The following is a 72,089-nucleotide window of genomic DNA, read 5'->3' on the forward strand; positions in this document are numbered from 1 at the left end:
CCGTTAGCTGGTGGCGGGAAACTAGTGAGGGAATAGGCGTGGATTTTACAATTCATCCATATGGAGCGCGGGAAGCATTCGCTGGAGCGCGGGAAGACTAAGTGGAGCACACACACAACCCAAATACCGTATCCGGTGCCACGTGTTATTTATCACACAAGTGTTAACATAAGGAAACGTATGTGTAACTTACTAATCATCACATATGAGTACTCACAGACGCATCATGTGCGATATTCCTAGCCACCGCAAGCAACTTGTTTGCATTTTTCAAAGTTTTTTGTACACACAGAATCACACACGAACTAACTGTATTAACCGTCTGTGTTGTAATTTCTCACCGCAAACAGTTTATCCGAGTCAGCTGTTTGCCACGTATCACACACATCTTGTTAAGTTGAACCGTTTCAGTTGCGTTCGCTAATCGAAAACAGTTCGTCCGAGTGAACCGTATGCCCTATATCACACACACCTTGATCTGGCTAACCGTTTATGTTGCACTCCCTAATAGCAAACGGTTTATCGGAGCGAACTGTATGACGTATGTCGCACATACATTGATATGGCTGCCCGTTTCTGTTGTTCTGCCTCATCGCAAACAGTTCGAACGGGTTAACCATATGCCCTTCATCGCACACGCAACTAAAACCTGAACCGTGTTTGATGCACCCGTCATCGCAAACATTTTATACATTTCTGACGGTTTTCATACAGCACCGTTTGCGATTATGGCATCGCACACAGTTTCTCGAAGGGTCTCTGATCGTAGTGTCGCGTTAGCAGCATCCTGCAGTAGTGAAGGTAACCTAATGCTTTCATGGACATCATCTTGTGTGAACATCACTCTATGTCTATGGATATCCTTGTTTGTTCCTTGTGGGACTAACCCGTGTAGGTATTGAAAGTGCAACTAACTCCAATGGATTGCTCCAAATGATCTACATCGACATTGAGCATCCACATCTTCAACATCTACATGAAGTCATCATCGAAAAAACCCAAGGTTAGTTCATTCCTCTTCGGGGGATACCACATCTAGGGGGAGCTTTACTCTAACAATCGAGCTAAAGCAACTCTAATGGTGTGAACACAACAATGCTTTATGTAAAAGTGGTAACCCCACTTGAGCTTAAACGATGAGTATGACCTATGATCAAATGTTCTCATTTGACTCCTAAGTTAATAAACTCATATATAGATGACCTAGTCATCGCCAATTGCTTGATAGATGCTAGAGTGTTTGTGCATGCTTTGTCACATATTTCATTTGCCATTTTATTGTGTTAGCATGTTGACTGCATTTTTTACTCATTCGAGGACATCCATTTGTTGCTTTGATTGTTAGGCATTTTCTCTTTTGCCAAATGGATGGACAAGAATGCCTAAGAACTTCCTCTAGCTATCTATGCTTTTCTCATGTAAAACTCTATTCATGCTACATCACAAAGTTTGATCAAGTCAGATTCGAACCACTCTGTGTGAGGAGCACTCGGAGTCCTGATTCGTCATAGACTTAAACTTCCAAAACCTCTCTATGCATTTCGGTCTGAACGATCCGTCCACTTCGGTCACACCGAGTTCACTGAGTTGATCTAGGTTTTCAATCTCGGTGCAACCGGTTAGAACTTTTCGGTCACACCGAATTGCGGTAACCGCTTGCGATTCTGCATCTCGGTGCCACAGAATTGTTCCACTCAGTCACACTGATAGTGTTAGGATATATATACCGACGGGTGAGATTTTGGAAATTTCTTCAAAAACCCTCAGCCCGCGCGTGTCCTGCTCTGCCGCCTCGGGTCTCCGGATCATCCTCTAGTCGCCAGGGACCTCCCGCCGCTAGTCTCCGTCGCCGTCAACGGATTTCAACCACACCGTTGCCACCGTAGCAAACTCACCACCGAACTAGGGTATGTGTTCGACCCCTTGTGCATTTTTTACCTCCGATTCTGAGCACAAGGTCAATGCCATGTTCTTTACCACGTATGAGATCAATCTATCCAGAGAAAACATCCATTAGATTAAGTTTGATTCGAAAATTTAGGGTTAGGTTTCCGCTGAACTCATCTCGGACCGACCGAGTTGTAGAAATCGGTCTCACCAATTTGGCTTAGGCCATAGCACTTGCACGTTTCGGTCTGACCAAAAGTTGCAAATCGGTGTGATCGAGTTCAACTCTCTGTGAAACACTATCAATCTCGGAGTCACCAAACTGTGACTCGTTCTGACCGAGTTCACTAGTTTAGACTCCAAAAGTTGCTTCAGTGTCACCGAGTTTAACAAATCGGTAGCTCCGAAATGCTTTCTGTGGAGAACTAAAACTAAGTTTTTGACTCATCTATTTTGCAAAACTTCTGCACTTTGTGATGCCCATCCACTCTATCTCATCTATATCTATTCACAGGTTCTGCTGTCAGTTTGCTTTGCCAGTATGTCTGATCAGAGTGATAGCCAGAACAAGTCAGAAGAGCGCGTGCACATGAGTGAGGGCACTAGTCCCTCTAGCAGCTATGATGAGGGCAGCAGGAGCACTCCAAGCAATTTTCCCAAGGCAGCTACAAGAACAGGGAAGAAGAGAACCTCAGACTCAGAGGATGAGGTCTATGTGACTGCTGAGGAGGAAGTGAGCTCCAAGAAGAAAGTGCTGAAGAAGAAATATGGAGCTGCTGCTAAAACAAAACCTGGTATGCACAAGAAGGCACCTGCCAAGAGAGTTCCTATGTCTAAGGCCAGATCCTCAACTCAGGAAACCATGGAGTTCACACTTGAACCGAAGGAGGCTGGTGAGGGCAAGAAGAGGAAAGAGAGGGTCAAGAAGACCATTGCCAAAGTCATTGGGAGATCCTCTATGTTTAGAGATCCAGCTGAAGAGGAAGAGCAAGAAGATGCTGCTCCAGCATCAAAGTCTCAAAAGCCGATGGGGGATGCCATCAAGTATGGGGCTGCCCCTTCGGAGCCCAAGACTGCCCCCAAAGATTCTACTCAAGCTTCAAAGACTTCAAAGCCCAAGAGGAGCACAAGGAACATTCCAGCTGCTGAGAAGAACAAGGCCCCAGTGCCTAAGATGGATGAAGAAGAAGATGCCGAAGCCTAAGTGCTTAGGAAGCTCAAACCAAAAATTCCAGATCATGATGACAGCCATCCAGTGGCAGAAGATATGAGCATCACGAAGGATGCATGTCTTAGACTTTGGAGAAAAAGTGACCCTTATGCTGTGAGGAGAAAGACTGATGTGGACTATAGGTTCCATACCAAAGAGCAGCAAGATTTCTATGAAACCATATTGCTTGACAAGAAGACCATAATCTATGATATGAAGTGGGCTGACTGGAAATGCATTGATGAGAATGAAGAACATTTTCCAGGTGTGCATGATTGCTTCAGAGCATGTGGAGTGGACAAGTTTGTGGGTCAGAAGCTGACCAAGTGGAATGATGAACTCATCATGCAATTCTACTCCACTGCACACTTCTATCCTAGTGGAAGAATAGTTTCGATGTCTGAGGGTACAAGGTACCAATCTACTGTTGATGAGTGGGACAAGTTGATCAATGCCCCTAAAGAGCATGAAGATGCCTTGGATTGTTGGGGAACGTAGCAGAAATTTAAAATTTTCTACGTATCACCAAGATCAATCTATGGAGTCATCTAGCAACGAGAGAGAGGGGAGTGCATCTACATACCCTTGTAGATCGCGCGCGGAAGCGTTCAAGAGAACGGGGTTGATGGAGTCGTACTCGCCGTGATCCAAACCACCGATGATCCTAGCGCCGAACGAACGGCACCTCCGCGCTCAACACACGTACGGAGCGGGGACGTCTCCTCCTTCTTGATCCAGCAAGGGGGGAGGAGAAGTTGATGGAGATCCAGTAGCACGACGACGTGGTGGTGGAAGTAGCGGGATCCCGGCAGAGCTTCGCCAAGCGCAAGCGGGGAGGAAGAGGTGTCAGGGGAGGGAGGGAGGCGCCAGGGCTTGGGGTTTGGCTGCCCTCCCCCCCCACATATATATAGGGGCAAGGGAGAGGGGGGGGGCGCAGCCTTGGCCCTTCCTCCAAGGAAGGGTGCGGCTAGGGAGGAGTCCATCCTCCCCAAGGCACCTAGGAGGTGCCTTCCCCTTTTAGGACTCTCCCTTTCCCTTATCTCTTAGCGCATGGGCCTCTTGGGGCTGGTGCCCTTGGCCCATATAGGCCAAGGCGCACACCCCTACAGCCCATGTGCCCCCCCGGGGCAGGTGGACCCCCTTGGTGGACCCCCGGACCCCTTTCGGCACTCCCGGTACAATACCGATAATGCGCGAAACTTTTCCGGCGACCAAAATAAGACTTCCCATATATAAATCTTTACCTCCGGACCATTCCGGAACTCCTCGTGACGTCCGGGACTCTGAACAACTTTCGGGTTACCGCATACTAATATCTCTATAACCCTAGCGTCACCGAACCTTAAGTGTGTAGACCCTACGGGTTCGGGAACCATGCAGACATGACCGAGACACCTCTCTGGCCAATAACCAATAGCGGGATCTGGATACCCATATTGGCTCCCACATGTTCCACGATGATCTCATCGGATGAACCACGATGTCGGGGATTCAATCAATCCCGTATACAATTCCCTTTGTCTATTGGTATGTTACTTGCCCGAGATTCGATCGTCGGTATCCCAATACCTTGTTCAATCTTGTTACCGGCAAGTCACTTTACTCGTACCGTAACGCATGATCCCGTGTCTAACTCTTTAGTCACATTGAGCTCATTATGATGATGCATTACCGAGTGGGCCCAGAGATACCTCTCCGTCATACGGAGTGACAAATCCCAGTCTCGATTCGTGCCAACCCAACAGACACTTTCGGAGATACCTGTAGTGCACCTTTATAGCCACCCAGTTACGTTGTGACGTTTGATACACCCAAAGCATTCCTACGGTATCCGGGAGTTGCACAATCTCATGGTCTAAGGAAATGATACTTGACATTAGAAAATCTCTTAGCAAACGAACTACACGATCTTGTGCTATGCTTAGGATTGGGTCTTGTCTATCACATCATTCTCCTAATGATGTGATCCCGTTATCAATGACATCCAATGTCCATGGTCAGGAAACCATAACCATCTATTGATCAACGAGCTAGTCAACTAGAGGCTTACTAGGGACATGTTGTGGTCTATGTATTCACACATGTATTACGGTTTCCAGTTAATACAATTATAGCATGAACAATAGACAATTATCATGAACAAGGAAATATAATAATAACCATTTTATTATTGCCTCTAGGGCATATTTCCAACAGTCTCCCACTTGCACCAGAGTCAATAATCTAGTTCACATCACCATGTGATTAACACTCAAAGTTTACTAGAGTCAATAATCTAGTCCACATCACCATGTGATTAACACTCAATGAGTTCTAGGGTTTGATCATGTTATGCTTACGAGAGAGGTTTTAGTCAACGGGTCTGCAACATTCAGATCCGTGTGTGCTTTACAAATCTCTATGTCATCTTGTAGATGTAGCTACCATGTGCTACTTGGAGCTATTCCAAATAACTCGTCTACTATACGAATCCGGTTTACTACTCAGAGTCATCCGGATTAGTGTCAAAGTTTGCATCAACGTAACCCTTTACGACGAACTCTTTTACCACCTCCATAATCAAGAAAATTCCTTAGTCCACTAGATACTAAGGATAAGTTCGACCGCTGTCATGTGATCCATTCCCGGATCACTATTGTACCCCTTGACTAACTCATAGCAAGGCACACTTCAGGTGCGGTATACAACATAGCATACTGTAGAGCCTACGTCTAAAGCATAGGTGACGACCTTCGTCCTTTCTCTCTCTTCTGCCGTGGTCAGGTCTTGAGTCTTACTCAATACTCACACCTTGTAACACAGCCAAGAACTCCTTTGCTGATCTATTTTGAACTCCTTCAAAATCCTGTCACGGTATGCATTCATTTGAAAGTACTATTAAGCGTTTTGATCTATCCTTATAGATCTTGATGCTCAATGTTCAAGTAGCTTAATCCAGGTTTTCCATTGAAAAAGACTTTTCAAATAACCCTGGATGCTTTCCAGAAATTCTACATCATTTCCGATCAACAATATGTCAACAACATATACTCATCAGAAATTCTATAGTGCTCCCACTCACTTCTTTGGAAATACAAGTTTCTCATAAACTTTGTAAAAACCCAAAATCTTTGATCATCTCATCAAAGCGTACATTCCAACTCCGAGATGCTTACTCCAATCCTTAGAAGGATTGCTGGAGCTTTGCATACTTGTTAGCATCTTTCAGGATTGACAAAACCTTCTGGTTGTATCACATACAACCTTTCCTCAAGAAAATCGTCGAGGAAACAATGTTTTGACATCCTATCTGCAAGATTTCATAAATAATGCAGTAACTACTAAATATAATTCCAACAGACTCTTTAGCATCGCTACGTGTGAGAAAGTCTCATCGCAGTCAACTCCTTGAACTTGCCGGAAAACATCTTAACGACAAGTCGAGCTTTCTTAATGGTGACACTTACCATCATTGTCTGTCTTCCTTTTAAAATCCATCTGCACCCAACAGCCTTACGACCATCAAGTAGTTCTTCCAAAGTCTATACTTTGTTTTCATACATGGATCCTCTCGGATTTTATGGCCTCGAGCCATTCGTCGGACTCCGGGCCCACCATCGCTTCTCCATAGCTCGTAGGTTCATTGTTATCTAGCAACATGACTTCCAAGACAGGATTACGTACCACTCTGAAGTAGTACGCATCCTTGTCGACCTACGAGGTTTGGTAGTGACTTGATCCGAAGTTTCATGATCACACTCATAAGCTTCCACATCAATTGGTATAGGTGCCACAGGAACAACTTCCTGTGCCCTGCTACACACTAGTTGAAGTGACGGTTCAATAACCTCATCAAGTCTCCACCATCCTCCCACTCAATTCTTTCGAGAGAAACTTTTCCTCGAGAAAGGACCCGTTTCTAGAAACAATCACTTTTGCTTCCAGATCTGAAATAGGAGGTATTCCCAACTGTTTTGGGTATTCTATGAAGATGCATTTATCCACTTTGGGTTCGAGCTTATCAGCCTGAAACATTTTCACATAAGCGTCGCAGCCCCAAACTTTTAAGAAACGACAACTTGGGTTTCTCTAAACCATAGTTCATACGGTGTCGTCTCAACGGAATTGCGTGGTGCCCTATTTAAAGTGAATGCGGTTGTCTCTAATGCCTAACCCATAAACGATAGTGTAATTCGATAAGAGACATCATGGTATGCACCATATCCAATAGGGTGCAGTTATGATGTTCGGACACACCATCACACTATGGTGTTCTAGGCGGTATTAGTTGTGAAACAATTTCCACAATGTCTTAATTGTGTGCCAAACTCGTAACTCAGATATCTCTATGATCATATCATAGACATTTTATCCTCTTGTCACGCTGATCTTCAACTTCACTCTGAAATTACTTGAACCTTTCAATAATTCAGACTTGTGTTTCATCAAGTAAATATTCTTAGCATCTACTCAAATCATCTGTGAAGTAAGAACATAACGATATCCACTGCGTGCCTCAGCACTCATTGGATTGCGCACATCAAATATATTACTTCCAACAAGTTGCTCTCTTGTTTCATCTCACTGAAAACGAGGCCTTTCAGTCATCTTGCCCATGTGTTATGATTTGCATGTCTCAAGTGATTCAAAATCAAGTGAGTCCAAACGATCCATCTATATGGACTTTCTTCATGCATATATACTAATAGACATGGTTCGCATGTCTCAATCTTTTCAAAAATGAGTGAGTCCAAAGATCCATCAACATGGAGCTTCTTCATGCGTTTTATACCAATATGACTCAAGTGGCAGTGCCACAAGTATGTGGTACTATCTTATATCTTTTGGCATGAACATGTGTATCACTACGATCGAGATTCAATAAACCATTCATTTTAAGTGCAAGACCATTGAAGGTATTATTCAAATAGACAGAGTAACCATTATTCTCCTTAAATGAATAACCGTATTGCAATAAACATAATCCAATCATGTCTATGCTCAACGCAAACACCAAATAACAATTATTTAGGTTTAACACCAATCTCGATGGTAGAGGGAGCATGCTATGCTTGATCACATCAACCTTGGAAACACTTCCAACACATATCGTCATCTCACCTTTAGCTAGTCTCCGTTTATTCCGTAGCCTTTTATTTCGAGTTACCAACACTTAGCAACCGAACCGGTATCTAATATCCTGGTGCTACTAGGAGTACTAGTAAAGTACACATTAATATAATGTATATCCAATATACTTCTGTCGACCTTGCCTGCCTTCTCATCTACCAAGTATCTAGGGTAGTTCTGCTTCAGTGACCGTTCCCCTCATTACAGAAGCACTTAGTCTCGGGTTTGGGTTCAACCTTGGCTTTCTTCACTAGAGCTGCAACTGATTTGCCGTTTCATGAAGTATCCCTTGTTGCCCGTGCCCTTCTTGAAACTAGTGGTTTTACTAACCATCAACAATTGATGCTCCTACTTGATTTCTACTTTCGCGGTGTCAAACATCGCGAGTTGCTCAGGGATCATCATGTGTATCCCTGATATGTTATAGTTCATCACGAAGCTCTAGTAGCGTGGTGGCAGTGACTTTGGAGAACCATCACTATCTCATCTGGAAGGTTAACTCCCACTCGATTCAAGCGATTGTAGTACTCAGACAATCTGAGCACATGCTCAATGGTTGAGCTTTTCTCCCTTAGTTTGCAGGTTTAAGAAACTTGTCAGAGGTCTCATACCTCTGACGTGGGCACGAGCCTAAAATCCCAATTTCAGCTCTTGGAACATCTCATATGTTCCGCGACGTTTCAAAATGTCTTCGGTGCCACAATTTTAAACCGTTAGCATCACACACTGAACTATCACATAGTCATCAAAACGTGTATGTCAGATGTTTCGCAACATCTACAGACGACGCTCGAGGTTCAGCACACCAAGTGGTGCATTAAGGACATAAGCCTTCTGTGCAGCAATGAGGACAATCCTCAGTTTACAGACCCAGTCCACATAATTGCTACTATCAACTTTCAACTAAATTTTCTCTAGGAACATATCTTTAGTAGAACTAAAGCGTAAGCTACGACATAATTTGCAAAGACCTTTTCACTATGTTCATGATAATTAAGTTCATCAGATTATTTAATGAACTCCCACTTAGATAGACATCCCTCTAGTCATCTAAGTGATACATGATCCAAATCAACTAGGCCGTGTCCGATCATCACGTGAGACGGACTAGTCATCATCGGTGAACATCTCCATGTTGATCGTATCTACTATACGACTCATGTTCGACCTTTCGGTCTCTTGTGTTCCGAGGCCATGTCTGTACATGCTAGGCTCGTCAAGTCAACCTAAGTGTTTTGCTTGTGTTCCGAGGCCATGTCTATACATGCTAGGCTCGTCAACACCCGTTGTATGCGAACGTTAGAATCTATCACACCCGATCATCACGTGGTGCTTCGAAACAACGAACCTTCGCAACGGTGCACAGTTAGGGGGAACACATCTCTTGAAATTTTAGTGAGGGATCATCTTATTTATGCTACCGTCGTTCTAAGTAAATAAGATGTAAACATGACAAACATCACATGCAAATCATAAAGTGACATGATATGGCCAATATCATCTTGCGCCTTTTGATCTCCATCTTCGAGGCGCGGCATGATCACCTTCGTTACCGGCATGACACCATGATCTCCATCATCATGATCTCCATCATCGTGTCTTCATGAAGTTGTCTCGCCAACTATTACTTCTACTACTATGGCTAACGGTTAGCAATAAAGTAAAGTAATTACATGGCGTTTTCATTGACACGCAGGTCATACAATAAATTAAGACAACTCCTATGGCTCCTGCCGGTTGTCATACTCATCGACATGCAAGTCGTGATTCCTATTACAAGAACATGATCAATCTCATACATCACATATATAATTCATCACATCCTTTTGGCCATATCACATCACATAGCATACCCTGCAAAAACAAGTTAGACGTCCTCTAATTGTTGTTGCATGTTTTACGTGGCTGCTATGGGTTTCTAGCAAGAACGTTTCTTACCTACGCAAAAGCCACAACGGTGATATGCCAATTGCTATTTACCCTTCATAAGGACCCTCTTCATCGAATCCGATCCGACTAAAGTGGGAGAGACAGACACCCGCTAGCCACCTTATGCATCAAGTGCATGTCAGTTGGTGGAACCTGTCTCACGTAAGTGTACGTGTAAGGTCGGTCCGGGCCGCTTCATCCCACAATGCCGCCGAATCAAGATAAGACTAGTAACGGCAAGCAAATTGAACAAATCATCGCCCACAACTACTTTGTGTTCTACTCGTGCATAGAATCTACGCATAGACCTAGCTCATGATGCCAATGTTGGGGAACGTAGCAGAAATTTAAAATTTTCTACGTATCACCAAGATCAATCTATGGAGTCATCTAGCAACGAGAGAGAGAGGGGAGTGCATCTACATACCCTTGTAGATCGCGCGCGGAAGCGTTCAAGAGAACGGGGTTGATGGAGTCGTACTCGTCGTGATCCAAATCACCGATGATCCTAGCGCCGAACGGACGGCACCTCCACGTTCAACACACGTACGGAGCGGGGATGTCTCCTCCTTCTTGATCCAGCAAGGGGGGAGGAGATGTTGATGGAGATCCAGCAGCACGACGGCGTGGTGGTGGAAGTAGCGGGATCCCGGCAGAGCTTCGCCAAGCGCAAGCGGGGAGGAAGAGGTGTCAGGGGAGGGAGGGAGGCGCCAGGTCTTGGGGTTTGGCTGCCCTCCCCCCACATATATATAGGGGCAAGGGAGAGGGGGGCAGCCTTGGCCCTTCGTCCAAGGAAGGGTGCGGCCAGGGAGGAGTCCATCCTCCCCAAGGCACCTAGGAGGTGCCTTCCCCTTTTAGGACTCTCCCTTTCCCTTATCTCTTGGCGCATGGGCCTCTTGGGGCTGGTGCCCTTGGCCCACGTAGACCAAGGCGCACACCCCTACAGCCCATGTGGCCCCCCGGGGCAGGTGGACCCCCTTGGTGGACCCCCGGACCCCTTTCGGCACTCCCGGTACAATACCGATAATGCGCGAAACTTTTCCGGCGACCAAAATAAGACTTCCCATATATAAATCTTTACCTCCGGACCATTCCGGAACTCCTCGTGACGTCCGTGATCTCATCCGGGAAGCCGAACAACTTTCGGGTTACCGGATACTAATATCTCTATAACCCTAGCGTCACCGAACCTTAAGTGTGTAGACCCTACGGGTTCGGGAACCATGCAGACATGACCGAGACACCTCTCTGGCCAATAACCAATAGCGGGATCTGGATACCCATATTGGCTCCCACATGTTCCATGATGATCTCATCGGATGAACCACGATGTCGGGGATTCAATCAATCCCGTATACAATTCCCTTTCTCTATCGGTATGTTACTTGCCCGAGATTCGATCGTCGGTATCCCAATACCTTGTTCAATCTCGTTACCGGCAAGTCACTTTACTCGTACCGTAACGCATGATCCCGTGGCTAACTCTTTAGTCACATTGAGCTCATTATGATGATGCATTACCGAGTGGGCCCAGAGATACCTCTCCATCATACGGAGTGACAAATCCCAGTCTCGATTCGTGCCAACCCAACAGACACTTTCGGAGATACCTGTAGTGCACCTTTATAGCCACCCAGTTACGTTGTGACGTTTGATACACCCAAAGCATTCCTACGGTATCTGGGAGTTGCACAATCTCATGGTCTAAGGAAATGATACTTGACATTAGAAAAGCTCTTAGCAAACGAACTACACGATCTTGTGCTATGCTTAGTATTGGGTCTTGTCTATCACATCATTCTCCTAATGATGTGATCCCGTTATCAATGACATCCAATGTCCATGGTCAGGAAACCATAACCATCTATTGATCAACGAGCTAGTCAACTAGAGGCTTACTAGGGACATGTTGTGGTCTATGTATTCACACATGTATTACGGTTTCTAGTTAATACAATTATAACATGAACAATAGACAATTATCATGAACAAGGAAATATAATAATAACCATTTTATTATTGCCTCTAGGGCATATTTCCAACATGGATGTCTATGCCAAGAAGAAGAAAGACCACAACTCAATGGCCAACATGTACAAGGAGATTCCAGACAAAGCTTTGGAAACTCATAAGGTTGGGTCTGTACATTATTTGTTGTCTAGATTAGCTACTATCAACACTATATTGAGGCATACATTGTTGCCCAAATCTGGAGATCACAAGCTGATCAGAGGTCATTCAATCAACTTGTTGCAGATATTTGATGTGCCTCAGAAATTAAAAGTAATGAGCCTGATTGTTGAAACAATCAAGAGGACAACTGCAGATCAGAAGAGATCTTGTGGGTATGCTCCACACATTCAGGTGCTCATCAACTCCAAGATGAGCACAGGCACCTACCTGTTAGATAAGGATCATCTATCTTTGAGAGCAGATTTTGAGGACAACACTATTGTCATGAATGAAGAAGATCCCACATCTGTGCAAGCACAAGAAAAGAGAGAGAAAGCAAAGGCTGAAAAGGCTGCAAAGATGCCAAGTGTTGAAGAGGCATCTCAAGTGTTTTTGAAGAGGAAACAAGATCAAATTGCTTATCTGATTCAAGAAACTTTGAGGATAGAGAAGGGCTTGGCCACCCTGACTCAAAATCAGGAGATCTTGGAGAGGATCATTGAGACAAAGTTCTATGATCTTGATCTTAAAGTAACTGAGATGCAGACAGCTGTTGAGCAGTTCCAAGAAGAAGCTGAGGAGAGGAAAGGGCAGGCTACCACAGATGCCTTTCAGAGAGTGGCCAGAGGTCAGAGGTCTGCTGCAGTGCTCATGGCTGACACTAGAGCTACCACATCAGCACCAGCAGCCACAGCTTCAGTGTCACCTCCAGTTGCCACTCCACCAGCTACAACAACTTCTACAGATGCTTTCGTCCTTGGAGTCCTCTCAACACCACCTCCCGAAGATCAAGCCTAGAGAGATGCATAGCACTATGCATTTTCAAACTTTTTGGTAACTTGTTGCCAAAGAGGGAGAAATGTCTAGATCATAGGCTTCGAGAGAGAGCGTTTTTGCTTCTTTGGTCTTTTGTTATTTGGTTGATACTCTTGTGTGTGCTTGTTTGATACTTTTTATCTGTGTGTGAGCTACTTGTATGATCGTGTGTTTGATCATATTCTACCTTAATGCTTGCTTGAATGATATTATCTTTTATATCTCATATATGATCATTCACTTTGCCTTGGTGATGAGTGCATGTTTTTTAATTCCTATCATTTTGAGCGCTCTTCCAAGATGTATGTGACATGGAAGAGTAACCCATGATCCTAATCGATTGTGCATTTGCATTCAAAAGCAAATTTTAAATAATGCACAAATTTAGGGGGAGCTCTTGCTTATCACATACTTCTCAAAGCGACAATGTATTTCAAATCTTATTATCATTTGTCGAAGCTTTGATCTATATGTTGTCATCAATTACAAAAAAGGGGGAGATTGAAAGTGCAACTATCCCTGGGTGGTTTCGGTAATTCCTAACAACATATAGCTCATTGAACTAATGCTATTTCAAGATGATCATTTCATAAAGTTCAATGATTGGCATGGCATGCATTAGGAACCTGGACCCCTCAAAATGCAAAGGACACATATTGGCTCAAGCTCAAGACTCTACATTTTCATTTTAGTGATCCAAGATCACATTGAGTCCATAGGAAAGACCAATACTATTAAAAGGGGATGAGGTGTTGCTTAATGGCTTGCTTGCTCAAAATGCTTAGTGATATGCTCCAAGATCTCTCAACCACTTTATCATATCCACATATGTCCCAAATCAAAAGTCAAACTTGGCCCTACCGATATGATCTATCCGGCGCCACCGAGTTCATTTGACAAAGACACTGCCAGAAGCCCTAGTCATTTCGGTCTCACCGATAGGGATCTCGGTCTCACCGAGATGGGATTGCAAACTCTCTGTTTCCCTTCATAACGTTTTGGCCCAACTGAGATGAGCGATCGGCCCCACCGAGTTCGCAATGCAAACTCTTTGTTTCCCTTTCGTAATGTTTCGGTCTTACCGAAATGAGCGATTCAGTCCCACCGAGTTTGCCTGACCAACTCTCTATGTGCCTATTACAAAAATCGGTCCTACCGAGTTTATGTGATCGGTCTCACCGAGATTACGTTATGCCCTAACCCTGATGAAATCGGCCCCACCGAGTTGACATGTCGGTCCCACCTAAAATCCTAACGTTCACATTTTGAATTAAATCGGTCTGACTGAGTTTTATGATTCGGTCCCACCGAGTTTGGTAAATTTTGTGTAACGGTTAGATTTCGTGTGGAGGCTATATATACCCCTCCACCCACTCTTCATTCATGGAGAGAGCCATCAGAACGTGCCTACACTTCCAGCATACATTTTCTGAGAGGAACCACCTACTCATGTGTTGAGACCAAGATATTCCATTCAAACCACATGAATCTCGATCTCTAGCCTTCCCCAAGTTGCTTTGCACTCAAATCTTCTTTCCACCAAATCCAAATCTGTGTGAGAGAGAGTTGAGTTGGGGAGACTATCATTTGAAGCACAAGAGCAAGGAGTTCATCATCAACACACCATCTATTACCTTTTGGAGAGTGGTGTCTCCTAGATTGGTTAGGTGTCACTTGGGAGCCTCCGTCAGGATTGTGGAGTTGAACCAAGGAGTTTGTACGGGCAAGGAGATCGCCTACTTCGTGAAGATCTACCCTAGTGAGGCAAGTCCTTCGTGGGCGATGGCGATAGACAAGGTTGCTCCTTCGTGGACGCTTCGTGGGTGGAGCCATCCGTGGACTTGCGGAGCCGTTACCCTTCGTGGGTTGAAGTCTCCATCAACGTGGATGTACGATAGCACCACCTATCGGAACCACGCCAAAAATCTGCGTGTCTACATTGCGTTTGCTCCCTCCAAACTCCTCCCTTTACCTTCATGTGGAATGTTTTACATTTCGCTGCTATACTCTAAGACTTGCATGTGTAGGTTGATTGCTTGACTTGTGCTAAGTTGCTAAAATCTGCCAAGACTTAAAATTGGGAAAAGGATAGATTTTTATTTGGTCAAGTAGTCTAATCACCGCCCCTCTATACATACTTTCGATCCTACAAGTGGTATTAGAGCTTTGGTCTCCATTTGCCTTGATTTCCATAGCTTTTGGTGATCATAGCATGGGCTTCACAACCTTGGAGAGTATGGCGTCTAGCGAGGGAAACTAGCACCATAGAGGTCCTTACTTTGATGGTACTAATTTTGCTAGTTGGAAGCGTAAGATGAAAATGCATATTATTGGACATAACCCCGCCGTTTGGGCTATTGTGTGTATTGCCTTGCAAGGTGAATTCTTCGATGGGAGAGAACCAAACCGTGAAGCTACCGTGGAAGAGTTGAAGATGCTGCAATACAACGCTCAAGCTTGTGATATCCTCTTCAACGGATTGTGCCCCAAAGAATTCAACAAAATCAGCCGTCTTGAGAATGCAAAGGAAATTTGGGATACTTTGATTGATACGCACGAGGGTACCGACTCTGTCAAGGAATCCAAATTGGATGTGCTTCAAAGTCAACTTGACTAGTTCAAAATGAACGATGGTGAAGGTGTCGCTGAAATGTACTCTAGGCTTGCTCTCATCACAAATGAGATTGCCGGCTTAGGAAGTGAAGAGATGACCGATAGATTCATCATCAAGAAGATCCCAAGAGCCTTGGATGGAAAATATGATGTTGGGAATCGTAGCATAATTTAAAATTTTCCTACGCTCACCAAGATGCATCTATGGAGTCTACTAGCAACGAGGGGAAAGGAGTGGATCTACATACCCTTGTAGATCGCGAGCGGAAGCGTTCCAATGAACGTGGATGACGGAGTCGTACTCGCCGTGATCCAAATCACCGATGACCGAGTGCCGAACGTACGGCACCTCCGCGTTCAACACACGTACGGTGCAGCGACGTCTCCTCCTTCTTGATCCAGCAAGGGGGAAGGAGAGGTTGATGGAGATCCAACAACACGACGGCGTGGTGGTGGATGTAGCGGGTCTCCGGCAGGGCTTCGCCGAGCTTCTGCGAGAGAGAGAGAGAGGTGTTGCAGGGGAGGAGGGAGGCGCCCAAGGCTTAGATATTGCTGCCCTCCCTTCCCCCACTATATATAGGGCCAAGGGAGAGGGGGGGGCAGCCTTGCCCCTTCCTCCAAGGAAGGGTGCGGCCAGGGGGGAGTCCTTCCCCCCCAAGGCACCTCGGAGGTGCCTTCCCCCTTTAGGACTCTCCCTTTTTTTTCTTATCTCTTGCGCATGGGCCTCTTGGGGCTGGTGCCTTTGGCCCATATAGGGCAAGGCGCACCCCTTACAGCCCATGTGGCCCCCCGGGGCTGGTGGACCCCCTTGGTGGACCCCCGGACCCCTTTCGGCACTCCCGGTACAATACCGATAAAGTGCGAAACTTTTCCGGCGACCAAAATAAGACTTCCCATATATAAATCTTTACCTCCGGACCATTCCGGAACTCCTCGTGACGTCCGGGATCTCATCCGGGACTCCGAACAACTTTCGGGTTTCCGCATACATATATCTCTACAACCCTAGCGTCACCGGACCTTAAGTGTGTAGACCCTACGGGTTCGGGAGACATGCAGACATGACCGAGACGCCTCCCCGGTCAATAACCAACAGCGGGATCTGGATACCCATGTTGGCTCCCACACGTTCCACGATGATCTCATCGGATGAACCACGATGTCGAGGATTCAGTCAATCCCGTATGCAATTCCCTTTGTCAAACGGTATGTTACTTGCCCGAGATTCGATCGTCGGTATCCCAATACCTTGTTCAATCTCGTTACCGGCAAGTCTCTTTACTCGTACCGCAATGCATGATCCCGTGACTAACGCCTTAGTCACATTGAGCTCATTATGATGATGCATTACCGAGTGGGCCCAGAGATACCTCTCCGTCACACGGAGTGACAAATCCCAGTCTCGATCCGTGCCAACCCAACAGACACTTTCGGAGATACCCGTAATGCACCTTTACAGTCACCCAGTTACGTTGTGACGTTTGGCACACCCAAAGCACTCCTACGGTATCCGGGAGTTGCACGATCTCATGGTCTAAGGAAAAGATACTTGACATTGGAAAAGCTCTAGCAAACGAAACTACACGATCTTTTATGCTATGCTTAAGTTGGGTCTTGTCCATCACATCATTCTCCTAATGATGTGATCCCGTTATCAATGACATCCAATGTCCATAGTCAGGAAACCATGACTATCTGTTGATCAACGAGCTAGTCAACTAGAGGCTTACTAGGGACAGGTTGTGGTCTATGTATTCACACATGTATTACGATTTCCGGACAATGCAATTATAGCATGAATAATAGACAATTACCATGAACAAAGAAATATAATAATAATCATTTATTATTGCCTCTAGGGCATATTTCCAACAATCTCCCACTTGCACTAGAGTCAATAATCTAGTTCACATCACCATGTGATTAACACTCACTGGTCACATCACCATGTGACCAACATCTAAAGAGTTTACTAGAGTCAACGATCTAGTTCACATCACTATGTGATTATCACTCAATGTGTTCTGGTTTGGTCATGTTATGCTTGTGAGAGAGGTTATTAGTCAACGGGTCTGAACCTTTCAGAACCGTGTGCTTTACGAATATCTATGTCATCTTGTGGATGCTACCACGCGCTATTTGGAGCCATTTCAAATAATTGCTCTACTATACGAATCCGGTTTACTACTCAGAGTCATCCGGATTAGTGTCAAAGTTCGCATCGACGTAACCCTTTACGACGAACTCCTTTCCACCTCCATAATCGAGAAAATTCCTTAATCCACTAGGTGCTAAGGATAAGTTTGACCGCTGTCATGAGATCCTTTCCCGGATCACCATTGTACCCTCTTGACCAACTCATGGCAAGGCACACTACATGTGCGGTACACAGCATAGCATACTATAGAGCCTATGTCTAAAGCATAGGGGACGACCTTCGTCCTTTCTCTATCTTCCGCTGTGGTCAGGTCTTGAGTCTCACTCAATACTCACACCTTGTAACACAGCCAAGAACTCCTTCTTTGCTGATCTATTTTGAACTCTTTCAAAATCATGTCAAGGTGTGCTGTCTTTTGAAAGTATCATCAGGCGTCTTGATCTATCTCCATGGATCTTGATGCCCAATATGTAAGTAGCTTTATCCAGGTCTTCTTTTGAAAAACTCCTTTCAAACAACCCCTTATGCTTTCCAGAAATTTTACATCATTTCGGATCAACAATATGTCATTCACATATACTTATCAGAAATGTTGTAGCGCTCCCACTCACTTTATTGTAAATACAAGTTTCTAACAAACTTTGTATAAACCCAAAAACTTTGATCACCCCATCAAAGCATATATTCTGACTCTGAGATGCTTGCTCTAATCCATGGAAGGATCGCTGGAGCTAGCATACCTTTTAGCATCCTTAGGATCGACAAAACCTTTCTGATTGTATCACATACAACCTTTCCTTACGAAAACTGGTAAGGAAACTTGTTTTGACATCCATCTGCCAGATTTCATAAATGTAGCTAATGCTAACATGATTCCGACGGACCTAAGCATCGCTACGGATGAGAAAAACTCATCGTAGTCAACTCCTTGAACTTGTGAAAATACTCTTTGCCACAAGTCGAGCTTCATAGACGGTAACATTACCGTCCATGTCCGTCTTCTTCTTAAAGATCCATTTATCTCAATGGCTTGCCGATCATCGGGCAAGTTCACCAAAGTCCATGCTTTGTTCTGATACATGGATTCTATCTCGGATTTCATGGCCTCGAGCCATTCGTCGGAATATGGGCCTACCATCGCTTCTCCATAGCTCGTAGGTTCATTGTTATCTAGCAACATGACTTCCAAGACAGGATCACGCATTACTCTGAAGTAGTGCGCATCCTCGTCATCCTACGAGGTTTGGTAGTGACTTGATCCGAAGTTTCATGATCACTATCATAAGCTTCCACTTCAATTGGTGTAGGTGCCACAGGAACAACTTCCTGTGCCCTGCTACACACTAGTTGAAGCGACGGTTCAATAACCTTATCAAGTCTCCACCATCCTCCCACTCAATTCTTTCGAGAGAAACTTTTCCTCGAGAAAGGACTCGTTTCTAGAAGCAATTACTTTTGCTTCCAGATCTGAAATAGGAGGTATACCCAACTGTTTTTGGGTATTCTATGAAGATGCATTTATCCGCTTTGGGTTCGAGCTTATCAGCCTGAAACTTTTTCACATAAGCATCGCAGCCCCAAACTTTTAAGAAACGACAACTTAGGTTTCTATAAACGGTGTCGTCTCAACGGAATTGCGTGGTGCCCCTTTTAAAGTGAATGCGGTTGTCTCTAATGCCTAACCAATAAATGATAGTGGTAATTTGATAAGAAACATCATGGTATGCACCATATCCAATAGGATGCAGTTATTATGTTCGGACACACCATCACACTATGGTGTTCCAGGCGGTATTAATTGTGAAACACTTTCCACAATGTCTCAATTGTGTGCCAAACTCGTATCTCAGATACTCATCTCTATGATCATATCACAGACATTTTATCCTCTTGTTACGACGATCTTCAACTTCACTCTGAAATTACTTGAACCTTTCAATAATTCAGACTAGTGTTTCATCAAGTAAATACACTCAGCATCTACTCAAATCATCTGTGAAGTAAGAACATAACGATGTCCACTGCATGCCTCAGCACTCATTGGACTGCATACATCAAAATGTATTACTTCCAATAAGTTGCTCTCTTGTTCCATCTTACTGAAAACGAGGCCTTTCAGTCATCTTGCCCATGTGATATGATTTGCATGTCTCAAGTGATTCAAAATCAAGTGAGTCCAAACGATCCATCTGCATGGAGTTTCTTCATGCATATATACCAATAGACATGGTTCGCATGTCTCATTCATTTCAAAAACGAGTGAGTCCAAAGATCCATCTACATGGAGCTTCTTCATGCGTTCTATACCAATATGACTCAAGTGGCAGTGCCACAAGTATGTGGTACTATCATTACTATCTTATATCTTTTTGGCATGAACATGTGTATCACTACGATCGAGATTCATTTTAGGTGCAAGACCATTGAAGGTATTATTCAAATAAACAGAGTAACCATTATTCTTCTTAAATGAATAACCGTTTTGCGGTAAACATAATCCAATCATGTTCAACGCAAACACCAAATCTCGATAGTAGAGGGAGCATGCGATGCTTGATCACATCAACCTTGGAAACACTTCCAATACATATCGTCATCTCACCTTTAGCTAGTCTCCATTTATTCCGCAGCTTTTATTTCGAGTTACTAACACTTAGCAACCGAACCAGTATCTAATACCCTGGTGCTGCTAGGAGTACTAGTAAAGTACACATTCATATAACGTATATCCAATATACTTCTGTCGACCTTGCCTGCCTTCTCATCTACCAAATATCTAGGGTATTACTGCTTCAGTGACCGTTCCTCTCATAGAAGCACTTAGTCTCGGGTTTGGGTTCAACCTTGGGATTCTACACTAGAGCAGCAAACGACTTGCTGTTTCATGAAGTATCCCTTTTGCCCTTGCCCTTCTTAAACTAGTGGTTTTACTAACCATCAACAATTGATGCTCCTTCTTGATTTCTACTCTCGCGGTGTCAAACATCGCGAATAGCTCAAGGATCATCATAACTATCCTTGATATGTTATAGTTCATCACGAAGCTCTACTAGCTTGGTGGCAATGACTATGGGGAACTATCACTATCTCATCTGGGAGATTAACTCCCACTCGATTCAAGCGATTGTGGCACTCAGACAATCTGAGCACATGCTCAACGATTGAGCTTTTCTCCCTTAGTTTGCAGGCTTAAGAACTTGTCAGAGGTCTCATACCTCTTGACGTGGGCACTAGTCTGAAATCCCAATTTCAGTCTTCGGAACATCTCACATGTTCTGCGACGTTTCAAGAACGTCTTTGGTGCCACAATTCTAAACCGCACTGAACTATCACGTAGTCATCAAAACGTGTATGTCAGATGTTTCGTAACATCTACAGACGACGCTGAGGTTCAGCACACCGAGCGGTGCATTAAGGACATAAGCCTTCTGTGCAGCAATGAGGACAATCCTCAGTTTACGGACCCAGTCCACATAATTGCTACTACCAACTTTCAACTAAATTTTCTCTAGGAACATATCTTAATCAGTAGAACTAAAGCGCAAGCTATGACATAATTTGCAAATACCTATTTGACTATGTTCATGATAATGAAGTTCATCTGATTATGAACTCCCACTCAGATAGACATCCCTCTGGTCATCTAAGTGAAACATGATCCGAGTTTAACTAGGCCGTGTCCGATCATCACGTGAGACGGACTAGTCAAGATCGGTGAACATCTCCATGTTGATCGTATCTTCTATACGACTCATGCTCGACCTTTTGGTCCTCCGTGTTCCGAGGCCATGTCTGTACATGCTAGGCTCGTCAAGTCAACCTAAGTGTATTGCGTGTGTTCCGAGGCCATGTCTGTACATGCTAGGCTCGTCAACACCCGTTGTATTCGAATGTAAGAATCTATCACACCCGATCATCACGTGGTGCTTCGAAATGACGAACCTTCGCAACGGTGCACAGTTAGGGTGAACACTTTCTTGAAATTATTATAAGGGATCATCCTACTTGCTACCGTCGTTCTAAGCAAATAAGATGCAAAAACATGATAAACATCACATGCAATCAAATAGTGACATGATATGGCCAATATCATCATGCTCCTTTGATCACCATCTTCGGGGCACCATGATCATCTTTGTCACTGGCATGACACCATGATCTCCATCATCATGATCTCCATCATTGTGTCTTTATGAAGTCGTCACGCCAACATTACTTCTACTTCTATGGCTAACGCGTTTAGTAACAAAGTAAAGTAATTTACATGGCGTTATTCAATGACACGCAGGTCATACAAAATAATAAAGACAACTCCTATGGCTCCTGCCGGTTGTCATACTCATCGACATGCAAGTCGTGATTCCTATTACAAGAATATGATCAATCTCATACATCATATATATCATTCATCACATCTTCTGGCCATATCACATCACATAGCACTTGCTGCAAAAACAAGTTAGACGTCCTCTAATTGTTGTTGCAAGTTTTTACGTGGTTTGTAGGTTTCTAGCAAGAACGTTTCTTACCTACGTATGACCACAACGTGATTTGCCAATTTCTATTTACCCTTCATAAGGACCCTTTTCATCAAATCCGTTCCGACTAAAGTAGGAGAGACAGACACCCGCTAGCCACCTTATGCATCTAGTGCATGTCAGTCGGTGGAACCTGTCTCACGTAAGAGTACGTGTAAGGTCGGTCCGGGCCGCTTCATCCTACAATGCCGCCGAAACAAGAAAAGACTAGTAGTGGCAAGAAGAATTGGCAAACTCAACGCCCACAACTGCTTTGTGTTCTACTCGTGCATAGTAACTACGCATAGACCTGGCTCATGATGCCACTGTTGGGAATCGTAGCATAATTTAAAATTTTCCTACGCTCACCAAGATGCATCTATGGAGTCTACTAGCAATGAGGGGAAATGAGTGGATCTACATACCCTTGTAGATCGCGAGCGGAAGCGTTCCAATGAACGTGGATGACGGAGTCGTACTCGCCGTGATCCAAATCACCGATGACTGAGTGCCGAACGTACGGCACCTCCGCGTTCAACACACGTACGGTGCAGCGACGTCTCCTCCTTCTTGATCCAGCAAGGGGGAAGGAGAGGTTGATGGAGATCCAACAGCACGACGGCGTGGTGGTGGATGTAGCGGGTCTCCGGCAGGGCTTCGCCGAGCTTCTGCGAGAGAGAGAGAGGTGTTGCAGGGGAGGAGGGAGGCGCCCAAGGCTTAGATATTGCTGCCCTCCCTTCCCCCACTATATATAGGGCCAAGGGAGAGGGGGGGGGCACAGCCTTGCCCCTTCCTCCAAGGAAGGGTGCGGCCAGGGGGGAGTCCTTCCCCCCCAAGGCACCTCGGAGGTGCCTTCCCCCTTTAGGACTCTCCCCTTTTTTTCTTATCTCTTGCGCATGGGCCTCTTGGGGCTGGTGCCCTTGGCCCATATAGGGCAAGGCGCACCCCTTACAGCCCATGTGGCCCCCCGGGCCTGGTGGACCCCCTTGGTGGACCCCCGGACCCCTTTCGGCACTCCCGGTACAATACCGATAAAGTGCGAAACTTTTCCGGCGACCAAAATAAGACTTCCCATATATAAATCTTTACCTCCGGACCATTCCGGAACTCCTCGTGACGTCCGGGATCTCATCCGGGACTCCGAACAACTTTCGGGTTTCCGCATACATATATCTCTACAACCCTAGCGTCACCGAACCTTAAGTGTGTAGACCCTACGGGTTCGGGAGACATGCAGACATGACCGAGACGCCTCCCCGGTCAATAACCAACAGCGGGATCTGGATACCCATGTTGGCTCCCACACGTTCCACGATGATCTCATCGGATGAACCACGATGTCGAGGATTCAGTCAATCCCGTATGCAATTCCCTTTGTCAAACGGTATGTTACTTGCCCGAGATTCGATCGTCGGTATCCCAATACCTTGTTCAATCTCGTTACCGGCAAGTCTCTTTACTCGTACCGCAATGCATGATCCCGTGACTAACGCCTTAGTCACATTGAGCTCATTATGATGATGCATTACCGAGTGGGCCCAGAGATACCTCTCCGTCACACGGAGTGACAAATCCCAGTCTCGATCCGTGCCAACCCAACAGACACTTTCGGAGATACCCGTAATGCACCTTTACAGTCACCCAGTTACGTTGTGACGTTTGGCACACCCAAAGCACTCCTACGGTATCCGGGAGTTGCACGATCTCATGGTCTAAGGAAAAGATACTTGACATTGGAAAAGCTCTAGCAAACGAAACTACACGATCTTTTATGCTATGCTTAAGTTGGGTCTTGTCCATCACATCATTCTCCTAATGATGTGATCCCGTTATCAATGACATCCAATGTCCATAGTCAGGAAACCATGACTATCTGTTGATCAACGAGCTAGTCAACTAGAGGCTTACTAGGGACAGGTTGTGGTCTATGTATTCACACATGTATTACGATTTCCGGACAATACAATTATAGCATGAATAATAGACAATTACCATGAACAAAGAAATATAATAATAATCATTTATTATTGCCTCTAGGGCATATTTCCAACATATGATACCGTGTGCACATGATCCAAATGATGCCCAACTACAAAGAGATCAAGCCAAAGGAAGTCATTGGAAGAATTGTTGCTCATGAGATGTCACTCAAGGATAAGGAAGAGCTTCACAACAAGTCAAGTGGTGTTTACAAAGCCTCATGTGATGCTTCTACCTCATCAAGTGAGAAACTACCTTCAATGAGGAATTGAGCCTAATGGTGAAGAACTTCAACAAGTTCTACAAGAGTAGAAGCAAGGAAAGAAGTTCCGAGTCAAGGTCCTACAATGACAAAAGATCTTCGAGTCGTGAGCGTAATTGCTACAATTGTGGAAGACCCGGACACTACTCCAATGAGTGTACGACCCCCTACAAAAGAATAGAAGATTCACCCAAAAGGAGAAGCAGAAGAGAAGAATCACCACCAAGAGAGAGGAGGAGTAGAGATGATCGTTATGAACGAAGAACCTCTCGGAGAAGCAAGGATTCGGAAAGGAAGGACACATCATCAAAGAGCTACACAAAACGAAGACATCAAGCTCAAGATGGTGAATGGGTATCCGACTCCGACTCCAACCATCACTCCGAAATAAGTTATCACTCTGACTCCGAAGATACTCAAGATAAAGGTGTTGCCGGTCTGGCACTTGTGTCAACCAACTCCTATGACATATTTGACTCACCAAATGAAGGAATTGGAAGATGCTTCATGGCTAAAGGCCTAAAGGTATCACACCCCGAGTATGTTGATTTAAATAGTGATGAAGATGATTTGCTAGGTGATGATGATTTACTTGTTGACAACTCTAGTGATGAAAACTATGATGAACTTGCTATTAATCATGCTAATCAAGATAAAACGAATGATGATGATAAGAAGGAGATTGAGCATCTAACTAAAGAGCTAAACACTCTTAAGTTAGCTCATGAAACTACCTTGGAAGATCATCGAGAACTTTTAAAGAGTCATGAGAAGTTACGCTTTGAAAAGTTTGTTCCTCAACAAGAGAAGTATGATCCTACTTCTTTCCAAGGGACACAAGCTCAAGATGATCTTCCACCACAAGACCACAAGCTAAAGGGCAAGGACAAGCTTCAAGAGGAGATTGATGCATTTGAAGAAGCTCCTAAGGCCTTGGTCAAGTGGGTTCCCAAGACTACATCAAGTTCTACTTCATCAAGTATGACTACAACTCCAAGGATTCCCATCAAGATGATGTGGATCCCGAAGAAGAAGAACTTGAGAGTTCTTGAGTGTGACTCCGCCAACATACTTCACTCATATCATTTTGGCAAGGACAAGTGCAAACAACTTCCACATCTTGCACTAGTTCAAGGAGTCACAAACCCTCTTGTTGGTAAGAAAAGGGACAAGGTAACCTAATGCTTTCATGGACATCATCTTGTGTGGACATCACTCTATGTCTATGGATATCCTTGTTTGTTCCTTGTGGGACTAACCCGTGTAGGTATTGAAAGTGCTACTCACTCCAATGGATTGCTCCAAATGATCTACATCAACATTGAGCATCCACATCTTCAACATCTACATGAAGTCATCATCGAAAAAACCCAAGGTTAGTTCATTCCTCTTAGGGGGATATCACATCTAGGGGGAGCTTTACTCTAACAATTGAGCTAAAGCAACTATAATGGTGTGAACACAACAATGCTTTATGTAAAAGTGGTAACCCCACTTGAGCTTAAACGATGAGTATGACCTATGATCAAATGTTCTCATTTGACTCCTAAGTCAATATACTCATATATAGATGACCTAGTCATTGCCAATTTCTAGATAGATGCTAGAGTGTTTGTGCATGCTTTGTCACATATTTCATTTGCCATTTTATTGTGTGAGCATGTTGATTGCATATTTTACTCATTCGAGGACATCCATTTGTTGCTTTGATTGTTTGGCTTTTTCTCTTTTTTCCAAATGGATGGGCAAGGATGCCTAAGAACTTCCTCTAGCTATCTATGCTTTTCTCATCTCAAACTCTATTCATGCTACATCACAAAGTTTGATCAAGTCAGATTCGAACCACTCTCTGTGAGGAGCACTCGGAGTCCTGATTCGTCATAGACTTAAACTTCCAAAACCTCTCTGTGCATTTCGGTCTGACCGATCCATCCACTTCGGTCACACCGAGTTCACTCAGTTGATCTAGGTTTTCAATATCGGTGCAACCGATTAGAACTTTTCGGTCACACCGAGTTGCTATAACCGCTTGCGATTCTGCATCTCGGTGCCACCGAGTTGTTCCACTCGGTCACACCGGCAGGGTCAGGATATATATACCGACGGGTGATATTTTGGAAATTTCTTCAAAACCCCTCAACCCGCGCGTGTCCTGCTCTGCCGCCTCGGGTCTACGGATCATCCTCTCGTCGCCAGTGACCTCCCGCCGCTAGTCTCTGTCACCGTCAACGTATTTCAACCACACCGTTGCCGCCGTAACGAACTCACCGCCGAACTAGGGTATGTGTTCGATCCCTTGTGCATTTTTTTACCTCCGATTCTGAGCACAAGGTCAATGCCATGTTCTTTACCACGTATGAGATCAATCTATCCAGAGAAAACCTTCATTAGATTAAGTTTGATTCGAAAATTTTGGGTTAGGTTTCTGCCGAACTCATCTCGGACCGACCGAGTTGTAGAAATCGGTCTCACCAATTTGGCTTAGGCCATAGCACTTGCATGTTTCGGTCTGACCAAAAGTTGCAAATCGGTGTGACCGAGTTCAACTCTCTATGAAACACTATCAATCTCGGAGTCACCAAACTGTGACTCGGTCTGACCGAGTTCACTAGTTTAGACTCCAAAAGTTGCTTCGGTGTCACCGAGTTTAACTAATCGGTAGCTCCAAAATGCTTTCTGTGGAGAACTAAAACTAAGTTTTTGACTCATCTATTTTGCAAAACCTCTGCACTTTGTGATGCTCGTCCACTCTATCTCATCTATATTTATTCACAGGTTCTGCTGTCAGTTTGCTTTGCCAGTATGTCTGATCAGAGTGATAGCCAGAACAAGTCAAAAGAGCAAGTGCACATGAGTGAGGGCACTAGTCCCTCTAGCAGCTATGATGAGGGCAGCAGGAGCACTCCAAGCAATTTTCCAAAGGCGGCTACAAGAACAAGGAAGAAGAGAACCTCAGACTCAGAGGATGAGGACTATGTGACTGCTGAGGAGGAAGTGAGCTCCAAGAAGAAAGTGCTGAAGAAGAAATATGGAGCTGCTGCTGCAACAAAACCTGGTTTGCACAAGAAGGCACCTGCCAAGAGAGTTCCTATGTCTAAGGCCAGATCCTCAACTCAGGAAACCATGGAGTTCACACTTGAACCAAAGGAGGCTGGTGAGGGCAAGAAGAGGAAAGAGAGGGTCAAGAAGACCATTGCCAAAGTCATTGGGAGATCCTCTATGTTTAGAGATCCAGCTGAAGAGGAAGAGGAAGAAGATGCTGCTCCAGCATCAAAGTCTCAAAAGCTGATGGGGGATGCCATCAAGTCTGGGGCTGCCTCTTCCGAGCCCAAGACTGCCCCCAAAGCTTCTACTCAAGCTTCAAAGACTTCAAAGCCCAAGAGGAGCACAAGGAACATTCCAGCTGCTGAGAAGAACAAGGCCCTAGTGCCTTAGATGGATGATGAAGAAGATGCTGAAGCCCAAGTGCTTAGGAAGCTCAAACCAAAAATTCCAGATCATGATGACAACCATCCAGTGGCAGAAGATATGAGCATCAGGAAGGATGCGGGTCTCAGACTTTGGAGACAAAGTGACCCTTATGCTGTGAGGAGAAAGACTGTTGTGGACTATAGGTTCCATACCAAAGAGCGGCAAGATTCCTATGAAACCATATTGCCTGACAAGAAGCCCATAGTCTATGCTATGAAGTGGGCTGACTGGAAATACATTGATGAGAATGAAGACCATTTTCCAGGTGTGCGTGAGAGCTTCAGAGCATGTCGAGTGGACAAGTTTGTGGGTCAGAACCTGACCAAGCGGAATTATGAACTCATCATGCAATTCTACTCCACTACACACTTCTATCCTAATGGAAGAATAGTTTGGATGTCTGAGGGTACAAGGTACCAATCTACTGTTGATTACTGGGACAAGTTGATCAATGCCCCTGAAGAGCATGAAGATGACTTGGATGTCTATGCCAACAAGAAAAAAGACCACAACTCAATGGCCAACATGTACAAGGAGATTCCAGACAAAGCTTTGGAAACTCATAAGGTTGGGTCTGTACATTATTTGTTGTCTTGATTAGCTACTATCAACACTATATTGAGGAATACGTTGTTTCCAAAATCTGGAGATCACAAGATGATCATAGGTCATTCAATCAACTTGCTGCTGATATTTGATGTGCCTCAGAAATTCAAAGTTATGTGCCTAATTGTTGAAACAATCAAAAGGACAGCTGAAGATCAGAAGAGATCTTGTGGGTATGCTCCACACATTCAGGTGCTCATCAACTCCAAGATGGGCACAGGCACCTGCCTGTTAGATAAGGAGCATCTACCTTTGAGAGCAGATTTTGAGGACAACACTGTTGTCATGAATGAAGAAGATCCCACATCTGTGCAAGCACAAGAAGAGAGAGAGAGAGAGAGAGAGAGAGAAAGCAAAGGCTGAAAAGGCTGCAAAGTTGCCAAGTGTTGAAGAGGCATCTCAAGTGTTTTTGAAGAGGAAACAAGATCAAATTGCTTATCTGATTCAAGCAACTTTGAGGATAGAGAAGGGCTTGGCCACCCTGACTCAAAATCAGGAGATCTTGGAGAGGATCATTGAGACAAAGTTCTATGATCTTGATCTTAAAGTAACTGAGATGCAGACAGCTGTTGAGCAGTTCCAAGAAGAAGCTGAGGAGAGGAAAGGGCAGGCTACCACAGATGCCTTTCAGAGAGTGGTCAGAGGTCTGCTGCAGTGCTCATGGCTGACACTAGAGCTACCACATCAGCACCAGCAGCCACAGCTTCAGTGTCACCTCCAGTTGCCACTCCACCAGCTACAACAACTTCTACAGATGCTTTCGTCCTTGGAGTCCTCTCAACACCACCTCCCGAAGATCAAGCCTAGAGAGATGCATAGCACTATGCATTTTCAAACTTTTTGGTAACTTGTTGCCAAAGAGGGAGAAATGTCTAGATCATAGGCTTCGAGAGAGAGCGTTTTTGCTTCTTTGGTCTTTTGTTATTTGGTTGATACTCTTGTGTGTGCTTGTTTGATACTTTTTATCTGTGTGTGAGCTACTTGTATGATCGTGTGTTTGATCATATTCTACCTTAATGCTTGCTTGAATGATATTATCTTTTATATCTCATATATGATCATTCACTTTGCCTTGGTGATGAGTGCATGTTTTTTAATTCCTATCATTTTGAGCGCTCTTCCAAGATGTATGTGACATGGAAGAGTAACCCATGATCCTAATCGATTGTGCATTTGCATTCAAAAGCAAATTTTAAATAATGCACAAATTTAGGGGGAGCTCTTGCTTATCACATACTTCTCAAAGTGACAATGTATTTCAAATCTTATTATCATTTGTCGAAGCTTTGATCTATATGTTGTCATCAATTACCAAAAAGGGGGAGATTGAAAGTGCAACTATCCCTGGGTGGTTTTGGTAATTCCTAACAACATATAGCTCATTGAACTAATGCTATTTCAAGATGATCATTTCAGAAAGTTCAATGATTGGCATGGCATCACTACAAAAAAAAGACACATCCGTGACATTTTGGGCCGAACGAAAATCTTTTCTGTCATACTTATGACACTTCTATGACGATAATTGTGACAAAACCCGGTATCATCATATATGTGGTGGGGTCCTACTTCTATGACAAAAAATCATGATAGAAAATGGGCTTTTCGTCCTGGGCGGGCCGGAGACGCAGCTGCATGACATTCTTTGGGCCATCCATGACGGAAAAAACCGTGGTAGAAGCGAGGGCGCGGAAAATATCGGGGAGTCCCCGGTTACAGTGGGTGGTCTGGGGCCGAGCGATGCGCGTTTCTCTTGTACGTACGCGCGTGTGTGCGAGGCGTTGGGCTCTAACTGAACCCGAGCGATTGCACTGCAGGCTACGTGTTACTGAACCCGAGCGATCGATCGATGGTTGTTAACTGAACCCGATCGAGCGATTCCTTCGCTACTGCTGCTAACTGAAGCCGATCGATGCTGCCTCTGGATGAACAGTGAGCGTTGCGGGGGGGGGGGGAGTTTGGATGAACAGTTCTCGGTGGGGGTGGATGAACAGGACCCTGTGGTGTTGCCTCTAGATGAACAGTGAGCGTTGCTGGGGGTTTGGATGAACAGTTCCCGGTGGGGGTGGATGAACAGGACCCCGATCGTTCGAGCCGGTTGGGGCTGGATGAACAGGACCCCGTGGAGGGCAGGATGAACAGGACCACCCCGTGGAGGGCAGGATGAACAGTAGCCCGTGGAGGGGTGGTTGAACAGGAGCCCGTGGAGAGGGCTGGTTGAACAGTAGCCGGTGGAGTAGCGCGCGGTTGAGGCTGGATGAACAGGATCCCGTGGATGAACAGTCGCAGGTGGAGGCTGGAGGAGGTCGACGGTGGATGAACAGTAGCCTGTGGAGGCTGGAGGGGGTCGACGGTGGAGATGAAAAGTATCCCGTGGAGTCCCGTTTTGCGGTACGCCACACCCCTCCCGATGAACAGGACCCCCGTTTCGACCGTAGCGCTCCAACACAAGCCCGTTTCCTCCGTTTTGCGGTACGCCACACCCCTCCCGATCAACAGGACCCCCGTTTTGACTGTAGGAGGTCCGTTTCCTCCGTTTTGCGGTACGCCATACCCCTCCCGATGAACAGGATCCTGTTTCGAACATGGCCAGTCGAACACAAGGCCGTTTCCTCCGTTCTATGGTACGCCAAGCCTCGTTTCCATCGGCTGTTCCGTCCAAGCCCTCCCGATGAACACGACGACGCATTCCGTTCCGACCCAGCCGGTTGGCTCCCCATGAACACGACGACGACGTTGTTTCTTCGTTCAGACCCAGCCATGTACACGAGCCCTGGCCGTACGTATGCGCGAGTAGGCGTTCGAGACCCCGCCCGTATGTACGTACGTGGCTGTATTTTCTTTCTTGCACACTGGCCGATGTACGTACGTGTACATGCTACGTGCACGCCTCTACTATGACACGTGCGCGCCTCTACATCGACCAGTATGTACATACACGTTCGCGACCAGAATGATAATGCTACGTACGCTTCGACCAGGTGGGTCCCGACTGTCAGGCACTTCCTTGCCTGCGAAGATGTAGCTGGTGGGTCCCAGCAGTCAGGGGGGCGAATCGTTTTTTTTTTTGCCCAGACGCAATTCCTTGCGTGCGAAGATGTAGCTGGTGGGTCCCAGCAGTCAGGGGGAAACGTTTTTTTGTGAAATACGGTGGCCCGTCCGGTGGGTCCCCGCTGTCAGGTGGAGGAATAATTATTTTGCGCGTAATAAGGAGGCACTTCCTTGCGGCGGCCGTGGACCCAGCTGTCAGCCTCTCCACGTACAGTCCACGTCCGATGGAAGCCGTTCCTTGACCATGTTGACCACGCCGCGCCGAGAGCACCAGGGCGGTGGAGTACGGCGAGGACTAGGAAGGGGACGACGCGGAGCCGGGAAGACGCGGCAGTGGATGCCCACGCGTAGAGGAGTATGAGGGTTCACTGGTTCGCTGCGGTGTGAGGCTGCCGTCGCCGCAGAATAACAGGGGGTGTGGGTGAGTAGAGGGATGCCCTGGCCAGCGGTGGGAGTAGTAGGGGGCGGTGAGGCCTGCACGGGAGGCGGGAGCAGGCGGTCCCGCCGGCGCTGGATTTGGCGGCTGGAGCAAGAAGATCAGAGATTGAAGAAAGACAACAGCCGTTGGATTGACATCCAACGGTTACGTCTACTAGAATCGTTTGTTGACGTATATAATAACTAAAAAAATCCTGCATACGCGTCAACTTAATAGGCCCATAAGTCAGACCATTCCCTCTTTTTTTTATAATTTATATATAGCTCATTGCGACTTCTTATGCAATTTATTGCAGTCCGTTTTTTGGTTGGCCAGGGCCAATTTTGCATATTTCTATGGGTTCCAAACTATTTTTAATACTGAAATGTCGAGCTAGATTTAAAGTACTTTGAAGATATATTTAAATTAGGTTAATGCCCAGTGGAATAGGAATCTGAAAATGTGAAAAAATTCAGAAATTATAAAGTAATTGCCAATTTGTCATCTATTTTTATATTTACAACCCATTTCATATTACTTTCAAGATTTGCAGGCGTCTTGAAAGAGTTGCAACCCATCAGGGCATAGAAAAATAAGTAGGCCTGGATTGGGTATTCTTCAGAAAAAATAAACTGGGCTCATTTTCACAAAGAAAAAATAGCTGGGCTGGTCACATGGTGAACATAAAATATAAACCTGGGCTAGACGGGCCACAACCCAGTTCAAACCCTGCTCTGTCTCAACAATAACAAAAAAATACTGCTCGAGCTGCTACGTCCGAGGTGTCAGCCGATCTTGTGCTGTTCTCTTGTCTATTGACTATATACGCTCACAATGTCGTGAGTCCCAGATGTCAGGAAAACACTAGGAGGAAGCATTTTATTTTTGCATACGCTGACATGGTGGGCCCTAATGTCATCCTCTCCACGTACTTCTGCCGATTCCTGTTGTTTGTTGACCATGTTGACAACGAGAGAGGGCGGCGCCGCAGCGAGCGCACCAAAGCGCGCGGAGGACGACGGCGAGGCCTCGGACGTCGGCGTTAACGATTTAGGAGACGGTGGGGCGGCGATGCGTGCGCTGAGGTGCAGCCAGCCGTGGGAGGCGGAAGCAGGCGGCCCCGCTGGTGCTGGTTTGGTTTTGGCAGCTGGAGGAAGACATGACTGAAGAAACACGACAGACTGTAAAAGCAGCAGGAGTACTTAACAACCTTAACTGAAACCAGCAGGGGCACTTAACAACCATAGCTGAAAGCAGTATGAGTACTTATACAAGTTCAACCGTACAAAGCACGCCTCGAACAGTGCTACTTTGCCTACAGTTAACCAAGGGTGAGGCCGCCAAGCCCCAGGACAAGGCCCAGGCGCCACCCCGCGCATCCACAACCTTCTGAAAGCGGCTTCATCTCGCAATGTGGTCAATAAACAGGATATTCACTTTAGATCCATGGAAAAGCAGGAACATAATCTTCTGTCCTATTCTCCAAGATGGACGGGCCTTCATTATTTGAGACAGTCCATGAATAAGTATCTTTTCACCTCCAAGGGGAATGGAGTAGGTCGACATAAACATCATGTTGTGACCAAGTGCAAGTCTGACCCGACCATGGTCAGGCATCTGTATAGGAACAATAGAACTGGGCAGTTTCTCTTTCAAGAAGATCACAACTGTAAAACTGTGTATAAGCAATAGTTTATGAACAACATATATAACAACAAAAAGCTTGTACCATAAGTTTCTCGACACAGTTGGACCCGTTCAACGAGTGCAGTGGCACACATATCCCACGTGGCCTTCCACCATTGAAACGCCCCACAAGGACCTCAAGACGATCAATAAAGTGTAGGAACTTGTGGATGTCGTCCCAGTCAACTTTAGTGCCATCAGTAACAGCCGAGTTGTTACAGAATAACAAACGAGCAGCCTGCTTAACTCTGAAAAAACCTACACGTGCCACCAATTATAAGAAAATATTAGTTAGAAGTAGCATCTTCGTGAGAGATTTGTTGCTACTTCTAAAGTTAAATTGTGATCAGTTAGACAGAATAGGTGGATTAAGAAGTAATCGAGGCAACAAGCAAGAACCAGATACAAAACTAACATGGATGAACAATTGGAAACACGTCGGGGTGGAAGATCGCAGTGAAGATGAGACCCGGTTCTGCTATTTCCACATTCGTGCGCCAACTTTCAGTCCGTAACACTTGAGAAAGTTTATCCAAGTTCAGCCATAAAAAAAGCAGTGATCTTCTTGGTTCATGAACCCAACTCAAAACTTATATCCATGGCTTGTCTTCACTGTTACCATTAAACTGGTGTATTCAGTTATGGCAAGGCCGAGCATCTTGAGTACATGTGTTCTGGCAGAGCAAGGAATGCACTGCAGGAAAAACAATATGAGAACACAATGTATTCCCTATATCCAAATCTACAAATACTTTCCTCCTTCACGTCAGTGTTGACCATGGTACTAGTACCTTTTATCCAAATATAGCAATCCAAATTTCCAAATTAGTCGACATCATGTTCAAAAAACCCCACCCTCCCAGATAGAAAAGAGGATTCTAGGAACATACTGTGCGTGTTTTAAAATCCTGTGTTAGGATGAGAAGGAACAAGTGTGGCGTCTTGCCGAGGGCGCAGAAACCTATAGGGTCCTTGCACTTTGGGCACTGCAAATGAAACACACTAGATTCAGTAGGAAGAAAAATGCATCAACGGCGGTGGCTGCCATCCTAGGAGTACCCGCGACCAAGGGACTTGGATTTATCGGGGATGGATGAATAATTCGTACCAGGTTCTCCATGAGAAAACCCTATGCAATCGCCGAGCGGGGGTTTTCTCTGAACAAGCAGACAAGGGAGAAGGGATTCAGGCCGAGTGAAATATTGCCGCTTCGTCCATCCAGCTTACTGCTAAAGCTGGAAAGGTGGGGGTTTTTGTGATTTGACGGCTCATTGGGCATTAATGCGGCGCTACGACCGGGGTGTGTCTACCGTGCAGTTGTGCACTCTAATTTGGTGCATATGGCATGTGGACCCCGTTGCCGGATGCCCCACATATCAGCGCAAGGAAGTAGAAAGACAGGAGTAACTAGTTATTACACATAAATATATTTTTGACAGAGAGATATCCCCTCTGTAAAGAAATATAAAGATCTTTTATATCACAACTTTATACATAAGAAAAATCAAGGGGAATATATATAACATATATAATTATAAAAAACAGAGTTTTTTAACACGGTATAGACGAGTTGGTGATGATGGTGTGCCTGTCATCCTGCAATATAGGCCGTCCGATTTATATCTGACGGATAGGAAGGAAACTATGGCAATTTTGCAAAAAGGTACCCACACACCTCTCCGCATTTGCAAATAAGGCCTTCCCTCGTTCATCCTTTTCTCTCACAAGATAAAATACTCATACAAATGCATCTTGATGTTACATGCAACGCACGGGCATTATGGGGTTTCAGCTGAGAAATACTTAGACAGGCTCACGGTTCTGGACTTTGGGCCATAGGCCGGTGGGCCTGCATGTTTGGGGGCCCATGTGTTCTACCTCAGCGCTTTTCATATTGCAAGCGGTCGGCACGGCGCTGGTTTTAGATGCTGTCGTAAGGCGAATACACAAAATTGAATAAAGCACAGTAGCTGTTGGAATGAAATCAAACGACAGTTCCTAACCATCAATCAGAGTTGCAATTCTATCAATGATACTGTCGTACTACTTATACACACAGGACACTTGTTTCACCATGCCAGAGTATTACATCAAAATCTCTCGGCGGATAGATCAGTTCGGCAGTACTGAAGAATTTCAAAGTTGATTTGGACCAGCTCTCCTTGCCGAGAAAGTTCGATTTTGACATCATCCCCTACCGCAAGATATGATTTAGATTTGAACCTTGACCATCCTTTAGCATCAATCATCATGCGACCATCCTTTGTACTTATGGTATATTGAGCAGGTTCATTCACACCAAGGCTGCGCATGGTAAGAGAAACTTGGCCGTTGTCGCACGGATTGTTGAACGACTCCCTCGTTGCTCTAGGAATTCTCTATTTGCAAACAAGAAGACATACCCAAACAGTTAGATCAACACAGTGAATCATGCAAAACAACATGGAAATAAAAAAGAATGAAACACTTGGGCGGCCAATGCTTACCAAGAAGATGGACATGTCGGTTTTTGTAAGGACTTTGGTATATGAAGTGCGAACTGCAGCCCAGTCTGTTGCCGGTGCAACTGCTCGTTCGGTTGCCGCTGCACAGGACGGAGCAAATGCAAGTGCAAGTGTTGGTGCAGGTGCCGAAGCCGCTGCTGCTGCTGGAGATGGTGCTCCTTGTAGAGCTGGCGCCGGTGTCGGAGCAGGTGCCGGTGTCGATGCCCGATCCTCCGGTAGATCAGCCTGATCCGCTAACGTGGTCGGTGCCCAATCCTCAGCTGGATCAGACTGAGCTGCTGCCGCTGTCAGTGCTAGAGCAACTGCCGGTGCTCAATCCGTTGCTGAAGGTGGTACCGATGTGCGAGACAGCGACGATCGTGTCTGGTATGGTATGATCAGCTTTCTAACTTGACTAGGCTTCGTGACCGTGATCCAGTTTTTTTCTTCATTTCTTTTAAACGCGAGAAGGACTAATTGTGGCATTTTTGTTAAATCGAACTGCAGCTCATCATAGGGATTCAGCTTGTACTCAGACAACAGACTGATCCAATTTTTTCCAGTAATATAAGTGATGGGCAGTGCCTTCATTACTGACACGACATAAGAAGTGAAACCTGCAAAAATAGCCATCGTAGAGCAAACCTAACGGTTTATTCTGTGATGAATTTCACATGGCAAAACCTGCATCGTAAAATTGTAGGAAAAGAAAGAAAACATGACATTAAATCAATAAGATTTAGACATTAAATCAATAAGATTTACTTGATGTGACACGAGTGAATCCTTACCAGGAAATCACTATGTTGAAATACTAAACAGAAGATTGATCGTCCAACTACGGGTGGCATGCAGGGGCCCCGCCTACTCCCACAAGCAGCATAGTCCAAAGGTCGTGACAAATCGTATGGACCGAACATCCATGGGCTGGAAATCCTGGTGGGTGCGATAAACCCTGCAATGCATACAGATATTGAAGTGTGACCATAATTGATAATCGTCCTCACAAAAAAGATGGTCTGGATACTTCAAAAATATACAGACTGAATTGAGTGGACAGACATTTTAACATAGACCGTTCTCAGGACTGACCACACACCAAAAGCGGCAGTACTAATAAACAATACAGGGTTCACAAACACAAATCAAGTACTGAACAATAGTACTTACTACAGACAAGCAAAGTTGCACTAATTAAACTCTGCAGACTATTCTTGCCACCGACCTACGGGATGAACCCCGCATAACTGACTAGGCCATGGACTTCGTGAGTGATGTCTACATGCACCATCACCATCTTGTCAACCTTGGAGAACCTAACAGAGTGGTCTTTCCACTCATAAACATGATCATGAAGACATGCCACATCATATTTGTTGGGAAGCTTTACAAGAACCACACCCTTCTTAATCGAAGGCACAGCCAGGAAATTATTGTTGTCAAGTACAGACTCGAGAACACGCCTGACAACAATGCTACAGGAAAACACTAGTTCAGGACACGTGGCGACAAGGACATAGCAGCTGGATAGTTTAGCAGTAGAACTCATCCTCAGGTCTTCCAGTTCACACGGCATGACTTTGAGAACTTCATCTCCACCGCGGACCTGGTTCTAATTCAAACAGAAACCATATTTTATTACTACCTCCGTTCAGAAATATAAGATGATTTTCGATATTATACTCCATATATGACTACATATACGCACAGAAAGGAATGAACAAAGACACTAGAACATGTCTTCAAAGGCATGAGAGCAGAGGGATTACTCGCAATATCCATAACACAAGTTACTGAGGCAAATATACCCTCTTCAAAGGTAGCATTGATGTTCATAAGTACTCCCTCCGTCCCAAAATTCTTGTCTTAGATTTGTCTAGATACGGATGTATCAAGTCACATTTTAGTATTAGATACATCCGTATCTAGACAAATCTAAGACAAGAAATTTGGGACAAAGGGAGTAGTTGAAAGTAATCTATAAGAAATCAGTGTCAACCTCTCGCATGTTTTGGTCAAAAGAGGAATTTAGAACCGTCATTTGGCACACAAAAATCACATGCAAGATCACCCAGAAAGTTGTACTACTAGTACTAGTACTGCGTGTTAGATGAAAAAACACGATCAAGATCGAGAAAAAGATCGTCAAGAAGAGATATTACCTGGACTTGCTTAATGAGGGATCCCGGAGAGGGGGGCTTGGACAGGGCGATGGCTTTGAGCTTGTCTGCGGTAGTCTCGGCGGGGTGCTTGCGCTTCTTCGTACCATGAGCCTCGACGGTTTTGGCCAGAGCCATAGACATCACTTCGGCCGGTGCTCCAGCGTCCATCAAGAAACTGTCAAATAGAAATAAAAGAAAAGAAACCATAATCACAAACCCAAAAGAAGAAAAGAGAGGGAGTTATAGGATCAGTCTCGGGGTTGCAAGACCGGGCCTTGGCCAGAATCAACACCATTGATGCGCCCACCTTTCCTTCTTTGGGAGAGAAGAACAATGGCAGAAGCAGGTCGGCGTTTTCTTGAAGAAATGAGGAACAAGATGAGGGATAAGCGAGGGTTGGGTAGAGAGGAAGCTGAGAGAGAAGAGTGAAATGATGGTTGCTTCGTCCGTCCAACTTACTGCTGGAAAGGAGGGGGGTTTTGTGATTTGACGGCTCATTGGGCATTACTGCGGCGCTTCGATCGGGGTAGTCTACCGTCACTCTACTACGGAGTAATTTAGTGCATGGCTGGTGGACCCCGATGCTGGTTGTCCCACACGTCGGCGAAAGTGAGTAATTTAGTGCATGGCTGGAGGAGGATCCGCACGGTAGAGCGTGTCCACTATTTTTCTGATGAAGAAAATGATTATAGCAAGCGTTTCCACTCTTATGACGGAGGAGTGCGAAACACGGCAGCCACTTGAACATACACAGTGCTCCTACTACTAGGCATGTGTAGTGGTTCATACGTCAGTACTACATAATCTTGTTGCTAGTGTAGTAAGATATGACGACGACAAATGATGTTGTGCGCATGTCAACTATATGAACATTAATGTAGTAACATAGTACCGCTTTCTCGACTGTCCGGTCGAGAATGAACGGTGAGATCAATGTTAACAGAACTAGGTCTACAGCGCACGGAGAGTACAGTGCTACAGTACTCCACGAAACATGAACCATATGAAGCACGAATAGTGTTAGGCAGGGTGTATGAAGGGTGCACGGGATGGGAGCAAAAGTTCCCTTCTCGACCCACTTTTGAGTGTTTGGCAGAGTGCATGAAGGGTGCATGAGTCCACACTAGTAGGTCAACACAAATACACGAAGAGGAAACAACTACTCCGTCTAGGTGTGTAAGTCATCTTATGCTGTGCACTGCGACCAAGGCGGAGAGGAAAACGAGAAAACTTAATGTCTTTTTGCTAATTAATAGCATTGCATGCAATGAACTAACCACTGCATGTCATGTTTATTAGTCTCAAGTCATTGAAAGCATGCACGGCCCACGTCTCTTATTGGTTGATATGTCACAAAACAAGAAACGGGGAGGGAGTTAATGTACCATGCCTAAGTGTTTTGGGATTATTTGGTTTTCATAAGGTGACTTGCACACTATATTGAGATGAGAATGCAACCAAACACACCCACACGCTTTGTGCTACAGTGACTGATCTGCACCGTCTGAGTTTGATCCAACGGTCATGTTGCGCCGAGACATGGACATGCCCATGCAGAGGGCGCCTAAACACCACCGAAGTCCCTCTGCTTCTCGAGGCGCACGACGTTGGTGATGCAGGGGGCGAAACGGCTGAAAGGCAATGCAATCTACGGGAAGGCGGAGGAGCCAACCGAGGAGCGGGGAATCTTTTGGTTTCACCATGGTAAAACACCAGTCGACAACTTCTCACATCAGGGAGCAGTGGGTTTTACAGGCGGAGTCATCGTGACTAATTGCTGCCGCGCCTGCTCCCATCAATCAAAAAATTAAAAATCCTGCCGCGCCTGCTCCCGTCAATCAAAAAATTAAAAATCATGCCGCACTCAAACACCAGAGCAACGCCGCGGTGGATGTTTAAATTTACCTGCCGGCAAGTAGATAAAAAAATGGGTGAAAAAACAAATGTGGCGGCGGCCTAGCTAATCGGTCGAACTAGCCCAACTAGCTAGCCACCGTGCTTCACTGATGTACTCGGCGGGAAAAGTGGTCTTCCGTGATTTGACGACTCATTTATTTACTTGCTTCGGCGAAAACGCGCGGTAGGGCGTCCCACGTCAGGAAGAATATATGCGTGCACCACCCGGGAGGACCCCGAAACCGCGCAGTAGGGTGTGCCATGTCTCGGCACGGAGGAAAAATGTGCATGTAAAAATTTACTGTATCAGACGTAGTACCTATGGTTCGACCTCGGGACCCAGCCAGTCGGTCGAAAACACCCCACTAGACACACAGCTTCATCATGCTAACATGGCACGGAGGATAGGTGTGGTTAGCTCCGTCTCGACCAGCCACAACGTCTCTTGTTCTAGGCGATTCTTCTATTTTCCAAGCTTTTTTTAGTTGTAATAACACCACGGCAAGCTAGCGCCGCTCTTCGTGTGTGCCCGTGCAAAGGTTAGAAGATGGAGAGAAGAGAGAGATCGCAGACCTGGGACCCACCAGTAAGTGAGCCAATGGTCATGCACGTGTAGACGAGGCACTCCCTCTACTCTACTCAACGTAATACTGTATAAAATCAAGATATGGGACAAAGCCAACAACCGTTGTTGTTTCAGGCTATCGACTTACGCTTTGTAGTCCAGGTTGCCAGTTCGAATCTCGTCTTTCAGATTTGTTGGTTTTAGGTCCAAATTTGATTAATGACAAGTGGGACCCCCGTGTGTTGTTCCGATATTTCAGTGTAGGATGGGTTTTTTTAACAAACACTTTGCGCGGTTAGACAAGTAACGGCACAAGTTACACGTATTTTGAAAGTTTACGAACAAAAATGACAGCGGCATAGAATATCACATCCACCCCGCAGCTTAGATGCTATGGTGATACGAGTTTTTACACCGTTGGAAGTGAGATCCAATGGCTTGGGAGTAGTCTTTGTAATTATGCGCAATTTCCAAACTCTCCAAAGGTTTTTTTGCAAATAAAACATTCAGGCCTCGTGTGTGCCGCTGCATCTTGGATCCAACGGCTCCCCGTTGATCATATTAGGTGCTCCCCGTTGCTTAATTACCCGCTACGGTGATATGAGCATCTAGGTCGTATGATCAGTGATCAGATGGCACATGCATCATACTTGTACTTTCTGCGCAATTCCCAAACTCTCTCAGCCGTATATTGCAAAAACATTCAAACCTCCTACTGTGGGCCGGTAGATCTCCGTGAACTCGTATCACCATAGAATCTACGGTGCGGGAGCACCTCATATTCTCCCGTGCGAGAAAACATAAGGTGCTCTCGCAGCTTGGATTCTACGGTGATACGAGCTTCGAGGTCGTTTGATTTGAGATCCAATGGCATCTGAGCGGTCTTTGTGCTTGTAAGCAGTGGCCGAACTCTTTGGGGGCTTTTCTGCAAAAAAAACATTCGAATCACCGAGGAGGCGTTGGGTCACAAATCCAACGGCTCCGAAGAGCTGGTATCACCAAAGCATCTAAGGTGTGGTAGCACATGATATTCTTACATACAGAAGAATATGATGTCCTCCTTCATCTTAGATGCTACGGTGATACGAGCTTCGAGGTCGTTTGATATGGGATCCAAGGGCATCTGAGTAGTTTTTGTACAAATTGTGTGCAATTCTCAAACTCATCAAGGTTTCCTGTAAAAATATTAAAACATCATGTGAGCTGCTATATCTCAGATCTACAAGCTCCAAGCAACTCGTATCGGCATATAGCATCTAAGGTATGGGGGCACATGATATTCTCCCGGGGAGGAGGGGTGGGGGTGCACAACCAATCGGTGGTTGGGAGGGTGGGGACAAATATAATCTAAACAACCCTAAATAGAGCTTCACAATTTTATCTAAGGTCGAGGGGGTGACCCCCGACAATCATAGCTCCGCCTAATTAAACACAACATTTGCATGTACTGTAGTACTAGACTTACTATTCATGTTTCAGTTTCATGTTCGTTTTAAATATTGAATTGAGGACCATGCATGTCTTACATTTTACTCCCTTCATTCCTAAATATTAGTCTTTTTAGAGATTTCAATTGGACTGGCACATACGGATGTATATAGACATATTTTAGAGTGTAGATTCACTCATTTTACTCCGTATGTAGTCGTTTGTTGAAATCTCTAAAAGACTAATATTTAGGAACAGAAGGAGTATTTTTGAATTCGTGTTATACATGCATGGTTTGGAAAAATAGATGCACTATACTTATTGGATTGTTGTTGTGTTCGTGTGTGGGTGTCATTTGCATTGAAAAACTTAGCAGGGATACCATGAAATGTGAAATCCACGTTGAGATCACTATATCACAAACTCACTCTAATTCAACAACTCGTCATAAATCAATTACCACGTTGAGATTAGTATTTGCAAGGAAAATACGGGCATTGTAATACACATAGTTCATTCGGCAACTTAAAAGGTTCCTTTCGTATTCTCGAATGGTAGGACCCAACGGCGTACCAGCCAGACCTTGGCTCGTGTTGATCCTAAAAAAATATAAAAATAAAAAAACCGGGCTCGTGTCCTTCTGGTGGCGTGCGTGGTATGCACATTAGGCAACCCCAACCAGTCGAGCCTCCGCGTTTCGAGTCGAAATATCTGGCGGCCAGAATTCCAGCCCTAGGAAATTCCCCTCATGTCCCCGGTCCATAATGACTACCGATGAACAATGGAGGGATGCTTTAGTAACTAGACAACGTTGTGTTCAAAAAAAGTAACTAGACAACGTTACCTACCGTGCCGAGCACGGTTCAATTCCCTCGGTCGCCGCTCGCCAAGGTCGCCTGTCAACTGCATTGCCTAGTAGTACTACTACTACTACACCAGGATGAGAACAGAATTGAGCCCGTTTGTTCGTGCCTAGTACTTGAGTTAATATACGAGGCAATGCACTGGTACGGAGGGATTATCCTTTTGCTCTGCATATATAACTTGTCTGAAGTCTAACTAAGCAAAATGTTTGACCAAATCCTTTCTTAAAAAATACAACAGGACAGATGTATGGCTTGAAAATTTATTGCTTGATGCAGGTTATGATATTGTTTCGAATCCTGGATCTTAAATATCAGAAAATCCAAAAGTGACTATAAATTCTTGAAACTGAGCATGGTCACGTGATATGGCACAAATATTACTTCGTAATTTTTTTTCTTCAATTTGAGACAACCTGCTTATGACAAGTTGCACAAATGAAGAGCCAAGGTATTTTGGAACAAAGACCTGTCACGTTAAGGTGAACGCTTTCACTATTGAAACCGTGGGCGTTTACGCGCCGCCACGAGTCCCGCTTCTCATCGGCAGGTGCCGTCCGAGCAAGCGTGAGAGTCGACGGGAGGCGTGCGAGCAGACCGCTGCGCCGGCTGTCAGGGAGGTGTGCGAGCAGACCGCTGTGCAGGCTCACCGGGAGGCGAGCCCTTTGACCAGGCTCCGCCGCCCACCTTCGTCCCAACTGCTCCCACTTTTAATGTCGCCGGCGCCGCAGTTTAAAATCAACCCCGCACTACCCGGTATCGCTACAATCTTCTCTCTTCCTCTCCGATTCTCCTGTCGTCTACCTCCAACCAGCCTGACCTAAACGTACGCCATGCCGCATCACGATGGTCTGCCCTTAGTCTTCCAGTTTCCTGAGGAAGACACCCAGCCGGAGTCTCAAGAACATAAGGCGCTTTGGGACGAGCTTGAACTGGCCTTGCGGGAAGGCGCCGCGCCTGTCCCCGCTCCCGTTCCGGCTCCCATCGCCCCGACTGTGCCAGCGCCCATCCCCGTGGCATTGATGGGCTGGGAGCCTCACATTGTCGCCGAGCTTGATGCCACGGGGTTCCACGAGGTCCCCGCCGACTTTCACGCGCCCGTGCACCTGCCAGCGCATGCGCCTGCGCGTGCACAGACGCGCACGCCCGTGCCAGTGCCCGTGCACCTGCCAGCGCATGCGCCTGCGCGTGCACTGACGTGCGTGCCCGTGCTGGTGCCCATGCACACGAATGTCTCCGCTGCACCGTTGACAGCGCCTGTCCCTGCACGGGTGCCAGTGCCCCCCTCAGTGGCATGGATGGCCGCCGTCAACCGCTTCCTTGCACCAACGCTAGTCGCCTCCTCCCGCCAGTTGACTCGCTCCTGGAGACCGAAGTCCAGAACATTGTGGCCTTCCTTGAAGCTAGGGCCAACATCCACGAGTACGCCAACAACGGCGCAAGACGCCGCCGTCGCCGTCGGTCAGTGGCCCGACGACACACGGAGCACGGCAGAGGAGCCGCTTCCCACCGCAAGACGCCCCCGCCGCCGCTGTGTAATCTAAATTTGCCATGAAAAACGTTCGGATTGCCATGCTTAAAATCCGAACGTTTATCATTTCCGTTTATTTTAGATCGATCGTCGTATAATTTAAAGTTGGAGTCAGACTGAACGAAATCTATGGTTTGATCGATTGAATGTTCTGCTAGAGCCGTATCAAATTAAATATAAAACGTCATCAAGCCACATGTATTCCTTGTCATCCAACGACCTAGACTACTTCAATGTCGAGCGCTCAACACGTTTAGCGTGCAGTTAATTTCATGCCAAAAATAGTGCTAATCACATAATAGCACGCAAATAATATCCAACTTAATATCCGCATGCACTTAATATACTTCCAAATTAACGTGCATTGCACGTACACACTGACTAGTGCTGCTAGCACGTGAAACTGGTGCCGTAACTTATGAATGCATCCAGATATGGTCAACGCCAACATCGCCCGCGAGTTCTTCGTGTATGCCCGTGCGTCTAAACGCAGAAGGGGAGGAGAGAGAGAGCACACATGGAACCTACCAGTAAGTGAAGGCGAATAGTACTAAAAATAATATTACATGTTATCAATTAAATAGGCTGTGGTAATATAAAAACATTATGTGAACAAAGGGAGGTACAACAAACATTGCTGTTCTACATATGTTGCCTATTGACGTGTGGCTTGAAGGCCCTGGTCGCATGTTCGATCCTCGTCCTTTATTTTTCAATTTGTATATGGGTCCAAATTTGTTTCATGACATGTGGGCCCCTCGGTGTATAGTTTGTAGCACTTTAATTTGTGGGTCCAAATTTGTTCCATTCCAAGTGGACTATCAGTGTGTAGTTTTGTAGCTTATTTATAATAATTAAAGAGAACAACAGAGTTTTTTGTAATAATACCATGGTGCGACGTTGAAGCCGAGAAAGGACGTGCGAGAGAGCGATGACCGAGCCAGAGGGAAATCAACTAGGGGAGTTGCGGGGGTTGCAACGGTGTTTCAAGTAGTTGTGGGCCGAATGCTACGAAAATATAATCTAAACCGACCGGAATAAATGCCTACACAAATTAATCCAAGGTTGGAGTGCCCCTCGCAATGTAAATAGCTCCGGCTTTGCGAGGGATGGAGAGGTAGCTTCAATCTGTGGAAGATACGGCGTGAGAAAGCGAGGTCAATCGAGAGACAAAGTGAGTGTGGTCCGACATTCATGGAACAAATATATATGCTCTGGAGAGATATTGTCCAATTGAGCTTTTGGCAAGGGTGAGGGCTGTAAGATAGAGCTTGAGAGATGATCCAGTCACAGACGTGTAGATATATTTTGTGCGTGGGAGGAAGCAAGGTCGATCGATCACATAGGGTCGTCGTGCGATCGAAAGAGTGAGACGGGTTGGAGAGAGTGACCTAGATAGACAATATGCGTGAGAGAGTATACAATGTGAATAAGTCGAATTGGGCTCAAACATGGTGATATATCGTTTTTGTCCGAGAAAGAGCAAGGTCAATCGAGACATACAAAGAGAGAGAGAGGGAGAGAGAGAGGAAGAGAGAGAGAGCGAGCGTGGCCCACCATGAGGTCGAAAGAGTGGGGCAGCTTCGATGGACTGGCCTAGATAGACAATCTGTGTGAGAGAGTATAGAGTGTGTCGATCGAGGCCCGAACAGGGAGATATATCATTTGTGTGTGAAAGAAAACGAGGTTAAACGAGACTCAGATAAAGAGAGCGAGATTGAGCGAGTGTGGCCCGCCGTGCGGAAAAAAGAGTGAGACAGTCTCGAGGGAGTGACCTAGATAGACAACGTGCGTGTGTGCGCACGAGAGGTTGGGGGCTAGATAGGCAATGCATGTATTTAGCGCGAGAGGGTGAGAGGGAGAGGGGGAGAGAGAGCTCGGCATGGGGTGCAATTGCGGGTGTGTGAGGTAAATACGTTTCGTAACAGAGTGGAAAAAGGGGGTTGTGTAGTTGAGAGAGTTAGAGATCGAAACATGGAGAGAAAGAATGGATGTGTGTTGGAAACCGATAGCTTCCTAAGGTGGTTAGGAGAGGAAGATTGACCGATACATGAAGTATGTAGCGTGTGTGCGGGGGGGGGGGGGGGGGGGGCTAAAAACAACATTTGAATGTAGATAGTACGAGACTTAATATCGATGTTTCGATTCGGTGTAAATTGTAAGATTTGAACTGAGGACCATGCATATGGGTAATTATTTCGAATTCGTGCCATACTAGGTTTCGAAAAGTTGACATTGACTCAATTTGTTGTGCTATTTTGTAGGTCATATGTTTGAATCCATCCAAAAGTTTTCTCACTACCATGGTGTTCATCATATACATATAAATTTCTATTAAAAAAGTAGCGTGGATACAGTGAAATGCGAAATCCACGTTAGAATTGGAGATCGCTATGTGACACACACTCTAATTCAAATAACTAATTATGTGACACACACTCTAATCCACGTTAGCGTGGATACCGTTTCGATTTTTTTCAAATAACTCCTCATTAATTAATTTATAGTATCTCGTTTCGAATTAATTATTGCAAGGAAAACACGGGCATGGTAATACATACAGATTCGATTGCAAATGAAAGAAGATTCATTTGCATTCTCAAATGTAGGTGCACCAGGGTCGTGTCGTGGTGGTCGCGTGTGTCGGACGGACGCGTAGCACCCAGCCACCCACCCCCCTCCCTCACTCCCCCCCAAAAAAAGGACGACGACAAAATAAGTTCGCGCTTCCATGTTTCGGATTGAAATATCTGGTGGCCCCAATTCCAGCCCTGCAAAATCTCCCTTCTCCACCGTCCCCTTCCGCGCCCAGATTGCTCAAATCCCTAATTCACCGCCAACCCAAGCAAAGTTCGAATCGCCCCTCGTCTCGTCTCTTTCCCCACCTCGGTGCCGGACGACGACGACGAAGACGACGGTCGCGCTTCACCGCCGCACCGGAGCTACCTCATCTACGCCCTCGTCCACCGCACGGGTGGTCCACCGACAACGTCGGCCGCCGCAACCGATGTGCCTCACAGACACCAACTTCCACCGCATCAGGTGCGCTTCATCGATGCCGTCTCCCAGCTCACCGGGGATACTTCACCGAGCACATCGTCGCACCTCCGCCCCCCGAGGCCGCTGGGGCTTCACCAACGGTCTCGTCCACCGCATCGTAGCGCTCTGCTGCCACTCAAGATCTGCATCCGTGCGCGGCCAGCCAACGCCAGCGCATCACCCTCAACGGCTCTGAAGTGACCCGCACTCTAGCTAGGCGAGCATGCCCAAACGCCGGCCCGAACTAGGTATCCACACATCACTCCCTTCATTGTTCCGACGATGTTTGGATATCCTTTCACTGCTCTCTTAGCTTACACGCCTATCCAACTCTGACTTTAACTCTTATTTCCTCTGGAGATATCATCTGAAACAAGCAAATCCATTTTTTAGCGAAGCATGATGGCGCTACGGGATTTGGTACACATCCTGCACACCCGTATAACCTTGTAAGTATCTGTCCTCCGGTACAACAGCAAGGTCGATTCCTCTTATTTGATCAGCCATTCGCCGTGTCAAAAATGCAGAGGGGCATGCAAGGAGCACAAGGCCTGCACATCCAAGCAAGTGGTAACATGGACTTGTACATGGAACATCCCAAGCGCAAGCAAAGCTGCAGTGAGCCTGTACAACGAGCTAGCGTAAGTCCTTGCATTTCATTTAATTCGTACTGACATTCATGTATGATTTGTGTGCAGTGGCGGATCCACGAATTCAAGTTACCAGGGGCGAACATTTAACTTAAAAATACGAAGGCACTTGCACTCCGGAAATCAACATAACTTGAGAAATGTGAAGCTACATGCACTTTGAAAACCAGCTAATGATCCAAAGTAGTTCAGATTATAAACACTAAATGATGCAAGCACCAAAAAACATAAAATGCAACATGGTGTAGAAGGACTACAAACATGGTCTGTACCTGCTTGAATTATTTGTTCTCTGGCTGAAAATATCGAAGTGTAATTGCACCTATAACCAGTGCGCAAACTGCATATCAATATATCTATCCTGCACAAGTATGCCAATAGTTTCAAACAACAGATTATAAAAGTATTTATGCTACGTTGTCATGATACGGGGACTTTCTGGTAGATGGCCTCGACGTTTCCTCAAGCCATGAAAATGCACTATAATTTGCTTGTCATCAATGCCTACAAATCTCTATGTCTCTCTCAACATAGCAGATCATCATTAGACACTAAATCCTTCAATGGGAGCTTGCAAAATGCTTGCATTAGATGCCTCATTAGACACTATATGTTCATCACCAGGAGAATGTAAAATGTTTGCATAAAATCCTTCATTAGCAGTCTGTTCATTAGACACTTCAGGCTCAAGAACACCATGAGCTTGGATGTTTGCACCGAAAACTTGATTAGATACATCAGATTCACTCAGTTCAGTATTGATTGGGGGAGTTATAAAATAAGTAGAAATTGGTTTCATTTTCTCATAGATTCCCTACATACAAGCAGTTTTACAACACCGTCAGGTTTAACTATTGGCCAAAAATTGAAGAGTTGAATTAGATATAATCAGGGCTGTGATGTACCTGCTCGTTGCGCATGCTACTCTTGCAAGCTGCGACTGTCCGTTTGCGCAAGCTCGATGCCATGCCCGTGCTGCCGCCGCTGCCTCCCACGCAGGCTACACCCAGGGTTGGATCTTCATCTTCTTGTCCTTCCGTTCACTTGAAGCCCGGCGACCGCCCTCCAACGAGGGCGCGAGGAAGTGTTGTGTCAGTCTGTCCAGCGGCGGCTAGGTTAGGAGCGAACTAGACTGGAGGCTGGAGCGGATGAATTGGAATTTTTCCTGCCGTCGATCGATATGGGAGGCGCTCGTTTGGGCCGCGAGCCTGCTATAGGGCCTGCCTTGCACTTATGTTATTGGCCTATCCAAATTGAAACATTTTTCTTTATTTTTTACATTGCCTGCTCATGCGTTGGGACGAACAAAACTAGCCTGGGCCAACCTGGACGACTCAAACTAGGTGCACACTTTCGAGCCACCCGAGGCGGCCGCCCATAACAGCCACTATGGTGGCGTCGCCCCTTTTGCGTGTATGATAGGGGTAGTGAAAAATATTCCAGTGGCGCTTTTGATTTACCCACAGAATGGTTGAATTGCTTGTTTCTATGAACTGAGTTCGCCAATAATGTGAAGGATGCCAGTCTTTTCATCCTATTGTAGATTGCTTAGATCTCGATATGCCAAAAGTAATCGCATGAAATATACAGTAAAAGCCAATGTGATGTGTGTGGCTACAACTAGTCTGACTACACGTCCTCATATAACATATCAAGGACGCACCATCTTACCAGATTAACCATTCGACTTACCAATGCAGTGTGGGAAGAAAGAAGTATTGGGACTGCATATCCAAGCAATTGATGCCATGGACTCCTTCGTACAACCTTGTAAGCGAAAAAGAAGTTGTAGTGTGCCTGTACAAAGAACTAGCATAAGTTCAGTTACCCGCTTCTCGGAATTTTAGTTAGCCACTTATTACAAAATTGTTCAATTACGTTGCTTGGCTTAATTTAGTTTGCTACTGATTACATAATGCCACAGCATGTTAATCCTATTATAGGCTGCACCTATCTATGTGTTTGATACTTACTGTTAAGAATTACCTGTTTGCCTGAACTTAAATAGCTACTTGTTTGTTTAACTGCTTTGCTGCTGCAACAACGGGTTACAATGATGTTAATAACTACTTTTCAGCATCGAATTGAAACTCTTTAATTCCTTGTTTGTTTAACTGGTTTGCTGTTATAACTCCCAGTTGATATGTTTTGCTAACTTCAACTTTTCTGAATCCAATCGGAACTTTAATGGCAAAACAGGTTAGCCCAAGATCAAAGAGCGAGGTCCCCATGGACGTTGTATCATCCCACAGCAGTGGCACCGGCCAAATCGTGCATTATGAATTGCCAACTGCTGATGCTCTAGAGGCTAAACTAGTGGTAGAAAGAGATTTTGCTTCTGCACTTAGAGATGAAGTTGACATGTTGAGGAAGCAAACAGCACAATCAGTAGCAGTACTCAAGACAACCATTAAATATTTGGTGGATTTCAAAACGAAGCAAGCTAAGACTGACCACATTGTTAAGGTCCTGAAGGAAAAAAGGAAATTAAATTCCCACTTGGTAAATCATAGGTGAAATGTTCTTTCCATCGTTGAATAACCTTTGTGTTGTTTGTTCATGTAATCAATCAAACCATTTGTTTTAGAGATCATGTAATAATTTTTTTTTGTTTTTTGTTTTTTGGTTTGTAATTTTATTTGAGCACAAGTCTGTATTAATTGATAAGACTCGGATACATTTCATTTTGATTGCTGTGCCAGACCTACAAATATGCCAATCGGGCTGAATGTGCATTCAGCAATAATAGTAGTGTAGATGGACCATAAGTGGCATGCATCGGAAAGGGCCAAGATGATGTAGTAGCTTGGCTAAAAAAAGGATGTTGTTGTAGCAAAGAAAAGTACATTGGCCTGGCTTAGGTATGTTAGTTGATATTATTGATCCATATACTCTATAAGTGTTTATATGTCTGTTAGTTCTGTACATTCTTGGTTGATTCACTCGGTATTTGAATCTTGATACATCGCTTGTGTACATATCTAAATGGGAGTACACATTATGCTGCGTGTGACATTTGAGTTGGACATGAAGTGTTCCAAATATTCAAATTCACCTTAAACTGGATTCTAGCTTCTGAATTTGAGTATCGGCATTTGTAAACCATATTCATATATGACAGTGGAATACATCATTGTCGTCCTTTTGAAGATATATAAAAACACATAGAATGATTTATAAAGATTCGTATAGGAATACAAAATGGATTCGAATTTAGCTGCCAGGGTAAACATGGATGCTTATTGTCCCAAAATTCGAAAGAAGTGGCAAAATGTCCACTCCCACGTCGGCTGCCCGAAGCCAAGTGTTTGGGAGATGGAAATTACTGTCTACCCATTACGCGGACAATCCATCGGCCCAATTTCCACTGCTCTAAATAGGGGTAGGATAGTAACTTCAATAAGACGTGACACGACCGCCTATGAGCCCATTCCGACACGGTGGGCGCCAAACATGGGCGGCAAAACAAATTTGATTCAAGCCCGTCCGAAAGACCTCTGTTTCTCCCTCCATTTCCCCATTCATACACGGTGGGCGGCAAAACAAACTCGACTCGGCCGAAATCGATGTAGGCAAATATTTTCAATAAGGGCTGGTTTGTAACTTCACTCAGACGTGACACAACCGCCCTACCTGTCAGTCCTGTTCATACACCATGGGCACCAACCATGGGCGCCAACCACCCTCTCCTCGCCCGAAATCGCTCTGGGCAAATATTGGCGAGATGCGAGATTACTGTCGTATCCCCAACTGACGAGACGTCCAAATTTTAAACGGGAGCTAAGTTCGTAAATTTCCCATATTTCCGACAGGCGCGTCCCAAAAACATGGTTCCCCATACCTCTCCCTCCATTTTCCCATTCATACACCGTCTGCGCAAGAACACCATCCCCACACCAGCCTCCGTCCGCCACCCCATCCATCATCGCCGTCCTCCACCACATCCATCGCCGCCGTCCTCCACCACATCCATCGCCACGTCCTCCACCATGCCGGAGCGCCTACCAAGACCGCTCGTCCACTGCTAGAGATGGATGTTTCTCATCCACGGCGACGGACCAAGAGCCTTGCATCACGTCCTCTCGCTTCATCGGCGCCGTCGTCCTCTTTGCCGGGGCCGCTCACACGATCTTCTCTTCCACCGCAACGGGACTTATCCCCCGATGCACCCATCTACCGTCGCAGATCTGCTTCAACGCCACCGACAGCCATCGCACCCACGATGCCTACACGGCGCCGCAAGAGAGGTGGTACTTCATATCTCCTCAACTTTTTGATCTCAACCAGAAAATAGATCTTAACTTGGTTACTCTACTTTCTTTTCAGCTCTTAGAATTTAGTTCTTAGTTCGAAGCAAACAATGGCTGCTAAATATCATTTCTCCGGTTTCCCCCTTTTATGATCACTATATGATCAGAATACGTGCTTCGTGTCATAATAGCACTGCTCGACCCATCAAGCTAAACAAGCTTAGTTGTTCAAATACGAATCTGATATTATTAAAACAGATTCGTTTAATTGGTCAGCTAAATGTCCCTAAATTAGTTCTGAAAATGCATGTTCGCCGCTCGGGTGTGTATCTCTACAGGGTGCCCATGGTGGGCCGGCCCACCCTGGGTCCCCTCTGTTCTGTTGCGCGCTTCTGATCTCTACTCGCCCCCAGCCGCCTGCCTCGTCGGCGACTTGCCGTCCCCGGACGGCATGACTCTAGGAGGAGATGCCGGACTAAAAGGAGGTCAGGAGCCGCTCGCCCAACAGCGTCACCGTTGCCCGGGCGTGCTGCCGTGCCTACCTTCCCAGTCCGTTCAGGGCTCAGGCGTGCAGCACCCACTAAGCCAACCCGATTTATCCTGAGATAAGTCCTCAACACTTAGCAGCCACTCCTCATCACCCATTTTCTAATTGATTCATTACTCATTAGGCAGGACTGTCATTAGGGTTTGTTGTGTGCTCAGTGCTACCTACACTTAATGGTTCATATGTATTTCTGTAATCTTTAGTACCTGTAAAGTTCACAGGGTTTTCAAAATTTCGGCCCTAGGAACATACCCAATGCAGTGTTTTGTTGAAAATTTTACTTGTCTTTCTTACTCATTCGATATACTATCCAATTATTCACGTCGATTAGTTGCAAACAATAAGTGCTAGACAAACTTCTTGATTCAGATTTTGGACGGTCTCTTACTGCAGTTACAATTCTGCATACTTGTCCTAGTGAGCTCACAAGTAAATGATTGATTCACTACATCTATGCATGCCTTGTCATATTTGTTGTCAATATTCTTTTAGGGTGGACCACCCTGTTTCTAAATACTGCAACCGTAGACATGAGTGAATAGTATTTCTCTATATGATCTCTTCCATCATGTGTGGGCAACGAACACTGCATTGTATAGAAAGAAAGTGTCATTTCTAGCTTTTACATAGGCTTCGATCTTTTACAGGGAATACAATCTGCCTACTTGCTTTGTGTCGCACTACCAACACTCCACCCTTAAAGCTAAACATTATGCCACTCATAATTCCTTAGTTTATTTGTTCAAATACGAATTTCATATAATTCTAATGTTCCTACTTCAGTTTTGAAATGTGTGTCTGCCTGTTATAGAGACATAAGGGGTTTGTATTTCTGTGTGTGGTTTGGTCAGCACGGTTGGGGGGTGAACTTCGCATATGCAGGGGTTTATAGGGAGACACTCTTCGAGTTGAATCCGCAATGCATTCCATAGATAATCTGACTACTTTTTATGTTTTCATGAATCTCAGATTCTGAACAGCATCATAATGATTATGAGCTTGCGCGCATGAAAAGAATAAAGCAGAACAATGCCATGGTTGTCAAACTTGGCATTAAGGGACTGAAATCAAGGCTGGATGCAATGCAATGCAAGCGCTCTCCACCTACAGATTCATGCTCAGAATATGATCCTAACAGTGATTCCGAGCTAGAGGGAGACCTAAGTCAATGTAGCTCCCTAGTGGAGGAGTCAGAGGAAGATGCCCTATCTTATTCACCCATCAAGGTGCTTGCTCTAACTTTCCAAGGTTATATTTGTCGCACATATCTTGCAAGTGATGCTTTGCATTGCTTCTACTTTGTTGAACTGCCATTAGCTTAGTTTACACATCGTGCATGTGAATACGGCCTGCCTATCCATTTTCAGTACATATTCCATCTGTCATCATACCATATTTATCCATTCAAATGATGTTCTTGTGTATCAGACATTCAAAAGGAAGAGGGCGATTGCTGATCATGGAGGAGCACAAGCAAAGTATTTGGAAAAGGTAGTGGCACCTGATAAATCAAATAGCCCATTAGGTGTAGTTGCAATATCACCTGACCCACAAAACACCCCAACTCTAGCAGACTCTAGCCCTACTACACTAGTCATTTCTGATGCCCCAACTCGGCAGAGCCCAACTGCAGCAAACATTATGATTATGCCAGTTGACATAGCACCAGCTCTACGACGCAAAACCCCCATTTCAGCAAAGAGTACACCAAATCCAGTTGCCAAATCCCTTTTCGAACCAGAGAGAGCCCCAATTGCAGCAAATAGGACCCCTGTTCCATTTCTTCCCAATTTAGAAGACAAAGCTTATATTGTTGTCAGGAACTTTGTGCATATCTTTCCTTCATGGAAAGATTATACCGCAGACACAGAACAATTTCCAGTCTTCCTCCGCAACTTACGTGTAAGTAATGTACTAATGTTATTCATGGTCATTACTGCATATGTTTCTGCTGACAGAAGACACAAGATTTCATTCTTTTAAATAGGCGAGGACCAAACTGGATTGTGAAGATGAGCAAGGGTTAGTTGCACTTTTCAAGCACTCGTTGATGAAGTATCGTTCCTACCTGAGGCAAGCGCACTTTGATGGCAAGCCTCTAAACGAAATTTCTGTAAAGTCTCCGGTGCTACATTTATCCGACGGTGACTAGAATAATCTTGTTACACATTGGTATCGGCTGCAGCGTAAGGTACTATCTATGATATCACATCACAATTTGAACTACATTTCTGCATTTGCCTTAACGTCTCACTTGTACGAAAATTGTTAGCAGAAGAACATTCGTTCTCAAGGGACCACAGAATCTCGCAACTATACTGCACACTGCATTGCTCTTGTGAGTACCTCTTGCCCTGTATGACCATACTTACTTTCATAGCTGTTTGATTATGTAGCATCACTGCACATGTTAGCCTCCTTATCGTCCATTTGGTGGACATTATAAGATCCGTATGGACTCTTACATAAATTTAGAATCAACCCAATGCTTTTGAAGAGGTTTAGCTCTGCAGTCCTCTTGTAAGGACTGAATGTCGTCTATGACTGTACTTACATTAACAGGTACTCCCTCCATCCCATAATATAAGAACGTTTTGTACAGTACACCAATGTTCAAAACACTCTTGTATTATGGGAAGAGGTATTGGTTCATTGTGTAGCATTCTGCATCTTATCTCCCTCGCCCACCATTTACTAAAAAAGATCAGATCTATAGTTAATCTTACCAAAAAGTAGAATACACAGACAATGCCAGTGCAGAAGTGTAGCCCATTGCTCTTGTCAGTACATTTTGTCCTGTAATGCTTGTACTTCTAGGGATTGGTAGTTGATTATGTAGCATCAATCTGCATCTTATCTTCATTATCCTCTATCCCTTCCAGTATTATCATATCTATAATTACTCTCTACAAAATGTAGAGTACAGGCAATGCTTATGAAGAAGATTATGTGCTGAAATTCTTGAGTTATCCTTCCCTTGACATGGAGAAGGGCATTATAAAGCTGGTGTTAACTGTTAATGTAAGTCAGTCCTTCTAAAGCCTTTATCCTCAACTGTTGTTTAATTTGCTCATACTCCCTATCGTTTACTGCTGTTTAGTTTGTTGTTTCTACCAAAATGCATGTTCGCAAGAACCGTAAGTTCTAAGGTTTACTTGTAAAACCAAATTCCTTATCCATACCATGCACATTACTCAATACTCCCTATATGTATGCTTGTTTTTGTGGATCTATAATCCAGTGTGTGGTGAAGCAGCCCACGTTTGCACCTTGTCATCTCCTATTTTATCTTACTGATGTGGCTGATGATATGAACAACATGCCATGCACATTAACCAAAATAGATACAATGATTTTCTTTGCCCTTCATCTATGCTTGTTATGTTGACATGGTAATCCAGTAGTGTGGTGAAGCTCCCCGCATTATGAACAATGTCAAATTATGCTATTGATATTTTGAACTTACTCTTTATTTTCTAATTTGAAATTGGATGGAATTGACAGCACAGTTATCATCTTTGTTTATACACGTGCAAAACCTGTCATCTCTCTGCTTTGTTTCAGGGTGATATGCCTGATGGCATGCACAAGTCTGCTGAAGGCTGTGCGACAAACCCAACATATATTGCAGCAAAAGAAGGCAAAACATCTTGAAGATAGCGAGACAACCCCAAAGTCTTGTCTTGATGCAGTGTTCAAGTTACTTGAGACTAGCAGTCAGACAAGCTCACAGAATTCATTGTCTGAATCAGTTCGACTTCTTCAGTCCCAAGTTCTAGCAGAAAGGCATTCTGCAACTCAACTTCGACTTGAAGTCCTATCTCTAAGAAAGATTGCGGAGAACACCAATGAGAACCTCATCGCTAAACAGCTACACCTGGAAGCTATGACCGACATGCTAGGCCGGTCTCACAGCCTTGCTCAGCAGCTTGCGCAGCAGTTCCCGCGCAAGGCTAACCTTTCTTGAACTGTCTTGGAAGTGGTCTCGGTTCAGTATTAGTTTGTTTTTTTATAGAAAGACTGTAAGGGAACCCCCTACAGTATAATTGGTGCAACAAACCCAAATTGCAAGTACCATGCCTTGAACCTGGATGGGTGGGAAGGCATCAGCCCCTTCGCACCACTAGGCTATGCCTTAGTCTGCTTCAGTAGTAGTTTGTTACGCTGCAATGGTGCCCAGTTTTTGTAATCTGCTTCTTCGTTGCGCTTTATGATCACTGGTGGCGAACTTCGATGCCCAGCGGATGTAATATACCATAAATCCTTTATTGTATAGTGTAGGTTTATTCTTAGTTACTATGCTGTAATTTCTTTATTATATAGAGTAGGTTTGTTCTTAATTCCTACTAGTTACTGCCATCATTCGCTATCTGAAAAAAAATCAGATGTAGTCGACCGGGCCGGGCCGTCCTGCATCATTCTTGGGCCCGAATGATTGGGGCCTTCACACTTTGCGCGAGGCCCACAACTTACACCAGCCTATATTTTAGTTGGGCCTTTTGTGGACCCAGCGCTTAGTTTGGCCCAGGTAGCGTTGGGCCATTAACAGGCTGAATATTGTACTGGCCTGTTACGGCCTAGATGAAACCATGGCCTTTAGCAGGCCGAAATGCATATTGGGCCTCAATTTTCACTAGTCGTCGATGGGCCTTCAGCAGGCTGAAATGTAAACTGGGCCTTTTTGGGCCCAGTTATATCACGGGCAGTTACCAGGCCGAAACATATCTCGGGCCTTAGTTGGCCCACTGATATCATGGGCCTTTAAGAGGCCGAAAGCTTAGTACAGACATCAACGGGCCAAATTATGCGACAGGCCTTTAACAGGCCCAAAGTCACGTTGGGCTTAACTGTTGCCACCTTTATCACGGGCCGTTAGTGGGCCCGATGTCCCGTCGGACCATATATGGCCCATGGGCGGCAGGGGCCATTCCCAGGCCGAAAGTCACATCGGGCTGAAATGGGCCCATGTCTACATCGGGCCTCTAACAGGCCTAAAGTCACTGGGCTGTAATTGGGCCCAAATATTCGGCGAACAATTAACAAGCCAGATCTGGCTTCGGGCCATAAATGGGCCCAAATATCGGCGAGCAATTAACGGGCTAGATCTTGCTTTGGGCCGTAAATGGGCCTTTATTAAGCAGGCTGTTATTGGGCTGGCCCACTAGTACCTGAGTAAGTACTACGGGCCTTTGACTGGGCTGGCCTTTTTAACCTATATGGGCCTCTGTTGGGCCGTGCCACGTGTCGACGTATCATAGGCGCTTTGGGTCTAATGAGTGGATGACATCTGTCCCAACGGTGAGCCGGCACGTGTTTCCTCCAGCCAATGATGATTTTACACGTGGAAAATCCCCATTGGTCGGGGCTGTTAACGGGTTATCGGATCCAAAACCGGACCCGATAGCTTAACGGTGTTCCGTTATGGTGGATGCCACGTGTCGGTCACCCTTGACGAAAGCACTTCTGTGACGCGCGATTTATCGTCATGGAAGTGGACACTTCCGTGATGATAATTTTGGTAATGTCATGGAACACATCTACAACAGCACATGTATGACTATCTTGATTCTGTCATAAATTTGTCATGGATGTACATGCATGACAGAAAACGTGACCTACTGTGACAAAGACGTATCATCACGGAAGTGTATTTTTTTTGTAGTGCATGGATTAGGAACGCGAACCCCTCAAAATGCTAAGGAGACATATTGGCTCAAGCTCAAGACTCTACATTTTCATTCTAGTGATCCAAGATCACATTGAGTCCATAGGAAAAGCCAATACTATTAAAAGGGGATGAGGTGTTGCTTAATGGCTTGCTTGCTCAAAATGCTTAGTGATATGCTCCAAAAGCCCTCAACCACTTTCTCATATCCACATCTGTCCCAAACCAAAAGTCAAACTCGGCCCTACCGATTTGATCTATCCGCCACCACCGAGTACATTTGACATAGCCACTGCCAGAAACCCTAGTCATTTTGGTCTCATCGATAGGGATCTCGGTCTCACCAAGATGGGATTGCAAACTCTCTCTTTCCCTTCATAACGTTTCAGCCCAACCAAGATGAGCGATCGGTCCCACCGAGTTCGCAATGCAAACTCTCTATTTCCCTTTCGTAATGTTTCGGTCTAACTGAAATGAGCGATTCGGTCCAACCGAGTTTGCCTGACCAACTCTCTATGTGCCTATTACAAAAATCGGTCCTACCGAGTTTATGTGATCAGTCTCACCGAGATTACGTTATGCCCTAACCCTAATGAAATCGGTCCCACCGAGTTGACATGTCGGTCCCACCGAAAAGCCTAACATTCACATTTTGAACTAAATCGGTCTGACCGAGTTCGGTAAATTGTGTGTAACGGTTAGATTTTGTGTGGAGGCTATATATACCCCTCCACCCACTCTTCATTCATGGAGCGAGCCATCAGAACGTGCCTACACTTCCAGCATACATTTTCTGAGAGAGAACCACCTACTCGTGTGTTGAGACCAAGATATTCCATTCCAACCACATGAATCTTGATCTCTAGCCTTCCCCTAGTTGCTTTCCACTCAAATCTTCTTCCCACCAAATCCAAATCTGTGAGAGAGAGTTGAGTGTCTGGGAGACTATCATTTGAAGCACAAGAGCAAGGAGTTCATCATCAACACACCATCTATTACCTTTTGGACAGTGGTGTCTCCTAGATTGGTTAGGTGTCACTTGGGAGCCTCCGTCAAGATTGTGGAGTTGAACCAAGGAGTTTGTACGGGCAAGGAGATCGCCTACTTCATGAATTTCTACCCTAGTGAGGCAAGTCCTTCGTGGGTGATGGCCATGGTGGGATAGACAAGGTTGCTTCTTCGTGGACCCTTCATGGGTGGAGCCCTCCGTGGACTCGTGCAGCCGTTACCCTTCGTGGGTTGAAGTCTCCATCAACATGGATGTACGATAGCACCACCTACCGGAACCCCGCCAAAAATCTCCGTGTCTACATTGCGTTTGCTCCCTCCAAACTCCTCCCTTTACCTTCATGTGCAATGTTTTACATTCTGCTGCTATACTCTTAGACTTGCATGTGTAGGTTGATTGCTTGACTTGTGCTAAGTTGCTAAAATCTGCCAAGACCTAAAATTGGGAAAAGGATAGATTTTTATTTGGTCAAGTAGTCTAATCACCCCCCCTCTAGACATACTTTCGATCCTACAATGGTTCTCACACCATGCAAATCCCGATACCCGCACTATCAAAAGATAGCATATGCGGTTTTCATGGCATCTTGGAAGCTGCACACTACTTTCAAGAATGCTCGATCACGGTGGCCTCCGAGGTTCCACTCAATGACATCATAAACAATCGAGACGCTACCGGCCGCATTGCAAAATGGGCTATCGAGCTCTTACCATTTGAAATAGCGTACAAACCACGCCGAGCTATTAAATCTCAGGTGTTGGCCGACTTTGTCGCCGAATGGACAGAAGCCGGACTCCCTAAAGAGTACGGCACATACTCCAACTGGGTGATGTACTTCGACGGCTCCAAGATGTTAGCCGGATTGGGGGCCGGTGTCATCCTAACATCCCCTACAGGGGACACAGTCTGTTACGTATTACAAATCATGTATACAGACTCCAATAACGCAGCCGAATATGAGGCACTACTGCACGGTCTCTGGATGGCTGTTTCTATGGGCATACAACGCCTCGAGGTGCGCGGGGATTCAAACCTTGCAATATACCAAGTAAATGGAGAATTCGATGCAAAAGATCCAAATATGGCAGCTTACGGCAACGCCGTATTCAAAATATCACCTCGGTTCGAGGGGCTCGAGTTTCATCATGTGGCCCGAGACAGTAACCAAGCAGCGGACATCCTTGCTCGAATGGGCGCTAAACGCGACCCCGTCCCGCCTAACACCTTCGTGGAAAGTCTCTTTAAGCCATCCGTGGTATGGTAGGACGAGAGCGGAAATACCAGTCCGGCGCCGATCACACCCCCGGATGCCGAACACGATTCGGATATCATTGGGGGCTCGGGCATAGAACCAACGCCTTCTGCCCATGTAATCATGGCGGTAATCGCTCCATGGACCAAACCCTTCCTGGCCTACCTTAATAGGCGGGAGCTCCCTGATGACCAGAATGAGGCTCGTTGTATCTTTCGATGCTCGAAAGCCTACAAAATTCATGAAGGAGAGATCTACAAGAAAAGCACTACTGGAGTCCTTCAAAGATGTATCTCCGAAGAGGAGGGGTGGCAACTCTTGGCCGAAATACATGCTGGCCTCGGCGGCCATCACGCCGCAGCTCGGGCCCTCATAAGCAAGGCCTTCCGTATAGGTTTCTTCTGGCCCATGGCCCGAGCAGATGCATAGGCCCTTGTACAGCGCTGTGTCGGGTGCTAGCTCTTTGCCAATCAAAGCCATATGCCGCCCACAGCCCTAAGAACAATCCCCATTACCTGGCCTTTTGCGGCCTGGGGGTTAGACATGGTTGGACCCCTTAAAGGGGGAAGCCATAAGGGGCGTGTTTGGTTGCTTTCGCTGCCGGGCCTGGCTTAGAGGGGGAAAACGAGCCAGGCTGAGCAGGGCCTGGATAAGCAAAAACAGGGTCAAAACGTAGATGACTAGTTGATTGGTTGCCTGTATTTGGGGGTCTTGTCATCGAGATGCAATTTTCACCTGGCGTTTGGTTGCATACATGCATATGATTACCAGCGTTAACAACAAAACTTAACAGCCATCAGGTTGGGCTTGACATTTCGTCAAACACTTGAGCGCGCCGGAGCTTCCACTGCCCATCGTGCCCACCGCCAGCTCCCGGCGGCCGTGGCCGTGGCCGCGCCCGGCTCGCCGCCGTCATGGATGAGTTTGAGCTGACTCAGGTGGACTCAAACACGCCTTCTGCTTGTATGCGGGCAACCATACAAAGTCAGCTCAAAATCAATCCAACTGGAACACCGAAGACCAATGATGGATGTCGCCGTGGTGAGGAAATTTCTTACCGAAGACCAAGCTCGCTCGCTCGCGCCCACTAGCACTTGTCGGCGGTGAAGCTGATGGTGTTCTTGGTTGTGTCGAAGCTGACGCGCACGCCCTGCTGTTGCACGTTGCCGATGATGGACACGGGCCCGCTCGTCCCCGCGAATGCTAGGCAGTAGGTCCCGGCCCCGTCCACCGGGATCAGGTAGTTCTTCGCCGGCAGCTTCAGCTCCCTGCCGCCCTCGAACCGCAGCGCCACCACGGGCACCAGCACGCTCTGCCGCCGGTCATAGCAGGTGTCGAAGAGCGAGATGTCGGACGAGCGGGGCAGGGACTGCGTGCCCTGCACGAACGCCTCGCGAAGCACGCTCGCCGCACATCATCCCCTGCCTGCATTGAGCCCAACCTGCAACCAGCAGACTAGCCTGGAAGAGCTGGTACTCGCCACACTCCATCACCTGCCTCGGCTCCCGCTTCCTCGAGGTCGCGCCCGTCAGGTACGAAGGCTGCCTCCCGGAGTCCTCCATCCGGTCGGCTGCGCGAGGGCCGTGGACTCCCTGCTCCCGATGGGCGGCACGCCGGCGTTCATGACGCCGGAGGTCGCACACGGCAAGGAGCAGGGGCCGGCGTCCGACGTGTGGGCTCTCGGCTGCACCAGTCGTCGCCGTCGCCGCGGGCGCCGACGGACGGGATCAACGCCCACTGGAGTGGATGGAGAGAGGGGATTGAGGATTAGGGAGAGAGAGAGGGATTAACTGCAGACACACGTCTCCAGAGAGCCACCCACGTGCGTCTCAAAGCATCGCTCAGGCCTGGCTCTCAGGAAACTGCCGATTCGGCCGTTCCCAACGGGCCAGGCCTAGGAGTGCTTTAAGAACCGTGCTATGCAGGCTGAACAGTGTATGCGGGGAACCAAACAACCGAGGCCCGAAAAGATGCTGCACCGCGCGGGCCTGGTTGGCCTCGATGCAGGCAACCAAACTCGCCCAAGAAGAAATATTTACTGGTTATGGTTGATAAATTCACTAAGTGGATAGAGGCCAAACCAGTAAAAACGGCTGAACCCGGACCGGTGATAGATTTTATCTCCGGTGTCGTACACCGTTACGGTGTCCCACATAGCATTATTACTGACAACGGCTCTAATTTCACAGCCGATAAGGTGAAAAATTGGTGTGCTAATCTAGGTATTAAACTCGATTATGCCTCCGTGTATCACCCCCAAACAAATGGTCAAGTTGAACGGGCCAATGGTCTGATAATGAGCGGCATCAAACCCAGACTAGTGCGATCCTTAAAGGAGTCGGATAAACACTGGTTCGAGGATCTCGACTCCGTACTCTGGGCGCTATGGACCACACCCAATCGCACGACCAGATACACAATGTTCTTCATGGTGTACGGCGCAGAGGTTGTCCTGCCCTGTGGCATTATTCACGACTCACCTCGAGTGCACATGTATGAGGAGAGAGAGGCCAAGCTCAATCGGCAAGATGACTTAGATGGCCTGGAGGAGGAGCGCAATGTCGCAAAAGCCCATTCCGCATTCTATAAACAACAAGCTTGAAGATACCAAAGCAGAGAAGTGTGGGCAAAGACTTATAATGTCGGTGAACTCGTTCTACGCCTACTAGAGAAGAAAAAGGACAAGCTCAAGCCCAAATGGGAGGGTCCCTTCATTATAGATGAAGTTCTGAGTGGAGGAGCCTATCGCCTTTGCAATGCATCGGACAATCGCTTAGAGCCGAACCCATGGAACGTTGCCAGGCTCCGAAGATTCTACGCCTAAGTCCGGACACATTTGTTCATTACCTTTTTCTCCCTTTTTCAATTTTTATTTCCTTTTTTCTTTCTCTTTCGTTTCTTTTACGACTTCTAGCGTGTGTTCGGGTAAGCCGCACACTTGAGGGGTATACATCCTTAAATGTACACACCCCACCATAACTGGGGGCTTCTTTCAATAGAAGCTTATTATTATTTCGAGCATAAAGCTCACCATACATATGTGTTGTTTGCTCATATACGTCATGTCTTCGCCATCATATGCACCTTTATGACTTAAGTTTTTGCCAAGCTGGGTTGCCTGGCTCCTGTGCTTATGCCCTACGTTCCCGCTTGTTCGGCTAGGGCATAAAGGGAGCACCTCTGCGATTGTTACAACCGGGTCAGCCGGACATGTACCTCAGACGGGTGAAGCCAAAAGCTAGGGTTCTTAAGGGAATAATTGGTCGGCAGACAAACGACGAACTGCCATCGTTGCAATATAAACTATCAAAATACAAAGACTCCTGTGATTCTTTCGCATCACGGCTTAGGCACGCATAAAAAACGCATGCTGACCCAGGGAGAAGAACCCTTAATGGAACTATTCTCTCTGGAAGATGTTTCCTACGTTAAAAAGTAATATAACATAACTCCCTGAACACAGTTTGTCTGTTCAAGCACTATGACCGGATTGCCTGGTTTCCGCACATACTTGGTGTTTACCACAGGTATAGTATTCGGAAACACTCGAACCCTTGGGTTTCGGAGGTCGAAGCGGAAGGTCCGCCATGACAATCTTTTACAATTTGGCCGGAGATAAATCTGATGATAAAGTGTATTATTGTTACATAAAATCACACGCCTACTCTTTATCTATGCCATCTATCAGGCTGTCTAACTTACAGTCCTATTGTGGAAATTTGGTGGCTGTCTTCACTTGGTCGTATACCAAGCTAACCGGAATTTCTTATCCGTCTGGTCCCCGAGGTCCAACCCGAGCCATATGATCTGGATCAAGTCCGGTATACCATGTTTTCACCATGGTCCAGGCTTCTCGCGCACCTTCTCGACATGCGGACGCCTTCCATAGCTCAAAACAAAGACGAGCTCCCTTGAATAAATCCGCGAGCTCTCCCAACATTCCTGGAGGGGAATCGGACGGCCATAAAGCCTTAGCCATGTTCCTCATTGCTTTCAGAGCTCGCTCATGCACTTTGGATAGCTCCTGCAACAAGTCGCCTAGAAATCCGGACACTTCTCCCTCGGGCCGCCCAGTTAACACACCTACAGGAACAATCTCATAAAACTTTCCATGTACGGGACCATACGAAACTTAGGTTCAAGGACATACTAAATATGCCACCTTTCAGCTTTCGGTTCTCCTTCAAGGCATCCGACAGTTGGGCTCTTACATCCTTTAGCTCTTTGGCTTGCTTGAAGTTTGCATCTTGTAGCTTGTTCTTCTCATTGATGGTCCGTGTTAATACACGTTGACCAGCGGCTTCTTGCCCTTCGACATGTTGTTTGTCCGCCTGAGCAGCCTTTAGCATCTCCTTCAACTGCTCTGCTAATCCTGAAGCCGTAAATAAAACAATGCCTATTTAAATCATTGTTGGCGCAGAATCGTCTTTTTTGGATACTGTTGTACTTACCATCAGGTGCCTTCCTAGATTTCTTCACATTTTCCAGTTCGGCGGTGGCAGTAGTTAGCTTGGTCCGACATTCTTCAAGCTCCTTGGACAGTGTGTCATTTTTTGTCGTGAGTACCTGGTGATATAACGACACTTAAATAAGTTGGGCCAACTGCTTCAAGTCTTGGGGCTACTGGCACATGCTTATTGAATCTACTCAAAGGTTTTACCCACATATCCTTTGAAAGCTGGTGAGTGGCTCCGGCAAGTCCATCCGGGGCAGCCCAGATATATGCGTCCGCAGAGCTGAGGGCGTTGAACGCTTCTTCGGTGAAGCTTGGGTCGCGCATGGCTTCTTTCCGCCAATGATGATTCATTGCGCTCTCCACTTCAGAATTGGTGACAGATACATTATCCGAATTGGCTTGGAGATGACAATACGGCGTTGCGCCCGTATCGACCCTAGTCCTCAGGGCAGGGTCCGGGACCGGATTAGTCGACGCATGGCCGGCGAGTTCCTCGGATATAGTCCGACGTATATTCTTCCTAAAATATGACACAACAGGGAACATCACAATCCGGCCTACCCGCAGGATGCATGTTAAAAACTGTACCTCTTTGGTGAAGGTGGGGGCCTAGTGGTATCGCCATTTGCTTTTCTTTTTAAAGACTCGCCCTGCGCGGGCGTCGCCTTGTTGGAGGACGCCTCTGATACAGCTCGGCGAGACGAGCGCCGCCCCTTTGGAGCATGAGACAGTGCGGTGGGTGAGGCGCAATGGGAAAACTCTTTTGGAGGAGACGTCTCATGGGTACTTACGTGGGAGGAGGGGAGAAGGCTGGGGTAATCGGTTATAATGGCCACTTCCGTGCCGTCGTAGCTCGGTTGATAAAAGATCCCCTCTTTAAGCTCTATAAATATATCCGGATCTTCTTCATATCCGGGGTCCAGATCTCGAATATGGTTCTCTAGCTACGGAGCAGGGCTATAGACCCCCTCGACGACCTTTCTCCACTCCTGTTAAAAATAGCTGGATTAAATTCGATTAGCATAACTCAGTAAAGAGATTGAGTGAGGCCAATAATCGAGGAAAATACTCACCCAGGGGATGGCGTTGTACATTGAAAAGCCTTCCTGACATGTCAAACGAGCGAAGTCTTCCTTCTCCCCTTTGTAAAGGTCAGCTAAGATGGTGGCCAGGGCGGTAAAATTGTCTGGACCCTTGTGCAGACAACCGGACGCATCGTCCTCCCCATTATAATTCCACATGGGAAGACCTCTAGATTGGAGCGGCTGAACGCATCGCGTTATTGAAATTTCCATTACCTCAATTATAGATAGCCCGGAGTTGACAAGTACTTTGATCTTGTTTGCTAGCCTCGAAACCTCCACACTGTCTTCTTCTTCAAGACTTCGGGGACGCCAGCTGGCACGCTTCTTTAAAGGAGCACTAGATAATTCGGGAAGACACGCCGGATTGGGTCCTGAAGAACGACGTCTTTAATATAAAACCACTCCGAGGGCCACTCTTCAGATGCCTTCTTCGGAGTGCCGGACGGGTATCTAGTCCCGGCTATGCGCCATACTTCGGTGCCGCCCACCTCGAATATAGATCCCTTTTGGGAGCGGGGCACGAGGCAGAAAAATTTCCGCCATAGCTCGAAATGAGCCTCGCAGCCTAGAAACAACTCGCAAAGAGCAACGAAGCCCACGATATGCAGGATGGAACCTAGCATTAGATTGTGCAATTGGAGGCCGTAATACTCCAGTAGACCTCTGAGGAAAGGGTGGATAGGAAATCCTACGCCCCTCAGAAGGAAGGGAACGAAGCACACCCGCTCCTCTTTAGAAGGATTGGGGAAATTCTCCGCCAGAGCTTCACCGTCAATGGAAGTTAATCCAGCCCGAACGGAGACTAGATCCGCGGGAGGAAGGTACCCCTGTGTCTGAAGCTTGTTCAGATGGGCGTGGGATACCGAACAGCTTTCCCAGTCGCCTTTTTGAGGGCCGTTAGGGCGTGAGGAAGAGCCAGGAGCGCTGGCCATGCTTGGGCGTTTTCCTATGGCAAGTTCTAAGGATTTCCGCGTGGTGTGGAATGGTATCTGAGATCTAGTCTCTTTAAATAGGCGCCTTTCCCGCATGGTCAAGGGGTTATTTGTAAAAAACACCTAGACTGTTCACATTCGTTTGACAGGTGGAAGCCGAGGCAACGGCAGCGAAGAATCAATAGAAAATGGTATTTAATGTACAACCGAACTATCATCAATCCGAAGTACAACGGAGAACCCGCCTTGCAAAGCCGAAGACATAAAGCCGGATACTACATCGTCATTGAAGGCAAGTTCGGGGGCTACTGAGGGAGTCCTAGATGAAGGGGTCCTCGGATGGTCGGGCTATGTGACATGGGCTGGACTGATGGGCCGTGAAGATACAAGATAGAAGGCCTTCCCCCGTGTCCGTATGGGACTCTCCTTTGCGTGGATAGCAAGCTTGGCGGCTAGTCATGTAGCTTCCTTTCTCTGTAAACCGACTTTGTACAACCCTGGCCCCGTCCGGTGTCTATATAAACCGGAGGGGTTAGTTCGTAGAGATCAAGACAAATCATACAGGCTAGACATCTAGGGTTTAGCCATTACGATCTCGAGGTAGATCAACGCTTGTAACCCCTATACTCATAAAAGTCAATCAAGCAGGAAGTAGGGTATTACCTCCATTAAGAGGGCCTGAACCTGGGTAAAACATCGTGTCCCTGTCTCCTGTTACCTTCAATCCTCAGATGCATAGTTCGGGACCCCCTACCCGACATCAGCAGGTTTTGACACCGGCAGATGGGTCACGCAACACAAGGAGAAAGAGAAGCTCGCTCACGATCACTTTGCTTCTATGTTGCATAAGGGCCAGAGAAGATACCACAATTTCAACTGGGAGATCATGGACTTCACCCAATGCAAGTCGTCTCTCGGCGACCCCTTTACGGAGAAGGAGGTCACTGATGCCATTGCTCAGCTCCCAAAGGACAAGGCGCCCGGCCCCGATGGCTTCTCCGTGGCTTTTTTTAAAAGCTTGCTAGGACACCATCAGGGGAGATGTCATGGCTGCGATTAATAATTTTTCGGACCTGCGTGCGGAGCACTTCCACTGGGTCAATTCAACCAACATTGTGCTTCTTCCCAAGAAAAAGGGCGCCGAGAGGATCTCAGATTTTCGGCCTATTAGCCTCATCCACGCGATCACCAAAATTGTGGCCGAGATGATGGCCTCGCGGCTCGCGCCCGTTATGCACCTGCTTGTCATTAGGTCCCAGAGCACCTTCATCAAGACGCGGAGCATCCATGACAACTTTCTTTACGTTCGGAATTTGGCGCGCAGGCTGCACCGTTTGAAAAAGCCCTCCCTTCTCTTCAAGCTAGACATCAAGAAAGCTTTTGATTCCATCCGCTGGGATTATCTGCTTGACCTCCTTTGCTGTCGTGGTTTTCCGGTGAGGTTTAGAGACATGATTGCTGGCTTGTTGAGAACGTCGACCTCTAGAGTTTCACTCAACGGGGTTCTAGGGGATCCCATCCAGCACCATATTGGTATCCGTCAGGGAGACCCCCTCTCCCCGCTGTTGTTTGTGCTTGCCATAGACCCACTGCAGAACCTTCTGGACATTGCCACATGCAAGAACCAGCTGCACCCGGTGGGCGGCCGGGCAGCTTGCCTCTGCACCTCACGTTACGCCGACGACGTGGCCATTTTTGTGGCTCCTATTCGTGAGGACATCATGCGCTTGACAGCCATCCTGCATGGATTTGGGGAGGTTACGGGGCTCGTTACCAATTTGGAGAAGACTCTTGTGGCTCCCATTCGTTGTGCTGGCATCGATCTCGACGCGGTGCTTGACAGCTTCCCGGTTAAGCAGGCCACTTTCCCCATGAAGTACCTCGGGCCACCAGCTCCGAAGGATTGACCTTCAACCCCTGGTCAACAAGGTGGCTAGGAAGCTTGTCCCCTGGCAAGGTAGGAACATCACGGCCGTCAGCAGGGCCGCACTTGTCAAGGCGGTCCTTACGGCGCATGCTACCTATCATATCACGCCCCTCATCCTTTCAGAAGGGACCCTTGATGCAGTTAAGAAGATTGAGCGCGCTTTCCTCTGGGCGGGCTCCTATAAGGTCTCTGGTGGAAATTGCAAGGTTAACTGGAAGCTTGTCTGCAGACCAAAAAAACGGCGGATTGGGGATTTTGGACCTCCGAAAGTACGCCCGCGCGCTCCGGCTGCAGTGGCCGTGGTACGAGTGGAAAGAACCTGGCAGGGCCTGGGTTGGATTGGGGAAACCATGTAATAAGGTGGACATTGACCTATTTTATGCTGCTACAACCATCACTGTGGGCGATGGCAAACCGCCAAATTTTGGCACACCCCATGGCTGCTTGGGGCCAAGCCTAGGGACATCGCTCCTCTGATCTTCGAAATTTCCAAGGGCAAGAACCTCACTGTGAGGGACGCGATGCACGACCTCCTTTGGCTCAGGAACATTAACATGGCTAGCGGGCTCTCGGTCAACCACATCATGCAATTTTGTGCTCTGTGGTCTAGCCTGGAACAAGTACAACTTCAAGATGGCATTGCCGACGACATTGTTTGGAAGTTCACCGCCAACGGAAAATACTCTGCGGTGTCCGCCTACAAAGCTCGGTTTCTTGGGATGGTTGACTCGGTCATGGTGCCTGCAGTGTGGGGCAACTGGGCTCCCCCCAAATGCAAATTTTTCGCTTGGCTTGTCCTCAAAAACAGAATCTGGACGCCGACCGTCTAGAGAAGCGAGGTTGGCCAAACTACAGCTTATGTCAGCTATGCAAACGTGAGCCGGAGTCAGCGGCGCACATGCTGTTCAAATGTAGGTTCTCCATTCGCATCTGGAACACGGTCAAATCTTGGATAGGGGCGCTGGAGATTGACACCGTTGCGTGGCAGGCGTTTCCCTCGGTCTGCGCCTGGTGGGAGGCCACGACTCTCAGGGAAGGGCACAGAAGACGTGCGATGACCACGCTGCTGATGTTGGTTGTTTGGGAGATCTGGAGTGAGAGAAACGCAAGGGTCTTCAGAAACAAGTCCACCTTGCCGTCGCTCATCATCGATCACATCAAATGCGTGGCCAAGGATTGGATCTCGGCTGGGGCAAAGCATTTGAGTTATATCGTGTCGCGAGAGTAGGCTTCTTTTTCCATCTGTGGAGGGGCGATGGCCCTCACTTAAGACTGTTAAATCTTCTTTTTTATTAATGAGATGAGGCAAAGCTTTTGCCTCCGTTTCGAAAAATATAGTTGCGCATGTTAACCGTAAGCCGTGGGTATCCATGCTTGGCGGTAAGTAGGTGACTTTGGGTTCGGTCCACATCAGCCGCTTAAATTTTTTTTTGAGGAATATTGTGTAAATAAATAAAATACAAGTGAGTTCTGCAAAAAAATGCTTTAAGCCACTGGCAGGTGGGCCTACATGGCGCTGGCACGCCACATGCGCAGGCCATACGACCAAATACGGTAAGAAGCATCATATTTGCACGCCGAGACAAGTTAAATGACCATAATTTCGTATTTTGCAAGTTTTAAAAATAAGTTGAGCACATTACCTCTTAATTAAACTACATAGTTCGCTTGTGTTGACGATGACTAACTAGTGTCCTTAAAGTTGTGAGATTGTTAGTTAACTGATTGTTCTATATATGTTTGGCTATTATTATACTGATTGTTGGTCTGTTTTATATTTCACATGTGTCGTTGTCATGTCGGATGCGCTACCATCTTGCTGCAAAATATTTTGGCTAAAGAACACGTAGGTGACATGCATATAATATGAAATGCCGCTAATTCATGAATTATAGTTATGATGCTTTGATACATGGCACGTCATCAGTATATTTATTAATGCTGGCATGGGCCCATATGTCATCACTAATTTTTATCAAGGGCGTCATATTGGTGGCATGGGGTCAACGCGCCACCAAGATGGTTTTTGTCACGCCACTATTGACGTTTCCTGTTAGAAAACGCAGTAGAAACAAAACCAAAAATCATCATACGATCAAACTAGGAACACTATGAAGATGCATTAACGGTTTGGATCGTTACCAACCTCGAGTTGCAGCGGAAGAAGAGTTAATGTAGATAGTACTTGAAGTCCCTCGAACCGTTCACGAACGGTCCCTTGAACCGAAGATCGAAAGCATAACATCTCTACATATTGTAAACGTACAGGCTTCACGATCCAACAACGCTTTACCGTCCAAAGCTAATCGTCGCCGTAGAATTAGAGAAAAAGAGAACTGCACATGCTTCTCTATTGTAATGATTAGAGAGATTTATGTCTAGATTTAATTAGATCAACTCCAAATTAAAACTAGAAAATTAGAGAAGGCTTTAAAACTTGTGTCTCAGCCAAAACTTATGGCTA

The sequence above is a fragment of the Aegilops tauschii genome, chromosome 6 (genome assembly GCF_002575655.3).
Source record: "Aegilops tauschii subsp. strangulata cultivar AL8/78 chromosome 6, Aet v6.0, whole genome shotgun sequence".
In the NCBI taxonomy this organism is placed as follows: domain Eukaryota; kingdom Viridiplantae; phylum Streptophyta; class Magnoliopsida; order Poales; family Poaceae; genus Aegilops; species Aegilops tauschii.